The 72,089-nt window shown below is 46.9% G+C and overlaps 1 protein-coding gene and 1 pseudogene across 1 annotated transcript; one reads left to right on the top strand and one right to left on the bottom strand.

Moving 5' to 3' along the window:
- Nucleotides 1–52,960: 52,960 nt before the first annotated feature.
- On the bottom strand, nt 52,961–68,512 carry DUXA (double homeobox A). The gene is made up of 5 exons (XM_047094309.1): nt 68,488–68,512; nt 59,322–59,476; nt 58,493–58,595; nt 57,925–58,070; nt 52,961–53,062 (listed from the first exon to the last, which is right to left on the bottom strand). Exons 1-5 carry the CDS (start codon nt 68,510–68,512, stop codon nt 52,961–52,963), a joined length of 531 nt encoding a protein of 176 aa, XP_046950265.1.
- On the top strand, nt 54,884–56,774 carry LOC124522681 (proline-rich protein 3-like; annotated as a pseudogene).
- Nucleotides 68,513–72,089: the final 3,577 nt, after the last annotated feature.

The following is a 72,089-nucleotide window of genomic DNA, read 5'->3' as shown; positions in this document are numbered from 1 at the left end:
ACCCAGAGCCGTGGGCTGTTTGCTGAGCACCTCCTGGTCCTCATTTAGCTCTGGAGGTGGGGACCACGCTTTCCTGTCTGAGGTGAAGACACGGGGGCCCCGAAAGTCAGCGAGCGTGGCTGAATTCCTCACGCGTGTTTCCGATGTGGCACACGGACATTTAGGCACGGAGGGGACGTTAGCATGAATGGTGACTGGGGCACAGCGGCTGGAAGAACATGCAAAGAGAGAAAAATCTGTTCTTCCACCATGAGCCATTCTCGGTGCCGAACTCCTGTAGACTTTCGATCTTGTTTCTTTTGGACTTTTTTTTAAGTTTGGTTTGAGAGAAAGAAAGAGCACGAGTAGGGGAGGTGCAAAGAGAGAGAAAGAGAAGTCCAAGCAGACTCCACACTGTCAGCAAAGAGCCCAATGTGGGGCTTGAACCGACCAACCATGAGAGGAGCCAAAGTCAAGAGTCAGAGACCACTACTGAGCCACCCAGGTGCCCGCGGATTTTGTTTCTTTTGTTGTGTTCTGCTCAGACACCTTCGGTCCTGCAGAAAGGACACCTAGGGGCTTCAGTCGAGTCCTAGGTTTCGCTATTCAGAACCTGAACCATGTCCCGTTTTAGGAAAACCCAGGTGTGTGCTGTAAAGCCATCGTGGCAGATGGGACAGTTGGGTACAGGGCACGTTGGAGGGCGATCAATGGCTCTCAAACTCTTGCTCCCCATGGGAGTGCCTCTCAGAGTCATGCGACAGCGTGTGTGGCCACCGCGTCCATCTGTGACCCATTCGGTGTAGCTCAAGGTTACAAACAGCAGCCCCTCGGCAGTTCGGCCGCAGCTGCCGGTGGTCAAGGCGGTCAGGCCGCCCTCGGCCTCCTCCGCTGGGCCCCACGTGCTGCTCAGAGTCAAGGGCCAGAGCAGCTGTCGGGGGGATTAGCTGTCAGGAAAGCCGATCCCATGACAAACGTTTCAGGTATGTCCGCCCCTGGGAGGCGCGAGCTCCAAGGTCTGTACTATAGAACTCGCTGGTGTCGGAAGACGGAGAACATGTTTGTTTTCTGAGTCCTCAGAGGCCCATGATGGGGACATCCTGAACATACCCAGAGGATCGGAACACACAGGCTGCACACACTATAAAGAAGGGGCCGTTTGGGGGTCTCCGCATGGAGCCCCCTTTCGGTGGTTTGCTCAGAATATGTTGCTGTTGTTCTCTGAGATGTTATGTTTCTTGCTCCTGATTCCGAAGAGGGGCGCTTTGCGGTGAAAGGATTATAGGAGGGAGTGCCCTGTGCTCCTCACCGAGGGAAACACGGGGCCAGAGGCTTTATCAATATTTCATTTTCTCCCTGGGAAACGGATAAGCCCCAAAGCCCTGGGTGTGGTGGGAATGAGGCAAAATTAAGAGTAAAGATTATTGGGGCGCCTGGGTGGCTCAGTCGGTTGACTGTCTGACTCTTTTTATTTTAAGCTTATTTACTTATTTTGAGGGACAGAGAGAGAGAGAAGGGGAGGGGCATGGAGGAGAGGAGAGAGAGAATCCCAAGCAGGCTCAGCACTGTCAGCGTAGAGCCCCACACAGGGCCCCAACTCACAAGATCATGAGACCATGAGATCCTGATCTGAGCTGAAAGCTGAAATCAAGAGTCAGATGCTCAATGGACCGAGCCCCCCGCCCCCTCCCCAGGCACCCCAAGTGCCCAACTCTTGGTGTCGGCTCAGGTCATGATCGCGTGTTTCATGGGATCAAGCCAAGCCTCAAGTCAGGCTCTGCATTGACCGCATGGAGCCTGCTTGGGACTCTCTTCCTCTCTCTGCCCCTCCCCTGCTTGTGCGTGCATGCTCCCTCTCAAAATAAATACATAAACATTAAAAAATAATTTTAAAAAGATTAAAGATTATTAGTCTGTAAAATTAAAGAGCACCTCTTTTCCGACTCTTTTCAGGAGGGCAGTGGGGTTGGAAACAGGACGGTGAAATGGTCAAATACGTGGTTCAGAAAGACCAGTTTGGCTCTGAGTTTGGGACGTGGCGGGGGGAGGGGGGGCGGTGGGCAGCGTGTTGAAAAGCTTGAGAATAAACAAAAGTGGACAAAAGAGCACAGTGTTTCCTCTTATGCTGGTGGTTTCATGGATGATCAGCTCACACCCCCAGCCTCCCATCACACCACCTGCAACACTTTTAAAGCAACTCCCAGACACGATATCATTTCATCCATAAATAGTTTAGTGTCTGGGTCCTCAGGAGAAGCCCTCCTGCATACAACTGACTTTTGAACCCACGCAGGGTGATTTTCACTAAATACGAGGAATGCGTTTTACAGACGCGTGTTAAGGTTTGCATTTTCGTCGGGATAACTCCTGCTGGTCTCCATGGTTCACATTTCATTTGAGGTGTCTGGGGTTTTGCTTTTGTTTGGCTTTTTTTTTTTTTTTTTTAGAGTTTCTTATATGTTAAATAATCAGTTGTTTTCATATCAATTATTTTTTAATTTTTTTAATGTTTATTTATTTTTGAGAGAGAGAGAGAGACAGAGCGTGAGTGGGGGAGGGCCAGAGAGAGGGAGACACAGAATCTGAAGCAGGCTCCAGGCTCTGAGCTGTCAGCACAGAGCCCCACGCGGGGTCAGACTCATGAACCAGGAGATCATGACCTGAGCCGAAGCCGGACGCTTAACAAACTGAGCCAAACCCTGTTTTCACGTCAATTATATAGGAGTGTTTCCAGAATGGATTTTTGCTTTAATTTTTTTTTTAATTTTCCTTTTTATTTTTTTATTTTCAAGAAAGAGAGCGAGCGAGAGGACACACGTGTATGGGCGAGTGGGGAAAGGGCAGAGGGAGAGAGAGAATCTTAAGAGAGAGAATCTCTAGGCTCAGCATAGAGCCCGACTCAGGGCTCCATCCCATGACCCTGGGATCATGACCTGAGCTGAAATCAAGAGTCAGACACTCAACCAACTGACTGAGCCACCCAGGCGCCCCTATTTTTGCTTTTTAAATGTAACTTTTTTGGGTTGAGTGAATGATTGTATGAGTTTGCTACGGCTGCCATAACAAAGCAGGACAGCCTGGGAAGCTTCCATGACAGACGATTATTTTCTGACGATTTCCCGGAGGCCTTTCTCCTTGGCTCGTACACGGCCGCCTACTCCCCGTGTCCTCACATGATTTCCTTCTGTGCATGTCTATGTCCTGATCTCTTCTTCTTCCTCTTCTCTTTTTTAAGATGTTACTTTAAGCAGGCTCTACACCCAACGTGGGGCTCGAACTCCCGACCTCAAGATCAAGAGTCAGGCATGCTTTTCCGACTGAGCCGGCCAGGACCCACCCTAACCCTTCATTTGAAGTTAATCACCTCTTTAAAGACCCTGTCCTCGAATACAGTCGCATTCTGAGGCCTTGGGAGTTAGGACTCCAGCACAGGAATTTTGGGAAGACACCACTTGGCCTATGAAAGCTGGAGCCCAGGTGGACAGGCAGCGGGGAGACGGGCCTGGAGGGCTTGCTAAGGGCCAGATCCGGGGATGTGTTTTAGACCTAGGTCAGCGACTTGGATTTCACCCAGGTTTCAGGAGGGAGCCCCTGACAGACATCGGGCAGAGGAGGGCCACGGTCCGACGTGCATGTGAACAATATGACCCTGGCTGCCCGTGGGGCACCGGGGCTGGAGACCGTGGGGAGACCCAGGCAGAGAAACTGGACACCTCTGGGGTCGGGGGGCCGGACAGGCACGGGCAGAGGGAAGAGATTTGGATCCAAGTCGTTAGGCGTGAATGTTCTCAGCAGCTCCCACCTCCCCAGCAGGGGGAGACACAGACACAACAGAAGGCCGAGGCCGGGCTTCCCCTCTCTGCTGCCTCTTCACCCTCCACAGGGGAGGGTTGACGGAGCCTGTGGCCAGAAGCCTCTTTCTTTCTCGGGCTCGGCCAATTCCTTCCCTTTGGGTAGTTTTAAAGGGACTCCGTGATATTCTCGGACGCCCTCTGCTGCCCATTTTCCTCAGCACATGATAACGGTCTGCCCCGGGCAGTGCGACGGTGGGGGGCGGGGGGTGGGGTTACCAGCCATGGGTGACTACAGAGCGCTGGAGATGTGGCCAGAGCGAACCAGTGTGTAAAACCCACAGTGGATTGTGAAGATCATGTGTACGAGAAAAGGAGGGTGAAATACCTCGTTGACAATGTTTTCTACTGATTCCATGTTGATTATGCGATAATATTTTGAGTATATTGCATTAAATAGATACGATTTTAAAATTGATCTTAGAAAAAATTGTTTCTTTTTCTGTCTTTTCAATGAGGATGCTATGAAGTTTTAAATTACATATGTGGTTTGTGTTCTATTTCTTTATTTCTCACTGGTGTGCACTATTATGCATGTATGGGGATATCAAGCAGGTTTTCTCAGCCTTGGTACCACTGACATTTGGGGCTAGGTCATTCTTTGTGTGGGGGCCATCCTGTGCGCTGTAAAAGGTTGAGTGGCATCCCTGGCCCCCGCCGTCTAGATGGTGGTAGCAGCCCCTCCCAGCTGTGACGACCAAAAATGGCTCCAGACATTGCCAAGTTGTACCCTGAGGGACAGAATCACCCTCAGTTAAGAACTATTTATATATGATTCCACATATATGTATGTGTATGTATATATCTGTATACGTAATCATTTAGAGAGAAATATGTTGATATTAATTACATTATTATATATGAACATATATGTATTTATGAAGTAAAAAGTATGTATGAAATTTACCTACATGTGATACTTTCTGAGCCCCCATTATGTGCAAACTTTGTGTGGAGCACTCACACACATTTTCCCTTTTGATCCTCACAATGACCCCACCAGACGGGCATTATTATTGTCCCCGTTTTTCAGGCGAAGAAGCTGAGGCACAGGATGGTTAAGTGACTGCCCCTGAGGTGCACAGCTAATTAACCTGGATTCAAGTCCAGGCATACCATTGATGGAAGGGAAGTGGGAGTGAGCCCCACACCCATGGGTTGACCTATAGGAATCCAGGATCTGCATCTGACATACAGCAACATGACTGTAGTTAGCAACGCTGAGATGTATATTTGCTAAGAGGGTAGATCCTAAGTGTTCTCATCATACACAAAGAAAAGAAAAAAGAAGGAAGGGAAAGAAAGGGGGAAGGAAGGGAGGGAGGGAGGGAGGGAGGAAGGAAAGGAGGGAGGAAAAGAGAAGGAGGGAGGAAAGAAGTTAGAAAAGAGGAGGGAGGAAGGAAGTTAGAAAAGAGAAGGAGGGAGGAAGGGAAAGAAAAGAGAAGGAGGGAGGAAGGAAGTTAGAAAAGAGAAGGAGGGAGGAAGGAAGGGAGGAAGGGAACTACGTGAGGAGGCAGATACTCGACCGTGATGATTGTTTCACCAGGTACATGTCTATCATATCAGCACATTGTACACCTTAAATGTATACAATTTTAACTCGTCAATTATACCTCAACAAAACTGGAACGACAGCAAAAATAATTCTGGATCTGCATCCGGTGCCCCATGGGCCCCATCCCTGTCCTGGAATCAGTCCTCCCATTGGAGGGCGCGTTGAGGAGGTGAGAGCCAGGACTACAACATGAGCCCCCACCCTGCCCCAGGAGGCCAGAAGAATCCAGAACATAGGCTCCAACGCAGTCACCCCCATGAGACTGTGGTGTAACAAGACAGCACAGATTCACACATTCATCCATCGTCCAGGTGGGGGTCACCTGAGCTGCAGGCCTACTATGCGCCCCCCAAAGGCAGGGGGTCCGGAGGTAACTCACCGCCGGGGTGCGCTCACAGGGATGCACTCTTCCTGAGTGGCACAGGGACCACACAGTAGGAGCAGACAAAGAATAAGATTGCAGACGAAGGCGGTATGGGGGAATAAGACAGGAAGGTGATTGGGGCGAGGTCAGTGGGAGATTCTAGAAAGTGGTTTTCTAAGGTGGAGCCCACAGGCCTGCATGGGGAGCCCCCTAGGGAAACACCTGCCAGGACTCTGGCCAGGGTGGGAGTGGGTCTGAGGTGGTTCTCTCCTGCCCCTGACCCCAGGATCCTCTGCACCAGGCAAGGGGGTGCAGGCTGCAGGGAGAAGCCACCTGCCCGCCACCCCTCTCAGTGACCCCTCCACCAGCTCCGCGGGGCCCCTCCTGGAGTCTGGGCTGGGATTTGAATGTGCGGGTGCCCACAGTCTAAGTCCCGAGCATGGAATTTTCCAGGCTCCGCATCCCTCCCTGGACCCCCGAGCAGCCCCCTCCTCGTGCCCAGCTGGCTGCCGTTTCCACGGTTCCACGTTTCCACGGCAGCAGTGGTCGTAGTCGCCAGGTGGGAGGTGGGGTGCAGGCGCCAGCCTGCGGGGGGCCGGGTTCCCATTAGCAGTCAGCTAGCAACTTCTGTGTAATTAAAATGCATCCTCAGACTGGGTCTTTGCAGAAGGGGAAAAACAGGTCTCTGCAGCTCGGTTGGAAATCCCAAAGCGCCCCAAAGAGCAGGTGATATAAACCTTATCCGTCCTCCAACTCATTCATTGATTCACCAAACCACTAGTTTAGTTCACAAACATTTATTCCTTTAAATAGACGATGAACATAGATGATTCTATGAATACACTAAATCCACGCCTATTTTAAGCTCCAGGCTTTGTTCTAGAGATGAAGGAAAAGCCTAAAGGGCCTCCTTTCCTGATGCTTATTCTGTGCCCACACGGAAATAAGCATATTATATGATGGCAGGCACTGGTAAGTTTCGAAAGACAAAGCCATCAATATTGCTTTCAATTTCATTTTCTCCCTTAGCATATTTTGAGTGGTGGTTACATTTTTTTTTAATTTTTTTTTTAACTTTTTTTATTTTTGGGACACAGAGAGACAGAGCATGAACGGGGGAGGGGCAGAGAGAGAGGGAGACACAGAATCGGAAGCAGGCTCCAGGCTCTGAGCCATCAGCCCAGAGCCCGACGCGGGGCTCAAACACAGGAACCGTGAGATCGTGACCTGAGCCGAAGTCGGACGCTCAACCGACTGAGCCATCCAGGCGCCCCCTGTGGTGGTTACATCTTAACTCAGTGAACATAATAATCGTATGGGGGATGTTGTGCAGTAAAAATTCCACCTTCACATCTGTTACACATTTTTTTTAATGTTTATTTTATATTTAGAGAGAGAGAGAGCACAGCAGGGGAGGGGCAAAGAGAGAGGGGGACAGAGGATCCAAAGGGGACTCTGAACTGTCAGCAAAGAGCCTGACATGGGGCTCAAACCCACAACACCGTGAGATCGTGACCTGAGCTGAGATCAAGAGTCGGATGCTTAACCGACTGAGCCACCCAGGCGACCCACACGTTCTTTAATGTGTAATTCCAAGCACAAGGCATTGTCAACCCCCACTTTTTTTTTAACAGAATAGTAATTTTTGCCATTTTTCTCCAACTTCCTATTTTCCGCTTCATGTGAAGACAGCATGGCATGGTGGGTAAAAGCGTGGATTGAACCCACTTATCCACTTGCTATCTCGGGGCTCTGCCTGGCTCCTCAGCTCTCAAGTGGGGATTGTCCCGGGGAGAACATGGGTAGAGGGTGTCTACTAAGATACATGTACAAGTTAAATAAAGTAGATAAATCACGGAGATCATTCCATACCGGTACGGAAGCAACTTACTCCTTATTCGTATAGATTCGGAGTATCCGGTGACATGGGTGTTTTCTGGCTGATTTAACACGTCCCCTCCTCATGGATACTGAGGTTGTGTCCAGTCGTTTGTGATAACCGATGCTGCCGTGAGATCCAGTGTGCACACATGTGTGAGGGCAGCTGTGCGATATAGTCCTCGAAGTGGGATTTCTGGCTCAGAGGGTGCAGCGTTCCAGTCTGACCTCGAGAATGCCCAGTAGCCGCCATAAAGGTTGTGTCAGTTTCCACACCCACCAATAACGGATGAGCGCTGAAGAGGGTTCAACATGAAAATATGGTTTTCCAATTTCTCTGGGAAATCCGGAAGGGCTGAACAATGTTGGGTTCAACTTCACGCATGGGAGCCATTGCACGGGTCTGGAGGCCCTGTCCATTTCAGAAAAACACAGTCTCTCCTCTTTACCACACTCCCCACCATGCTCTATTACCCCAGCGTCCAGATGCCATCAGTGTCCAGTTTGCTTTGTGCTGGAGGCAGTGGTTCCCTTTCCAGAGGAGACATTCCTGGGTGCCCTTGAGGACCCTTGAGGGCACTGAGGCCAGACTGACAGGATTACTTATTTTTTAAGAAAATGCCAGACCTTTTCCAAAGTGGTTGTGCTGTTTTACGCTCCCACCAACAGCACACGAACCTTTCCGTTCATTGTTCCACATCCTCACCCACACTTGATGTTGTCAGTCTCTTTCTTTTCCCCCATTCTGGCGAGTGTGAGGTGGTGGTCATGTTTTCGTTTTTGTTTTACGAGTCGGGAAAGGGAGGACTCATCTTTACAGAAAAGGAAGAGTATTCCAAGCTGCTAGATGTGCTCAAGCCACGTCTGCTTCCCTCCCTCTGTGGCCTGGAGAGCGTTTGACGTGGAGGCTCCACTGTGGACGTCAGAGGTGCCTGAGAGCTCGGGAGGGAAGCACCTACCCGATATCCATGCTCCGTGGATTGGTCTCCCCGCTCCACCACTCCCTTCTCTCAATTCTCTTCCTGACCCAATACTGAACGCCAGCCTCGCCCCCTCGCCCGGCCTGCCTTCTCCGTGGTGTTCCCTCCACAGAAGCATCCTCTGTCCCACCCTCCTCCATTTCCAGGTCATTCTGCCTCTCATAAACCTTTCCTCCCTCCAAACAAGTCACGGACACTCCCACAGATTTACAAACATTCATGCGTGAAGCACCTACTATGTGCCAGGCCCTGAGCCGGGCTGGGGGTGCAGGAGGAGACCAAGAAAGGCAGAATCCCCCTTCTTCTGGAACAGAACTTACTCCAAAGTGAGGGAAAGACAGTGGAAAAGAAACAGGGGTGCGGAAAATGGGGAGATGTTGGTCAAAGAGCACAAAGTTTCAGTCGTGCGGGTTGAGTGAGTTCCGGGATCTGATATGCAGCATGAGTGACTCCAGTTAACAGTACTGTATTGTGTCCTTGACTTTTGCTACGTACGCACGCACTCATGCACGAATCATTATCACGTGAGCTGATTGATATGCAGCAATTAGCTTCATTGTGGTGATTGATTCACCGGGTATATGTGTGTCCAAACATGTATCGAAACACTGTAAATGGACATACAACTTTTATTTGTCAGTTATACCTCAGTAAAACCGGGAAGGGGGAGAAACAAGCTAATTTCCGGTGCTGAGATGACAGGCATTAAATAAAGCCAGTGGGGGTAGAGTAGAAGTGAGGGCGGGGAGAAGGGGGATGGGTTCTTCTGCTATTGCTGGTCTGGAGGGCAGCCCAGGACTCTGCATTTTTAATCATGTGCCTGTCCCCTACTCATACACACACACACACACACACACACACACACACACGTATTCTGATGCAGAGCAAGTCTGCAACACAGTTTTTAAAAATCCCAGCCACATCATGACAGGCACGCCGCCACGTAATTTGCAAGCAGCCCCTATTATAACCCTCAGCCCTGTCCAGGGCTCCGGGCAGCACAAAATTCCCCACTTTTAGAAGAGGAAACTGAGTCCCAGAAAGGTGAAGTCTCTTTCCCACGACCCTGTGTTTTCATCCAACCCCCCACCCCTCACAAATATTCACTGAAAGCCATTAGTATGGCAGGCTGGGATTCTAACCCACACACAGTCTAGAAAGTTCCATTCTCTGAGTGTCTTTTGGCCTCCTCCCCATCACCACTCTGGCTGCGGTTTCCATGGCGACAGGCAGAGCCTGCCCGCATCATCGAGGCCTGGCGAATTCTCTTAAGGACCAGGGCAGAGCAGTGGATGCGGCAAGAGTTGAGTTGGTGGGTTGGGGGGGGAGGTGGGCACAGACCTGAGGTACCCCCATCTGGGTGCGTCTGGGATTGGAGCGCGTCTTTGGGGCACATCACAATTTGAAAATGGGCACCTTTAAAATGGTGTCTTTGCAGGGGCGCCTGGGTGGCGCAGTCGGTTAAGCGTCCGACTTCAGCCAGGTCACGATCTCGCGGTCCGTGAGTTCGAGCCCCGCGTCAGGCTCTGGGCTGATGGCTCAGAGCCTGGAGCCTGTTTCCGATTCTGTGTCTCCCTCTCTCTCTGCCCCTCCCCCATTCATGCTCTGTCTCTCTCTGTCCCAAAAATAAATAAACGTTGAAAAAAAATTAAAAAAAAATGGTGTCTTTGCAGAAGGGGGGAAAACGAATCTGGCTGTGTGCGCCTTTGCAGATAGAAATCACAGGTGTCTGTTCCCTGGCAGCTCCCGGCACGGATGTAAACGGCCTTCGTTCTTACCAATACTAATTCGTTATTTGACTGATTTGTTCATTCAACAAGAATTCAGATTTTCCGGGACCCAAAGTCAGCAAATCGGATGAGATCCAGGTTTAGCCAGCAGAAGAATGCCAGAAAAAAAGAGGCCCCTTTTGTTGGAGGAAAACACCCCCCCACCCCCCAGCTGATCAATGGAGGAGAGTTTTCTTCCGTGACTTTCTGTCAGGTATCAGCCCTCTTCCCAAACATCTACTTGCTCTCTCAAGCAGTCATTAAACAGATACATATCGGGGACTAGTTATGTGCATTTAATTGTCCTAAGCTCTGGGGATGCAGGATAAACAAGATAGAGAGAGAAGGTCTTTACTTTCATGGAATGTTCACCATCATGTGGGATGCAGAAAGCAAACGAGTAAGAAATAAATATAGCGAGACCATTTCACACTCCGAAGCAGGTTCTAAAACCGTGCCATGGAAATATAATGCGAGCCTTGAATGCACACCATGCATTTTTCACTTAAAATTTTCCAGGAGCCATGTTTAAAAAGGTAAGAAGACATCGATGGAATTAATCTTAACAGGTTTTACTAATCTTAACAGGTTTTATTTAACCCAGTATATGCAAAATATTACTGTTTAAACCAATGATACCAATGCAATAAAGTGATCAATGAGATATCAATTTTTTATTGGATTTTCCAAATCTGGTGTTTAGGGGCGCCTGGGTGGCTCAGTCGGTTGAACGTCCAACTCTTGATTTCAGCTCGGGTCATGATCCCAGGGCTGGGATTCTGGGATCCCATGATCCCCTGGGATCGAGCCCCATGTTGGGCTCTGTGCTGAGCATACAGCCTGCTTGAGATTCTCCCTCTCTCTCTCTCTCTCTCTCTCTCCCTCTGCCCCTCTCCTCTGCTTGCACTCTCACTTTCTCTATATATAAAAGAAAAGAAAAAATTTAACCTGGTGTTTATTTCACACGTGCAACATTTCTCAATGAGACGAGCCACATTTCAAGCACTCGGTAGCCAGAGGTTGTGGCTACTGTATTGGAAGGCACAGATGTACACACCGCTGTGAGGAAGTCATCAGGGTAAAGAGGAAAAGAGTGATGGGTTTGAAGGCGGATGGATACTTTGGACAAAATCCTTCGCCTCAGGAAGTCTAGAGAGGAGCCCGGGAATTTGCAACTCCACACGCCTGCACCTGCCCAGGTGATTCTGAGCCAGGTGGTCCCCAGGGCACACATGGGTAGGAAAGGCTGGGTAGGCCGGAAGTGACGGAATCCCCCCAACAACAGTCCTTAGGAGGTAAGAATGATGATTATACCCGTTTGTGAAGAACAGACTGAGGCTTCAGAGAGGTGAAGTTATTACCAAAGAGCCTGTATTTCCATGTCTTTCACAAATAGTAAATACGGATGTCTATCGACCACCTGCTCTGTGCTGAGACCAGGATCTCGCATCCACACACCGTGTGTCTGGCAGGACCGGAAAATTCCAGTCTCCGAGTCCGTCACTGTATCTTGCTCACACCCCTGCCTCCCCCTCCAACGGTGGTTTCCACGGCAACGGGCTGTGCCTAACATCAGCTAAGTACCCTTGAGGGAATGGGCGACATCGCAACAGCCTGGGCTGGGGATGGTGTGGCTGGTGGGGGGACGGGGGGCGGTTAAATCCCGCAATCCGTACCCCACCCCACATTACTGGTCACTCAAGCCTTTGGTGCTCATTAAAAGGTCTCTTTAGATGGGGTCACTGCAGAGAGAAAGAAAGAAAGAAAGAAAGAAAGAAAGAAAGAAAGAAAGGCAAGAAAGAAAGAAAAGGAAGGAAGGAAGAAGAAAGAAGGAAAAGAAAGAAAGAAGAAAGAAAGAAGGAAAAGAAAGAAAGAAAGAAAGAAAGAAAGAAAGAAAGAAAGAAAGAAAGAAAAGGAAAGAAAAAATTGGCCAAGCAAGTTGCTGCTTCGTCTTGAAGAGATCACAGGTCTGCAGCAGCTGTGGGTGTTAGCAACATACCCATTACCTGTTCTCCCCGCTCAACAGCATCTCATTCTTCCTTCCACACGAGTTGATTGAGTGCCCGGAGCACTGTAGACACTTGAATATAGTTACTCAAAAAAGTAAGGAATGGAAACAGAGCTACAAAAGCTTCAAGGATCTTTCTCTCCTTGAGAGAAAGGGCGAGGGTTCCATTTATCCTCCTTTCAAAGGACGCTGGGCCCATTTTCTAGCACTGCCAGCACACAATCGCCCCTGAGAAACAGTAGCTTGAATAAAACCGAAGAAGCAACCACAACTCAAAACCCAAATGACATTACTTTCAAGGTCAGTGGAAGGGGAGGGGGTGGGGGCTTGCGATGGACATTGTTTGGGGCAGGGCTTTCAGAAATTGATTGCTCCTGAGGTGCCTGGCCAGCTCTGTCCGTGGAGCATGTGACTCTTGATCTCAGGGTTGTAAGTTCGAGCCCCATGTTGGGTGTGGAGATTACTTAAAACTAAAACCTGTAAATTAAAAAATAAATAAATAAATAAATAAATAAATAAATGCTATTAATTTCAAGATGCTGCTCTTATGTTATAGGCATGATTTAAAATCTCAGGACAAAATGAAATAAAATAGAATAAAATCTCAGGACAGGGGCTTCTCAGTGGCGCTTTGGGTGGCTGGGAAATTCTCAGTAAATTCGTGCCTCAGGAAGGGAAGCAGACGGCTGAGGGACAAAGCCTTGAACATCTGCTTGAGCTAGTGTTGGCTTGTTTTTGGCCGTGAAACTATAGAAACTGCTAGTGTTTTCTTCTAATAATTATGGGTCTTTTCACAGATGTTGTTTGTTTCAAAAGCATGGCCATTCGGGCTCTGACGTATCATGGTCCTCAGTAAATGACGGCAGTTTAGAAGGAAGGATAAACTTAAAGTGTTTATCTTCATGATCCTAAGCAGAAGGGACAGAGAATGAAGAATTTGGAGATTATGACAAACACCCCTGCAAGCAGATATCCTGAAATACACAGAGAAAGAGGGAGTTGGTGTTAGCCAGAGACACTGAAGCATGTTAATTATTCCTGCGGGCATCCCTCTGCTTGGCCATCCACAAACTCAAGTTTTTACCAACTCCAGTTTGTGTTGTACCATAGCTGGTAATAACACACTTTGGAAACAAACAAATTCAGTGTTCTTCAAGAACGGACTGGCTAAATTCTCCTTCTTCTTTCTCCTCCTCCTCCTTCTCCTTCTGTAGGCTCCACACCCAACACAGGGCTTGAACTCATGGCCCTGAGATCAAGACCTGCCATCAAGAGTTGGATCCTCTATGGGAGCCACCCAGGCGCGCCCTGGCTAAATTGTAATGAACGCGTTCAATGGAATTCTATGCAGCTGTGTAAAATTCTAAGGATATTCTTTATGGACTAAAGAGCAAAATACACAGTGAAGGGAAAGCAAGGTGTGTAATAATGGGAAGGGTGGCCACCATTGTGTAGAAAAGGGGGAAAGGAACACATATAAAAAAATATATATATATATATATAATGCAACACGATGTATTGAATATGTATATGTATATGCATTGTATACGTATTGCAATACATAAAATATATGGAATAGAGATGCCTGGGTGGCTCAGTCAGTTGAGCATCCAACTCTTGATTTTGGCTCAGGTCGTGATCTCACGGTTCAGGAGTTCTAGCCCCATGTCAGGTTCTACGCTGTCTCCCTTTCTCTCTGCCCCTCCCCTGCTGGTGCCTCTCTCTCTCTCTCTCTCAAAAATAAACATTTATATAAAATAAAAATAAAATATATGTAATAAATAATATATAAAACATGCATTATATAATAATATACAAAAAATATAAAAATAAGTATATGCATAGACTATGTTTGTCACACCATGTGGAAGGCACTGGGTAGCTGGTGGACTGGGGTGATGTCCTCGGTTGACAGGATAGACTGAACGCTGTATCCTCCCAAAATTCATATGTTGAAAGCTAATCCCCAGTGTGATGGTATTTGGGGGTGGGCATTTGGGAGGTGATGAGGCTGTGAGGGTGGAGCCCTCACTAATGGGGTCGGCGCCCTTGTAAGAGGTGAGGATAGTTAATAACACCACATTACATATTTGAAAGTTATTAAGAGAATAGATCTTAAATGTTCTCATCACAAGGAAAAAAAAGTGGTGACCCTGTGTGGTGACAGATGTTAGCCAGACATATTGTGGTGATCTTCTCACAGCATAAGAAAATAGGAAAGCATTATGTTGTACACCTGAAAGTAACATAAGGTGATATGTCAACTATACCTCAATGGAAAACAACCAAGAGGGGCGCCTGGGTGGCTCAGTCGGTTGGTTAAGTGTTCGACTCTTGGTTTCAGTTCAGGTCATGATCTCAAGGTTTGTGAGTTCAAGCCCCGTGTTGGGCTCTGTGCTGACACCGTTGAGCCTCTTGGGATTCTCTCTCTCTCTCCCTCTCTCTCTCTCTCCCCTTCCCCTGCTCACACTCATGTTCTCTCTCTCTCTCAAAATAAATAAATGAACTTTAAAAAGAAAACAACAGAGAAGTCCCAGAGAGCCTCCTCACGCCCTCTGTCATGTGATGGCGAGAAGATGGCCGACTGGGAGTCAGGACAAGGGCTCTCCCCAGACACCAAATCTGCTGGTGCCTTGATCTTGGACTTCCAGCCTCAGATAGTGAGAAACTAGCTACTGTTGTGTATAAGCCACCCCGTGTGTGTGGTTCTGACACAGCAGCCTAGATGGACCAAGACGGCTGGACTCCCCAGAAAGAGCTTCAGATCTGTGCGTGATTCTGAGAGAGGAAGAAGATGGATGCATAAGACTCTTTTTATTTTTCTTTTTTTCCTGTCTGGTAAGTCAGCTAGGACATGATGTACATCCTTTTATATACTGTTGGGTATATAAATTTGTTTAGAACTTTTATGTATCTATTTACGATGAGACAGGCCTGCCATTTGCCACTCTAATGACGTCTCTGACAGAGCAAAACTATAGATTTTGTTTCTAATGGGATGATGCCCAAATGAATGATCTCAATGGGACCAAAAGAGACTAATGCAAAAGTGGCCATGTTGGGAGGCCCGAAGCAAGGGTGCCAGCCTGGTTCCCAGGCCAGAGTTGCTGGCGATCTGGTCTAGGAGTGAGAAACACATTCACAGTACATTGATGGGGTGTGCAGGCAACGGGGGAGGGTGCCGGCTCAGCGGGGCCGGCAGGTGGCTTGGCCGAAGGGGTCCCGGAGAAGGGGACCAACGGGGGATTTCTTCTGGGTTTTCATCCTGAGAGGCTTGGTGGATCGCAATGGCTCTTGCCAAGTGGGGGCCAGCCTGCAACCCAGGAGGGAGAGATAGGGGTAGGTAGGCCAGTCATCGAGGATATAGGGAGGCTGGGGGCAGCGGGAATGGGGAGAGCATTGGAGGGACATTAGAGAGAGACAGCGGGAGAAGGATAAAGGCATTGAGGGCTCACGCTCGGGGAGAAAAGATAGCGAGGACGTTTACTGCCTCTCCCACAGCCAGATGACAATCATCAACAGAATTTTCCATTGAGCTAAAGGCCAGGCGGGATTCCAAGAATTAAATGCATCCCATGTAATCAAGGACGGGGAAGGTTTCTCTTAGACACAAAACAGTGTGGACGGCATTCTGGAGACATCTGTTTAAAATCACATGTGTCTGAATACCCACTTTGTTGAGCAAATTACCCCCGGATTCCATCCTCCAGCAGTTTTCATCCAAATGTTAGGAACTGACAACACTGGGCTTTGTATTCTGAGCGCTTTATTTATTTGGAAGAGTTTACCATGGTGTCTGGCGCACAGTCAGTGCTGGATGAAGCTCTTATGGAATCAATTTCTCCAACGCAGTCAGAAAGAATGGAACGTTCCACGAGAACCTAACGTGTCCGTTCTTTTTAAAAACCTGGAGATATAATTTGTATTTACCCAAGTACATGTCTATATGGGCATATATAGAGGCATATCCATAAAGAAGATTGAATGGGTAAATTCAGGTGGAAGTTGACTCCACGGTTCGGGGTCTATACACGATGTGATGACAAATGCTTGATCCAGCGCAACTCACTTCCCCTCCCAAAGAGCCCAAGGGGTGGCATGAGTGTAATCTCCACTTTAACAGGTGGGAAACTGAGGCACAGAGAGACATAGCTGTCACACAGCAGGAATGCTGCCAACCGCTTTGCCCCAACAGCGAACACCCAGACACCCCCCCCCCCACTGGCCGTGGCCCCACCTCCTGCTTGTTAACCGCGCTCACTTCCTTCGCAAACATGCCGATGACACCAGAATCCATATCTGGGTTAGAGATAACAGAACAGAGTTACCAGAGTTCACAGGTGAAAATACGGGACGCCCATTTAAATATGAATTTCGGACAAACAACAAGTAATTTTTTAATGTTTTATTTATTTTGAAGGAGAGAGAGACAGAGTGTGAGTGGGGGAGGGGCAGAGAGAGAGGGAGACACAGAATCCGAAGCAGGCTCCAGGCTCCCAGCTGTCAGCACAGAGCCCGACGTGGGGTTTGAACTCACAACCCGTGAGATCATGACCTGAGCTGAAGTTGGATCCTTAGTCAACTGAGCCACCCAGGCGCCCCAACAAGTAGTCTTTTTTTTTTTTTTAATTTTTTTTCAACGTTTATTTATTTTTGGGACAGAGAGAGACAGAGCATGAACGGGGGAGGGGCAGAGAGAGAGGGAGACACAGAATCGGAAACAGGCTCCAGGCTCTGAGCCATCAGCCCAGAGCCTGACGCGGGGCTCGAACTCACGGACCGCGAGATCGTGACCTGGCTGAAGTCGGACGCTTAACCGACTGCGCCACCCAGGCGCCCCACCAACAAGTAGTCTTTAATACGTGTGTTTGTTTTAGAAAAGATTTAGATTGGGAGAAACGTTACAAGATAGCACCACGATTTCCCGTTATACCCCACACCTGGTTTCCTCTATTCTTAGCCCCTTAAATTAGTATGATTTGTCGCAATTAATGAACTAGTGGCAGTATCTTGTTGCTCGAACGAGGATGGGCCGTGATCTGACTGGCTCTGAGAAGTGAGAGGAGTCAGCATCCTCCCAGGTACCGGGGCCTGGGCAGCCGAGGAACGAGACGCCTTTCTGGGAATCCTGCGAGAGCGGCTGGCTGGGTGGGTGAGGGTGCATACCAGTGGCTTAGACTTTGGTTTGTTATTTTGAGATGCCTATTGGACGTCCAATATTGGGGACGTCAAAAATGCCTGTAGATAGGGGCGCCTGGGTGGCGTAGTCGGTTAAGCGTCCGACTTCAGCCAGGTCACGATCTCGCGGTCCGTGAGTTCAAGCCCCGCGACGGGCTCTGGGCTGATGGCTCGGAGCCTGGAGCCTGTTTCCGATTCTGTGTCTCCCTCTCTCTCTGCCCCTCCCCCGTTCATGCTCTGTCTCTCTCTGTCCCAAAAATAAATAAACATTAAAAAAAAAATGCCTGTAGATAAATGGGGCTGGGGCATGGTTGCCAAATGAAATGCAGGAGTTCGTTTAAGTTCGATTTCAGATAAACAACGTGTAACTTTTTCATGTAAGTTTGGCTCAGACATTACATAAGACATGCTTATACTTAAAAACAATTCTTAATTTTTTTTAACATTTATTTTTTTTTAATTTTTTTTAACGTTTATTTATTTTTGAGACAGAGAGAGACACAGCATGAACGGGGGAGGGTCAGAGAGAGGGAGACACAGAATCTGAAACAGGCTCCAGGCTCTGAGCGGTCAGCACAGAGCCCAACACGGGGCTCGAACTCATGGAGTGCGAGATCATGACCTGAGGTGAAGTCGGCCGCTTAACCGACTGAGCCACCCAGGCGCCCCTACTTAAAAACAATTCTTAGTGGGGCACCTGGCTGCCTCGGTCAGTAGAGCATGTGACTCTTGACCTTGGGGTCATGAGCTCAAGCCCCACGTTGGGCCTAGAGCTTCCTTAAAAAAATAAATAAATAAGATAAAACAATTATTAGTTTTGCAGGGGGAAACAAGAGAAATTTCCCATACAGAAAAGCTCCAAGCAATTTTTTTTAGATTCTCTGCCCTCAAGTAGCTGGAGCGTAACTTTACTCTCAGGTGTGGGCTGTGCCTGGTGGGCCCCGTCTATAGAGTACAGTGTGGGAAGGGGAAAAAAGAGTAATTTTATGGGAGAGAAACCTGATAAACAGTATCGCTCTCTGTCTCTCTGTCCTTCCCACACAATCTCTCTCTCAAGTAAATAAACTTAAAATAGCTATATATTCAGGGCACCTGGGTGGCTCAGTCAGTTAAGCATCTGACTCTTGGTTTCTGCTCGGGTCACGATCTCACGGTTTTGTGAGTTTGAGCCCCACGTTGGGCTCTGCGCTGGCAGCACGGAGCCTGCTTGGGATTCTCTGTCTCCCTCTCTCTCTGTGCCTCCCCCACTTGTGCTGTCTCTGTCTCTCTCAAAATAAATAAATAAACTTAAAAAATACATATGAAACTTCAACAACCTCGCACCGTGCCCATGGTGCATGCCATCAACAGCCCTCGACGGAGTGATTGCGATCCGTTCGCCCAAGCCCCGTCCTTGCCCCCGAGACTAGTCACACAGCATCGTTATCCCTACTATCCTAAACGTAAATGAGAGCACGTCCTTCCTGGTTAAGATGCTCCCATGGTTCCCGTCTTGCTCACAGTGAGGGTTGCTGCCCTGAGGGCTGAGACCTCTGCGTCCGTGCCCTCCCATGTGGGCTCTCCACACGCCGCCCTCTCCTCCTCTCCACGGGCCTCCAGCAGGGTGGGCACCACCTCGCGCCCCTCCCCTTCCTCTCCCAGGAGCACAGCGAGGCTCCACGCCTTCCCTAGACTCCCACCTGCAGTGTCATCCCCTCTGCACCCCAGGTCCCCCTTCCGTGCTTTCCAGTCATTGCTCCTGGGGAGGAGGAATGCGGCCCTGGCTCCAGAAGGAGCCGGCCGGGCCCGTCGTGAGCTCAGAAAGCCCAGCCTCCGCGTTCTGTCACACGTCAACTCTCAATAGTGTCCTCGCAGAACGTCCTCCTCGGAAGAGGCCACTCAGTGATCCCGACGGGTCGGGACAAGAACACACCCACTGCTGGAAGCTGAGCTGTCCCAGCCTGAGTGGCAGGGCCCGGGCTGAGGACGGATTGGTGACTGCAGGGAGGCCCGCCCACAGTGAAGCTTCTTGTCCTCCCGCCTTTAGGTAATTCAGCCTTAAAACTACCCGGGGTATTGTCTGTTGGGGAATTGCCCTCGGCAGACCCCCTGGGAAAAGAACCATTAGGGAAGAAAATAAGGCCCCGCAAGAAATTGAGCGGCCTTCCGTTTAGCCCTTGCCATTCCCCTTGGAGACTCCTCTACTTACAGGAAGGATAGCCTCATCCCTTTGCCGGCAAAGAGGGCCTGTAAAGGAGAGACATATGGATCTGAAAGCCCCACTCCGGCAACTAAGGAGTGTGTCTCTGGGCACAGGTGACTTCAGCCCCTAGGCCCACCTGGCCCCCCGGAGGCATTCCAGATGATGACTGAACCTAGTCGGTGAAGCTACAGAATGGTTCATTAGTTCCTAGGTGCATGCACCTAGGAGAATGTGTCTCTCTGAGAATGTGTGAGGCATGGTTTCTAAAGGCTTTTTCGGCCCCTTCCTCACACCTCGGACCGAGGCAGACACATTGTTCTTCTGGCCTCATGTGGTTAGGAGGTCATGTCCCTGTAACTCTCCCACTTGAGGTGTCGAGAAACGGAGGGCCTTTCACGAGAACAGCAAAGCAAATGCTTTGTAGATTATAGATAAACGCAGATGCATAATGGAATAATGTAAGAAATTAATCTATAATCAAAGGGTATGCGGGAAAGTTAGGGGGAAATCACCATGTCATTTCTTAAAGGTCGTTTATACGTAGGAACATTTTCAAAATTAGGAAATGTTAGAAAAACATAGATGACGTATGTTACAAGGGAATCACTAGCAAATATAATGTCACGTCTACTGCAATAAATCGGCCAGTTCAACGCACTGCTGTTGTCTGTGTCCATTTTTATTTTAGTTTTTTATTTTAGTTTCAGTTTTTTATTTTAGTTTTGTTTTATTTTCACCGACGCCGTTCTTCCTTCCGGAACCCCCGGACCTGCTGGAGCTGGACTCCGGCAACCCACTTTCTAATCAGGTCTGAACCCAGACCGGAACGTCGCCCGAGACTCAAAAACGAACACGAAGTCCTCTGTCCTGGCCAGCGCTCTCCGCCAGTCCCAGCTTCAGCCCTGCTCCCGATGATGGGCAGGGACTCTCGGTCACCGCATCACCCTCTGTTTCTGGCCACATCCAACCTAGAACAAAGCCCAGCTTCCTGAGACTCTTCCCCGGAAACCCCCAGAGCGAATCCAGATTCTAGAATAGGTTTTTCCCAAAGCCAGTTTTTTTTTTTAATTTTTTTTTTAACGTTTATTTATTTTTCAGAGACAGAGCATGAACGGGGGAGGGGCAGAGAGAGAGGGAGACACAGAACCGGAAGCAGGCTCCAGGCTCTGAGCCGTCAGCCCAGAGCCCGACGCGGGGCTCGAACTCACGGACCGTCAGATCGTGATCTGAGCCGAAGTCGGCCGCCCAACCGACTGAGCCACCCAGGCGCCCCTCCCAACGCCAGTTTCTACCGCACCTTCCTCCGCGCTGGCCTCCTGCTATGTGTCTTCTACATTTCAAACCAAACCGTTCTATTTAACCCAACGTGTCTTCCTGGACACTCCTTAGTATTTGACACTAACACCCTATATATTTTACCCTGTCACCATATTCACCGTCTGTCGCCCCATCACAACGCAAATTCTTAGAGGGCGGAAATTCTGCCTGGCACAGTGACCGGCTTGACAAGGGCACACGGTCACTACACGGGGGAGCCGGTTGTGAAGCCGACTTTGGGAGCCCTTGCTCCCGAGCCCGGCTGCTGGGTTGGGACCAGGACGCTGGGGCGTGGGTGCAGTTTGCTCCCCTGCCTTCCCCCTCTCCAAATTCACCCGTTTCCCCTCTGGGGAGGTAGTTGCCTCCTTGGGGAAAACAGTGGATTGAAATGAATCTGAAGCAACAAGAGCCTTCGTTTTCTTCCCCGACTGGGGACGTTTTAGACAATGTTCCAGTAGCGCCATCTTTTGGCAACGGGCCTCAATCGCTGGCGAGCTTCTGGCGTGCGAGGTCTTAACCCAAAGCAACTGAACCAAGAGATGGGGAGAGGGCAGTTCTGTCTGTGAGCCGCCAGCCCGGGCCTTTTGACACGTAGTTCCTGCCCCGCCCCCCAGAGGTAACCGAGAATCCGGGAGCTCACCCCACAGAGGACGGCACCTCCCATGGTCCATCTCCCCACCTGCTGTCCCCACCCGGCTGGTTCCGGTTTGGATGGAGACATTCTGTCAACAGGAGGCTCCGTCCCCTCGCTCTTTGCTCTGCTGCAGATCTCCAGCCTCTCCACGCCTCCCCCTCCCCTCCTTTGACTTTGGCATCCCATGGATCTGCCCTCCTTAGAGGGACAGACCCGGAGAGAGCTCACACCACAGGGCAGAGGGTCAGACCCGGAGAGAGCTCACACTACTGGACAGACAGACCCAGAGAGAGCTCACACTACAGGACAGACAGACCCGGAGAGAGCTCACACTACAGGACAGACAGACCCGGACAGAGCTCACACCACAGGGCAGAGGGACAGACCCGGAGAGAGCTCACACTACAGGACAGACAGACCCACAGAGAGCTCACACTACAGGACAGACAGACCCAGAGAGAGCTCACACTACAGGACAGACAGACCCAGAGGGAGCTCACACTACAGGACAGACAGACCCGGAGAGAGCTCACACCACAGGGCAGAGGGACAGACCCGGAGAGAGCTCACACTACTGGACAGACAGACCCAGAGAGAGCTCACACTACAGGACAGACAGACCCGGACAGAGCTCACACCACAGGGCAGAGGGACAGACCCGGAGAGAGCTCACACTACAGGACAGACAGACCCACAGAGAGCTCACACTACAGGACAGACAGACCCAGAGAGAGCTCACACTACAGGACAGACAGACCCAGAGGGAGCTCACACTACAGGACAGACAGACCCAGAGAGAGCTCACAACACAGGGCAGAGGGACAGACCCGGAGAGAGCTCACACTACAGGACAGACAGACCCAGAGAGAGCTCACACTACAGGACAGACAGACGCAGAGAGAGCTCACACTACAGGACAGACAGACCCAGAGAGAGCTCACACTACAGGACAGACAGACCCGGAGAGAGCTCACACTACAGGACAGACAGACGCAGAGAGAGCTCACACTACAGGACAGACAGACCCGGAGAGAGCTCACACCACAGGGCAGAGGGACAGACCCGGAGAGAGCTCACACTACAGGACAGACAGACCCGGAGAGAGCTCACACCACAGGGCAGAGGGACAGACCCGGAGAGAGCTCACACTACAGGACAGACAGACCCAGAGAGAGCTCACACTACAGGACAGACAGATCCGGAGAGAGCTCACACCACAGGGCAGAGGGACAGACCCGGAGAGAGCTCACACTACAGGACAGACAGACCCAGAGAGAGCTCACACTACAGGACAGACAGACCCGGACAGAGCTCACACCACAGGGCAGAGGGACAGACCCGGAGAGAGCTCACACTACAGGACAGACAGACCCACAGAGAGCTCACACTACAGGACAGACAGACCCAGAGAGAGCTCACACTACAGGACAGACAGACCCAGAGGGAGCTCACACTACAGGACAGACAGACCCGGAGAGAGCTCACACCACAGGGCAGAGGGACAGACCCGGAGAGAGCTCACACTACAGGACAGACAGACCCACAGAGAGCTCACACTACAGGACAGACAGACCCAGAGAGAGCTCACACTACAGGACAGACAGACCCGGACAGAGCTCACACCACAGGGCAGAGGGACAGACCCGGAGAGAGCTCACACTACAGGACAGACAGACCCACAGAGAGCTCACACTACAGGACAGACAGACCCAGAGAGAGCTCACACTACAGGACAGACAGACCCAGAGGGAGCTCACACTACAGGACAGACAGACCCGGAGAGAGCTCACACCACAGGGCAGAGGGACAGACCCGGAGAGAGCTCACACTACAGGACAGACAGACCCAGAGAGAGCTCACACTACAGGACAGACAGACCCGGACAGAGCTCACACCACAGGGCAGACAGACCCAGAGAGAGCTCACACTACAGGACAGACAGACCCGGAGAGAGCTCACACTACAGGACAGACAGACGCAGAGAGAGCTCACACTACAGGACAGACAGACCCGGAGAGAGCTCACACCACAGGGCAGAGGGACAGACCCGGAGAGAGCTCACACTACAGGACAGACAGACCCGGAGAGAGCTCACACTACAGGACAGACAGACCCAGAGAGAGCTCACACTACAGGACAGACCCGGAGAGAGCTCACACCACAGGGCAGAGGGACAGACCGGAGAGAGCTCACACTACAGGACAGACAGACCCAGAGAGAGCTCACACTACAGGACAGACAGACCCAGAGGGAGCTCACACTACAGGACAGACAGACCCGGAGAGAGCTCACACCACAGGGCAGAGGGACAGACCCGGAGAGAGCTCACACTACAGGACAGACAGACCCGGAGAGAGCTCACACTACAGGACAGACAGACCCGGAGAGAGCTCACACTACAGGACAGACAGACGCAGAGAGAGCTCACACTACAGGACAGACAGACCCACAGAGAGCTCACACTACAGGACAGACAGACCCACAGAGAGCTCACACTACAGGACAGACAGACCCAGAGAGAGCTCACACTACAGGACAGACAGACCCAGAGAGAGCTCACACTACAGGACAGATAGACCCAGAGAGAGCTCACACTACAGGACAGACAGACCCAGAGAGAGCTCACACCACAGTGCAGAGGGACAGACCCGGAGAGAGCTCACACTACAGGACAGACAGACCCACAGAGAGCTCACACTACAGGACAGACAGACCCAGAGAGAGCTCACACTACAGGACAGACAGACCCGGAGAGAGCTCACACTACAGGACAGACAGACGCAGAGAGAGCTCACACTACAGGACAGACAGACCCGGAGAGAGCTCACACTACAGGGCAGAGGGACAGACCCGGAGAGAGCTCACACTACTGGACAGACAGACCCGGAGAGAGCTCACACTACAGGACAGACAGACCTGGAGAGAGCTCACACTACAGGACAGACAGACCCGGAGAGAGCTCACACTACAGGACAGACAGACCCGGAGAGAGCTCACACTACAGGACAGACAGACGCAGAGAGAGCTCACACTACAGGACAGACAGACCCAGAGAGAGCTCACACTACAGGACAGACAGACCCATAGAGAGCTCACACTACAGGACAGACAGACGCAGAGAGAGCTCACACTACAGGACAGACAGACCCAGAGAGAGCTCACACTACAGGACAGACAGACCCGGAGAGAGCTCACACCACAGGGCAGAGGGACAGACCCGGAGAGAGCTCACACTACAGGACAGACAGACGCAGAGAGAGCTCACACTACAGGACAGACAGACGCAGAGAGAGCTCACACTACAGGACAGACAGACCCGGAGAGAGCTCACACCACAGGGCAGAGGGACAGACCCGGAGAGAGCTCACACTACAGGACAGACAGACCCAGAGAGAGCTCACACTACAGGACAGACAGATCCGGAGAGAGCTCACACCACAGGGCAGAGGGACAGACCCGGAGAGAGCTCACACTACAGGACAGACAGACCCGGAGAGAGCTCACACTACAGGACAGACAGACCCGGAGAGAGCTCACACTACAGGACAGACAGACCCGGAGAGAGCTCACACTACAGGACAGACAGACCCAGAGAGAGCTCACACTACAGGACAGACAGACCCAGAGAGAGCTCACACCACAGGGCAGAGGGACAGACCCGGAGAGAGCTCACACTACAGGACAGACAGACCCAGAGAGAGCTCACACTACAGGACAGACAGACCCGGAGAGAGCTCACACTACAGAACAGACAGACCCAGAGGGAGCTCACACTACAGGACAGAGGGGCAGATCATTAGCAGATTTTAAAAAATCATTACGGATATGGACACACACACACACCCACACACACACACTGAAGAAAACGAGGCAGGGTGATGTTTCAGAGTGAACTGAAGTCCAAAGGTTTTGCTTCCTTAGTTTCTGGGGCCCCGAGATTCTGTGTTTTTAACAAGACCCTCCGGCCGGGCACTCTGAGGCGTGCTGTCTCTGGGCCCCACGTTGAGAAACACAGGCCGAAAGAAGTCAGATCTGGTGCTGAGCATTTTACAGGGTAATGTGCTTTACGTCCTTGCCAACCCTGTGGTCCGGGAATGCTTATAACTGACTGGTGTTCTAGAAGAGGAGACTGGGCCTGGAGAGGAGGGATCACCGGCCCAGTTTCCGAGTTTTCTCCTGTGCGGCTGGGTCGGAATCTGGATCCCACACACGGGCCGACTGCAAAGCCTGGGAGAGCTCGGCCTCCGGGCACCGTCCCTTCTCCAGCCACCGCCCCCCCCAGCCCTGCACACACCCTGCCCTGCCCCCCTCCGTTTCCATGGCAACAGCCTGAGCCGCCTCCTTCCTCACACAGGTGGGAGTCCCCGTGAAGGGAAGAAGGGCGAGGGTGTCTTTGTCACCGGGCTGCTGTCACAGAATTACACAGACGGGGCGGTTTGCATCTCGCAGTCCGGAGGCTGAAGTCCAAGAACAAGGCGCTGGCAGGTCTGGCGTTTAGTGAGAACCTGCTTTCCGGTTCACAGACTGCGCCTTCTCTGTGTTCTCGCGTGGGGGAGACGGGGAGGGGGCCCCCTGGGGTCCCTTTAATGAGGGCACTGGTCCCCGTGTGAGGGCTCACCTTCGAGAGCCATCACCTGCGGGTTAGAGTTCAACAAATGAGTATGGGACACACAGACGTTCTGTCCGTTGCAAGCACGGATGCCAGACCAGAGTGGCTGGCAAAGGAAGGGCTGAGCGAGGGCGCCAACCTCCAGTTGCCCCAAGAAGTCTGTCAGGTACGTTTTTGCCGGGATTAAAGTGGAAACTTGAGAGTCCTTATACAAGGACGAAGAAAGACAATGGCTCTGTGGTCTTTTGCAGGCGCCTACAGAAACCCCAGGTTCTAGTCAGCACTGTTGAAAGAACCAGTGGCTGGAGGTATAATTATTTATATGATTAAAAATAAAGCGTATGATGGGATATTAGTCAGGAGAAAGGAGGGAGTCTTGCCATTTGTAGCAACGCAGAAGAACTTAGTGTTATGCTAAGTGAGAAAAGTCAGAGAAAGACAAATACCTACCACAAAATCTCACTTATGTGGAATATTTAAAAAGAAGTGGGGAGGAAGAGGAGGAGGGGAAGGAAGGGGGGAGGAAGGAGAGCAGAGGCAGAAGGGAGAGGAGGGGGAGGAGGAGAAAGGAGAAGGAGAAGAAGGAGAAGAAAGAGTCAAACTCACAGAATGGTGGTTACCAGGGGCTGGAGGTGGGGGAAACGGGCAGATGTTGGTCAGAGGGTAAGAGCCTTCAGTCTTAAGGTGAATAAGTTCTGGGGATCTAATGTACAGCATGGTGATATTGGGGAAGAATTTTTTTTTCTACCCTTCAAGATTCTTCCAGCTGGTTTAAGGATGGAATTGACATGAGTCAAAGGAGGAAAAAACACGAAGTTTAATTATGTGCACACAGAGGAGGCCCAGGCATGAAACTGAGACCTCCCCCCAAAATGACCAAAACAAGCGGTTTTTATGCTTTTTAGGCAAAGTGACAATAAATCTGTGGGGAATCGGCAGGACCGAGAAAACTTATGTTTGGGAGCTTCAATTAGTAAGGGATTCTAAACAGGATTTGAGCTGAGGTAGTAAATTAGTAAAAAGTAATAAGGGAGGTTTATATACAGACTTCTTGGCTCTACGTTTTCTAACTCTGGTGCTAAGGATGTCTCTTTACCCCCTGGCAGACGGAGGGTACCTTTCACATGAGAGATTTATTTCCTGTTTTCTGGAGATAGAGGGAGGTCAGAGTGTTTGGGCTTTTTTTGTTTTTTACACCTGCTGTTGCTTAAGAACTTTTAACTTAGAATAATCAATATGCCGGGCACCTGGGCAGTCAGTCAATGAAGCGTCTGGCTTCGGCTCTGGTAATGATCTCATGGTGTGTAAGTTTCAGCGCTGCACTGGGCTCTCTGCTGACAGCCTGGGGCCTGCTTCGGACTGTGTGTGTGTGTGTGTGTGTGTGTGTGTGTGTGTGTCTCTCTCTGCCCCTCCCTCACTCACACTCTCTCGGTGTCTCAAAATAAATGAAAACATTAAAATAAAACAAAACTATAAATCTAGAGGGAAAATTACTATAAATCAGAGCATCTGACTGGCTCGGTCGGAAGAGCATGTGACTCTCGGTCCTGGGGTTGTAAGTTCAAGCCCCACGTTGGGTATAGACGTCACAAAAAAAATAAATAGATACACTTGAAACAACGACCATGATAAAATTATCAGCCTGAGACCGGCTCACAATTGAGTGAGAGCTGCAAAGGCCCGGGGGTTGGGCGTCTGGGCAGCAAGAGCTGATAGAGCGGCTGTACCAACCGCTCCCAGCTGGAGCCCAGGTCATTGGTCAGGGTCTCCTTGGGATTGGCCGGCGCCCTATCAGTTAAATACTCGGAATATCTACCGTGCCTGTCAGAGTTGGGCACAGGGAGCAGGAGCACAGGGACGAGTCAAGCTGGAGGAGGGAAGGAAGGGGCGGTCGGGGGGCAGTGGGGGAAATGCCAGACTGTAACGTGGGGTTTCTCAGCTTGGGCACAACTGGCATTTGAAGGTTGGTAATTCCTTGTTGTAGCCGGATGTTCTGTGTCCTGGCTTCTACCCACTAGATGCCAATAGCACCACCTCCTACCACGCACCCGCACCGGTCGTGACAACAACCAAAATGTCTCAGGACATCTGCAAACGTCCACTAGGAGGCAGAGTCACCTCTGGTTGAGAACCCCTGCTCTAAACGGAAGGACTCAGCCTTGAGCCTGCGACAGAATCCCAGGGAGGTGGTGGGGGAAGGGGGTGGGGGCGAGTCTGGGCCCCACCTCTCGAGTTTCTGGTTTAGGAGGTCTGGGAGCCATACCTGGAGAAGCCCCTGCTCTAAATAAGCAAGATTTCTCTGACTGTTCTTTGGCTTTTCTTCCCCTTCCCCTCCTCCCTCTCCTCCTCCCTCCCTTCCTCCCTCTCCTCCTCCCTCTCCCCCTCCCTCTCCTCCTCCTCCCCCCTCCTTCCCCTCCTCTTTTTTTTTTTTTTTTTTTGACGTAAAGGTTTATTTCACGTTGCAGGGAAATATTAACTCCATCAACACACATGGGAGTGAGTGGCGAGCCCAGCGGGACGTTTGCATTGTGTTAAGCCTTAAGGTACGTGCAGCCCATGAGGGAGCAATGACTCTGCACTCCTGGGGACACAAAGGCGTCCTTGGGTTTGTTTCGGGACTTTGCTGTGCACCTGCGAGCGCGTGCCTGTAAATTCCTGTGGCAGTTGCTACGTGTCGCCACTAGATGGCGCTAGAAGCCAAGTAATAAAATGGTCGCTCCCGCCCAATCTCCGCAGAAACTAGATTCTGGCTCGGGCGGGGGGGCGGGGGGGTGCCTTTTTAAGGAGACATTCCCCGTTTAAATCAAGAACACCCAGTACTGAGACACTCCAGTTCCACCGCCGCAAGGTTTTCCACATTATCCAGCTCTGCCTGACAGCTTTTCTTTAAATAGATTTTTTAAAGACTTTATTTTTTAAGTAATCTCTACACTCAATGCGCGGCTTGAACTCACAACCCCGAGATCAAAGGTCGCGACTGAGCCAGCCAGGCGCCCCTCTTTAAGTAGATTTCAATGCATATTCAAATATAGACATTTTAATGCAAGCTGTACATCACTTTCAGTGGGGAGCTGACAGCGCCTCTGAGAAATACAAGATTAAAGCCAGAAAGAGGGGGTGAAGAAGGGAGGGGGAGAGGGAGGGGGAGGGGAGCATGCTATTAGAAGATTCCCAGAAAGGGGCCGTTTTCCTTCAGCACTGTCCTTGAAAGGGAATAATAACAAGTAAATGGAAAGTAATACTAAGTGGGTAATTATTAGACATTTTAACAACATACTGACACCAACTTGAGCCTTCTTTTTGATGCAGTTAATATGATTTAATAATACTATATGGTTTGTCCGTATATGGCCTTAAGCTGGCTTTCATGCTGGGGCACCTGAGTGGCTCAGTTGGTTGAGCGTCTGACTCTTGATTTCAGCTCAGGTCATGATTCCATGGTTCCTGGGTTTGAGCCTTATGTCAGGCTCTGCACCGACAGTGTGGAGCCTGCTTGGGATTCTCTCTCCTCCTCCTCCTCCTCCTCCTTCCCTGCTTGTGCTCACTCTCTCTCTCTCTCTCAAATAAACTTAAAAGGTCCATACAAGAGATGATCGGAACTTGGTAATGGAAAGCGAGAGGGGGTGCCTAAGGAGAGAGGAGCTTTGAGGGAGAATAACCAGCACTTTCTGGCAGTGAGGAAGTAGCGTGTGGGAGAAGCCAAGGTTAAGGCGCAGGGTCCTATCCCCGGCCTCGGGTACGATGGACAGAACGGGGACCCTGCAGGTTATAGGGTGTGCACTAGGGGTGTTCTGTGGTATCAGAACTAGTCTGCTTTTTTAATGTTCTGGAACATTTCTATTAACTACATGTTTCTCAAGTATTTGAAAATTTTACCCAAAGAACTCTGCTCAGCCTTTCCTAGAAAAGCACTCATCTGAGATTTTTAAATATATTACCATAAATTAGCATACACTGTCTTTTTACCCTGGGAACTTAATGTGTATATGTGGCTGCTTCTTGGTCATTCAAGACTCTGATCCTGTGTGTGTTCTGTCTTTCTTCCCTCGTTAGGCTTGCCGACTCTTGGACTACTTTCGAGGTTCAGTCTCTGATATTTGTATATCCATGCCTCTTCTTTTCTATCTTCTGCTTACCTGATTGCTGCTTTTATACTTATTGGTGATGTTTGCCTTATATTTTCTTCCTAGATTTAAAAAAATTTTTACAACGTTAAAAAGTTGACCTACAATAGATGAGTCATACTTAAAGCAAACAATTTGATGCTTTGTGATAGATGTATACCTGTGAAACCGCCCCCACCATCAAGACAGTGAACCTATCCATCACTTCCAAAAGTTTCCTTCTGCCCCTTTTAAATTTTTTTTTTCAACGTTTATTTATTTTTTGGGACAGAGAGAGACAGAGCATGAACGGGGGAGGGGCAGAGAGAGAGGGAGACACAGAATCGGAAACAGGCTCCAGGCTCCGAGCCATCAGCCCAGAGCCCGACGCGGGGCTCGAACCCACGGACCGCGGGATGGTGACCTGGCTGAAGTCGGACGCTTAACCGACTGCGCCACCCAGGCGCCCCCTTCTGTCCCTTTTTAAAAGTCCCCCACCATGTGCCCTGTTGCTACAGATTCATTTGCATTTTCTAAAGTATTCTATAAATGCGATCATACAATATTTACATTTTTGTGTCTGGCTTCTTTTCTGCATCCTATGATTTTGAGATTCATCCATGTTGCTGTAGGTAACAGTGGTTCATTCCTTTTTTTGCTGAAGGAGTATTTCCTTGACGGCTATACCACAATTTATTTGTCCATTCGCCAGTTGATTGCCATTGGGTTTGTTTCCAGTTTCTTGTAACTGTTCTGAGTCTGTAAGGGGGAAAAGGTGGATGTAGTGAGACTTGTGTAAAATCCAAGGGAGAGAAAATGGTGGTTCAGATCAAGAGCAGTGTGGAAATGTTCTTTTCTCTTTTTAATTTTTAAAAATTTATTTAAATTCAAGTTAGTTAACATAAAGTGTAGTATTGGTTTCGGGAGTAGAACCCAGTGATTCATCTGTTACGTGTAACACCCAGTGCTCATCCCAACAAGTGCCCTCCTTAACGCCCATCATCCATTTAGCCCATCCCCCCTCCACCTGCCCTCCAGCAACCCCCAGTTTTTTCTCTGCATTTAAGAGTCTCTTATGGTTTGCCTCCCTCTCTGATTAACTCTAAGAATGTTCTTGTGTCTAACTAGTCAGTGAACCCCCCCCCCCCACTGCAACCACCAAAGTTGGTACATATCCCACGCAGAGCCAGTGAGAACACAGGAGACATTTACTAGGGTTTCTGGAAAATAGATGCTTGCTCTCTTGTCCCCTAGATAACATGGTATGTTGCTGCTCGGAAGATAGAGCCTGGGGCACATGGGAGACCACCAGGTAGAGACTGAGGATCAAGTCAACATACTGCAAGTAGCATGGACAGATAGAGAAACTGGGTTACTGTCAACATTATTTAAGCTGCTGGATAGAGCCTCGCCTGATTCCCACCTATCAGCCCTCCCTCTGACATCTCTGCTACGTGCACCCATGAATTCCCATTATTGTTTAAGCCAGTCTGAGCTCACTTAGGAGACACTGAACAAAGGAGGTGGTGCTCTGGGTGAGCAGTGTGTCTTGAGGTGATAGAGTTGCAGGCCAGGCCAGCAGCTGTTCATGGGTGATGCGAGAGAAGGGGGATCCATGAGAGTGCTCCCAGCTATCTGGTTTTACAACCCACTGAAAGGAGGCGGAGACAGGAGAGTCCTGCGGTAAATATTGGATTCTTGAAATTTAGGTGCCGCTCAAATAGCCGGAGAGATGTGGTATTTGAACGCATGGATGTGTATGTGTGTATTATGCGCTCAAACAGCACATCTCTCTGGCCATTGGGGGTATTTTGGCTTCAAATCTCTATCTATCTATGAGATATATTATATTATATATATATTTCGTGATCTCGCGGTCTGTGAGCTTGAGCCCCACGTCAGGTTGTGTGCTGTCTGTGAAGAACCTGCTTCAGATCCTGTCTCCCTCTTTCTGCCCCTCCTCCACTTGCACACTCTCTCTCCCAAAAATAAATAAACAGTAAAAAAATTTATTTATGTATATATTATATATAAAATTATATATATAATATGCGATATATAAAATGTGCATGTGTGTATGTGTATGGGGGGCGTAAAAATGGCCAAAAGCTGTTTTCTTATTTTTTTTTAACGTTTTTATTTATTTTTGAGACAGAGAGAGACAGAGCATGAACGGGGGAGGGGCAGAGAGAGAGGGAGACACAGAATCGGAAGCAGGCTCCAGGCTCTGAGCCATCAGCCCAGAGCCCGACGCGGGGCTCGAACTCACGGACCGCGAGATCGTGACCTGAGCTGAAGTCGGACGCTCAACCGACTGCGCCACCCAGGCGCCCCTCTTATTTTTTATTTTCAGAGAGAAAGCACAAGTGGGGGAGGGAGAGAGAGAAAGAATCCCAAGCAGGCCCCACACTATCAGTGCAGAACCCAGCCACTGGGCTTGAACTCACAAACCACGAGACGCTTAACCGACCGAGCCACCCAGGCGCCCCTGCAAAAGCTATTTTATGTAAAATAATATTGGTAAATATTTTATTATGTGCAAATCTTGTCTTCCCCACAAGAACCCAACTTTGTTCTTTTGCCTCTCTCTCTGCACTGAGCAGTGAACGGACGGCCCGACAGTGATGGGCACAGGTGGCTGAACCATTGAAAGGTGTGTTCTTTCTGGGTCACATCCTACCACGGGCTGCTAGGAAAATATTGAGGCCTAGGAAGCTTGAAAGCTCCAAGATGAAAAGAAATCCTCGATCTGGGAGCCAAGGTGGGATTTGGGTGAAGATAAGGAAGAGCCCTACTTACTGGGAAACCAGTGTGTCCAGAGCCCGTAAACCAAGCTGCTCCTGGGATTTAGAATAAATGTGTGCAAATTAGGGGAAAAGTACCTTCTGGTCAGACAGACCCAAAGATTCACGGCTGGGCTTATGGATGACACTTTTGTGAGAAGAAAAGGACAACCCTTCCTCCAGGCACAGTGAGCAGGAAAGTAGTGACCATGGCATGGTGAGCAGACAGAGGGCTGGATTTCCTACTTCTGTCCCGGGCAGGAGCTTTTTGTGCAGTACACAGACTGCACAACTGTACATGGCGGCCATACCAGAGAGGACTCATTTCTTCATTGTTAACAGCGTAGGCTCTGGAGTCCTATTGCCCGGTTTGAATCCCAGCTTTGCAGTGTGCTAGCTGTGTCCTTGGGCACATTTACGACCTCCTGGTGCTTCAGTTTTCCCATCTGTGATATGGGGATAATTTTTCATCTTTACCTCATAGAACTACTGTGAGGATTCAGTGAGCTGACACATGTCAAGTGCTCAGAACAGGTCCTGGCACAGAGTAAATATTCAATAAGTGTTCCGTAGCATGCTGGGCAGAAACCAGAGATGGATGCCGAGATCCCTACTCCCTGGTGAATATGTTCCGTAAAACCCCCAGGACTGTGAATGTGGCATTTTACTCCGTTGATCAGGTTACATTACGTGGCACGTATAATTTTATGTTTTTAAAAGGGAGGGATTGTTCTCGGTGGGCCTGGTCTAATCATGAAAGCCTTTAAGAGTGATGGAGCCCGAGGCGCCCGAGTGGCTCAGTTAGTTAAGCGCAGGACTTGGGCTCAGGTCACGATCTTGCGATTAGTGAGTTTGAGCCCCGCATCTGGCTCTCTGCTGTCAGCACAGAGCCCACTTTGGATTCTCTGCCCCTCCTTGGCTCATTCTCTCTCTCCCTCCCTCTTTCTCAAAATAAATAAATAAATAAACTTTAAAGAGTCATGGAGCCTATCCTGAAATCCAAGCGCTTCAAAGCTTTAGGGGGATTTGACACAGTTTTCTATTGCTGGTTTTGAAAACTGAGGGGGCCATGTAGGAAGGTCTTAAGAGTGGTCTCTGGAAGTTGGGCGTGGTCCCCGGCCACCATCCACCAAGGAACAGAATTCGGCCAACGACCACAATGAATCTGGAAGAGGTCCCTGCGCTCCAGAGGGAATGCAGCTCCTGCCAACGTCCTGATTTCAGCCTTGTGAGAACCAGCATTGGAAAAGTCAACCACACTGTCCCGGGGGCTTGTGACCTACTGAACTGTGGGCTAATAGATGAATGCTGTTTTTTCATTTAAAAAAGCTTCCTTAAGTTTTTTTTTTTTTTTTAACGTTTTTATTTATTTTTGAGACAGAGAGAGACAGAGCATGAACGGGGGAGGGGCAGAGAGAGAAGGAGACACAGAATCGGAAGCAAGCTCCAGGCTCTGAGCCATCAGCCCAGAGCCCGACGCGGGGCTCGAACCCATGAAGAAGATCATGACCTGAGCCTAAGTCGGAGGCTTAACCGACTGAGCCACCCAGGCGCCCCATTCCTTAAGTTTTATTTATTCAAGGAATCTCTACACCCAGCGTGGGGCTCAAACTCACAACCCTGAGATCAAGAGTCACACGCCCCTCTGACTGAGTCAGCCGGGGGCTCCTGGGTGAGGGTTGTTTTCAGCTGCTGAGTCTGTGGTGATTTGCAATGCAGCAATAGAAAACTGATACCCCTAGTAATGCTACTACAGTAAGGGAGCTGATGACTGTCAGGGTTTCTGCAGCCCCGATGACTGAACTCCCCAGACCCCGAACCTCATGACCAGCCAAAATAGATGAGCTAGGACACCGGACCAGATCGCCAGGGTTCAAATCTGGGCGTTGTCTCTCAGCTCGGGTGTGACCTGGGGTAAATTACTTAACCTCCTTATCTGTAAAAGGGCTTAGGCATGAAATCTCTTTCGTGGGGTCTTGCAGTGATTCAATGAACTAATTCAGTCTGTGGAAAGTACTTAGAATAAGCTGAGAACGATGTAAGTATTCACCCTTACTGTTTACACGGACCGACCACCTCGTGGGGAGTTGGGGAGGGGGGACAGTACCCAGGAGTTTCAGTAACCACGTGCATTGATTAACGCGTCCTTCCTAAGTCCAGATCTTCTCTGTTCCTCCTTCCGACTCCGGTGTCTCCCAGGACCCACCTGGGGTTGCTCGATCACTTCCGGGTGGCTGCGAGACCCTCCAATGTCCACATTCAGACGAGATCTGGGTGTCTGTCTCCCACCAATTCCCGTACCTGGGGAAACCCTGTTCTTTTTTTTTTTTTTCAACATTTATTTATTTTTGGGACAGAGAGAGACAGAGCATGAACGGGGGAGGGGCAGAGAGAGAGGGAGACACAGAATCAGAAACAGGCTCCAGGCTCCGAGCCATCAGCCCAGAGCCTGACGCGGGGCTCGAACTCACGGACCGCGAGATCGTGACCTGGCTGAAGTCGGACGCCCAACCGACTGCGCCACCCAGGCGCCCCGGGAAACCCTGTTCTCAGCCTTCCTTGGTGATAACAGTAATGCTGCTTGGTTTTCATCAACGTGTGTGTAAACCAGGTCATTAATCAGCAGTGCAAACAGTAAAGAACCAGACTTTAATTTCAGTGGTATTTGATAGAAACCTGTTAGTGTTAAAATGATGGGGGTTTCCCCCCATCATCTCTATAGCGTTTTTGTGAGCCTCTTTTTCTTCAGGTTCTTATTCACTTATTTCTAACATTATTTGAACCCAGGACACTGAAGTATTTACTGTCAGTTTTGCTCTGTCCAGTAATAAAGACACTATTTTTGGTTGCACTCACTTCTAAGTATTTTATATAAACATTATTGTGAATAGAATACTTGCCCATTTTTATTTTAATCAACTCCTGGAGGCCATTTGCAATGTCACTGGTTTTATTTATTTTTTTTTAATTTTTTTTAAATTAACGTTTATTTATTTTTGAGACAGAGAGAGACAGAGCACGAACGGGGAGGGTCAGAGAGAGAGGGAGACACAGAATCCAAAACAGGCTCCAGGCTCTGAGCTGTCAGCACGGAGCCTGATGTGGGGCTCGAACTCACAGACTATGAGATCATGACCTGAGCTGAAGTCGGACGCTCAACCGACTGAGCCACCCAGGTGCCCCAATGTCACTGGTTTTAAAAAAGATCTTTCTTGTGCATTCGACCATCTTACTGAGTTCATTTTTTATTTGTTTGTTTCTCTTTGCTTTTCTAAATAGTGATTCAATCACCAAACCTTGTCTCTTTCTCTTCCCTTCCAGGAGGTATCCTGGACTGTTCAGTGATATGCACCAATGAACTCTGTTTTATTGCTGAAGCTGGTTTTTAATATTCTGTCACTTCCAACACGAGGAGTCCTAACTGATGCAAATCTAGAAAAGAGGAAAAGTCTCAGAATCCCTCTTGCCCAAGTGTTTTGATGATTTGAAGATTATCTGAAATGATGATGTCTTAGCCTGTTGGCGTTACATAATGAAATGCCACCCTCCGGATAGCTTCCCACGTTCGTTATATTTAGAGGGTTTCTCACGGTTGTGAATTCTCCTAAAGGCTTTCTGGCAGAATTTATAAGCATCAGTGGGTCTTTCACCTGTGTGAGATCTCAGATGTTTAACAAGGGATGAGCAACGGATCAGTAAAGGCTTTCCCATACCCATTTCATCCATAGGGTTTCTCTCTAGAATGTACTCTCTGGTGTCCAGTCAGGTGTGACTTTAGACAGCACACAGCTAATACATCATATTCCTGGGTATTCTTACCTGTATGAGTTTTCTCATGCTTCACTGGAAATTAATCATAACTGAATGATTTTTTCATCTCCATTAAGTTCATAGATTTCTTCTACAATTAAATAAATCTGAGTTATTTCTCAAACTCTTTCCACTTAAAACGTGCTCATAGTTTTTGACTTGATAGAATAACGTTTGAGTGGAGATTAAATATGTTTGCAAAAGCTTCATATCCATAGCCTTTCTGCTTAGTAGGTGTTTTATCATCGATGAAGTTCACTTGATTCAAATGCCTCTCCTTATTTTCTTGGTGAGCTCTATTTTGTTTGCATCACCCCGTCACGTCCCAAAGTGGAAATCAGAATTCATCACTTGTGAATCTTCCCACCAACCAGTATGCTGTGAAATGAAACTTTCTGACATACTGTCTTTGGTGGGTCTATACTCTTCTTTTGCCCCATACAACTTGCCCCACTCCTAATAATATTTTTCACTTACTGGTTCCCACATCTGGCTTCCTTTAACTGGGAGAACATTAAAGACCAGAATCTCAGTTCTAGACTTCAAAGTTTCTCATACTTCTACTTTCTCTTGCTGTCGACCACGTACAAAGCGATAATTTCTCTCTCCAGCTCAAACCCACAATTCTTCTAGTTCACGCCAACGTGGCAAATATGAGAGAGAAAGGCCAGAGACAGTGGCCTGGCAACCCAGTCTCCTGTCACCTGGGTCCACACCATACACGTAAGCTGACACATTCTTTTTTTATTTTCCTTTTTATATTTGAGAGAGAGAGAGAGAATATGTGTGCAAGTCGGGAAGGGGCAGAGCCCAGCACGGAGCCTGACTAGGGGCTTGATCCCACAACTGTGAGATCATGACCCGAGATGAAATCAAGGGTCTGACACTTAACCGACTGAGCCATCCAGGCGCCCCTTAAACATTCTTATTCCCAACAAATACCTTCTGTTCCTTTTGGCACGTTTGGTTTCTGGCTACATCTCCAATGTTTAAAAACATTCGTGGGGTGCCTGGCTGGCTCAGTCAGTAGAGCACATGACTCTTGATCTCAGGGTTGTAAGTTTGAGCCCCACATTGGGTGTAGAGATTACTTAAAAGTAAAACCTTAAAAAGAAAAAAGGGGCGCCTGGGTGACGCAGTCGGTTAAGCGTCCGACTTCAGCCAGGTCGCGGTCTCGCGGTCCGTGAGTTCGAGCCCCGCGTCAGGCTCTGGGCTGACGGCTCAGAGCCTGGAGCCTGTTTCCGATTCTGTGTCTCCCTCTCTCTCTGCCCCTCCCCCGTTCATGCTCTGTCTCTCTCTGTCCCAAAAATAAGTAAAAACGTTGAAAAAAAATTAAAAAGAAAAAAAAAAAGAAAAAAAAATGTTCCTGGTATATAAACGGCATTTAATAAATATTTTCTGAAGAAGCCAAATCAATCTTCAAAGGAAACTCCATATATTAAGACCTCACTGTCCTCAGCTACAGGTTTCAAATTATAGGCCCTTTTGTATGAATTCCTGGGTGACCATTGCAGGCTAACCTATAAGTGAAGGCATCCCCATATTTTTAAATTTTTTTTAATGTTTATTTTTGAGAGAGAAAAAAATAGAGCACGAGCAGGGGAAGGGCAGAGAGAGAGGGAGTCAGAATCCGAAGCAGGCTAGAGGGGTTTTGTCCGGAGTGAAGTTTTTTTTTACGTTGAATGAGGACTGAGTTCTGTTTGAACGATCGCCCACCTTCAGTACATTCATAGGCTTTCTCTACATCATGGATTTTCTCGTGATTAATATGGGATGATTTCCTGGAAAAGGCTTTTTCATATGTTTTACGTTCCTGGGATTCCTCATCAGTATGAGTTTTCTGAAGTTGAATGGGATTTGGCTTCTGCTTGTAGACTTTTCTACATTTGTCACATTTATAGGATTTTCTTTATCAGTTTTCTGACATTTATTGATCCTCAACTCATCCTTGGATTCTCTTCCACATTTATCATGTTCGAAGGATTTCCCACCAGTGTACATTCTTAAATAACACTGAAAGCATGACTTTGGACTGAAAAACTTTCTTTTTTTTTAAATTTTTTTAATGTTTATTTATTTTTGAAGGAGAGACAGAGTGTGAGTGGGGGAGGGGCGGAGAGAGAGGGAGACACAGAATCTGAAGCAGGCTCCAGGCTCCAGGCTCTGAGCCATCAGCACAGAGCCCGATGCGGGGCTCGAACCCATGAACTGTGAGATCATGACCTGAGCCGAAGTCGGATGCTCAACCAACTGAGCCACCCAGGCGCCCCAGGAGTGAATAACTTTCAAGAGGCATTACCTTCAAATCATTTTTCCATAAATTTGGGTGCATTATAGCCAACTAATTTTCTGTATATGAATTTTTTTTTTTAGCTTTTCATAAACTATGTTCAAATCTTTTCCAAATGGGTCCCATTCAAGGAGTGAGTCTTTTTAAAAAAATTTTTAATGTTTGTTTATTTTTGAGAGAGAGAGAGGGACAGAGCGTGAGTAGGGGAGGGGCAGAGAGAGAGGGAGACACAGAATCTGAAGCAGGCTCCGGGCTCTGAGCTGTCAGCACAGAGCCCGATGTGGGGCTCGAACCCACGAACAGTGAGATCATGACCTGAGCCGAAGTCGGACGCTCAACCGACTGAGCCACCCAGGCACCCCAGGACTGAATAACTTTCAAGAGGCATTACCTTCAAATCATTTTTCCATAAATTTGGGTGCATTATAGCCACCTAATTTTCTGTATATAAGAATGAATTTTTTTTTTAGCTTTTCATAAACTATGTTCAAATATTTTCCAAATGGGTCCCATTCAAGGAGTCTGAGTCTTTTTAAAAAAAAAATTTAATGTTTGTTTATTTTTGAGAGAGACAGACAGACAGACAGAATGTGAGCAGGGGAGGAGCAGAGACAGAGGGAGATGCAGAGTCTGAGGCAGGCTCCGGGCTCTGAGCTGTCAGCACTAAGCCCGATGCAGGGCTTGAATTCATGGATCATGAAATCATGACCTGAGCTGAAATTGGACGCTTAACTGACTGAGGCACCCAGGTGACCCAAGGAGTCTGCGTCTTAAAGGAACATTGTCTGTACTCAGTAGAAATATTTCTTTAAATTCAACACTTTTCTTAAATTCAACGCTTTTTTGCTCCGTCAAGATTTCCTTGTTGGTTGATGCAACGCCCCTCTTGAGACTCTGCTCCACATGCTGGAATCTCCAAATCCGCTCTCCAATGTCCCAGTCTTTTTCTAAAGCAGAACATGAAGAAATGTCCTGCATGAATTATCCCACTCACATAATTGAAATGAAATGTCAGAAATAATCCACTGCAGTGATCATTCTGTGGGTAACTGAACGTAACCTAACCTTATTGAGTGATACTGAAGGAATAGAAGCCATTTCATGTGGTATTGATCAAGAATGATCGAAAACGGGATGCCAGAGTGAGCTTAAGATAAAATACTTCCTAAAAATACGATGCTGTGTAACAACTGTAGGTTTAATCTCAGATCAGCAAGGCTTAACATCCACTGTAGATGTATAGTCATTTGGAGGTTACCTACGGTGTGTGTATTCTGGGTTTTTTTTTCCCCTAAATAATGTAGCTAATTCTATATTTATGAACTGACATGTTCCTTTAAGTCTCCGTTTCTTGTTTCCTCAAGCTATCCAAATATAAAAGAAATCCCAGGGCCAGGGGCTATGAGAGTAAAACTATTTCTTTTTTTTTTTTTAATTTTTTTAACGTTTATTTATTTTTGAGACAGACAGAGCATGAACAGGGGAGGGTCAGAGAGAGGGAGACACAGAATCTGAAACGAGCTCCAGGCTCTGAGCCGTCAGCACAGAGCCCGATGCGGGGCTCGAACTCACGGACCGTGAGATCATGACCCGAGCCGAAGTCGGACGCTCAACCGACTGAGCCACCCAGGCGCCCCGAGAGTAAAACTATTTCTGAAGAAATTGTGGGCTGGAAGCTTACATGTATGGGTACAAGTGACCAAAAACTACAAAAATACATTTTAGAAAAGAAAATTAAAAAAAAAAACAACAAAAGAAAAAAGAAAATCAACAAGAAGCAAGTGTCAAAGGAATTAAAGAAGAAACGTATGAAATTGACAAGAGAAGAGTTCTAGGTGAACAGACACTGATGGTATGCGACCTTATCACCAGTCAGATTAGGTTTCACTGCACCTCAGAGTTAAAGTGTTTGTGGGGCCCCCCGGGTGGCTCAGTCGGTTGAGCGTCTGACTCTTGATTTGGGCTCAGCTCATGATCTCACGGTTGGGAAAATCCAGCCCCACGGTGGGCTCCATGCTGACAGTGCAGAGCCTGCTTGGGATTCTCTCTGCCCCTCCCACACTTACGTTTTCTCTCTCAAAATACATAAATAAACTTAAAAAAAAATAAAGGGTTCATGCTGACACACGTGGAATGATCCTTAGCCATCCCTTATTGACGCTTTCCCTTCAGGTTGGCTCCCTATATCCTGAAGCGACATTAAATTTCCTAAAACTCTAGTCCGTGCATGTTCTGATAAAGGGTCTTAGAACTTCAAGCCACCTCAACCTATCCGCACACGTGGCCAGTTATCACGTCCAGGCCACCTGTTCTTGGCCAGTTTCATGGCCAGGATAACAGAGAGGCTCTGGGGCGAGACTGGGGATGTCAGATCTCTTACCATGAGGAGAAAGGATAACTGAAAGAAACGAGCCAATGCTTTTGGAAGACTGCTCTAGAAGCAGATCTAGTACACGCACACCTGGTGCAGGTGAGAGCCCCAGGACACTAGTGAGAGAGAGAAGAAATAGAGTTTATCTGGAAAGGGAAATTCAGGTTAAACATAGAAAACTCTATAATATTATATATATATAATTATTTTTAATTTATGTGATTTATATATATAACTTACTGGCTTCCATGCGACTTTGGGCCACCCACACTCTCCCGGGTCCTGTACCTGGATTTGAGCTGCTCAGCACCACTCCTTCCACCACCGTGGCTCCTCTCCTATCTCCAATCTCAAGATGACATCGGGTTTGAGAGTTTCTTCTCCTCCCGTTCGTGGAAACCACCATGGAGCGTGATGTCAGCGAGAGCTGTGTGTGTTTGCACATGTGAGTGTGACTGTTGCATGTGGGTATTTGTGTGTTTCTGTATTCGTGTGTGGATATCCCTGTGAGTGTGTGTGTGTTTATGAGTGTCGTGTGTGGGAGTGTGCGTATACGCCCCTGCCTGAAGGGTGAATGGGGAATACCCAGCTTCGAGGATCGCCCAGGGCAGTCAATCCAAACACAACAAAGAAATGCTTTTTTTCCCTTAAAGGATCAAGCTTTTCAAGAAACCAGAGCCAAGATTAGGATGGAGGGAGGGCCCCCCCCCCAGTACAATTTAAAAATTTGTGCAGTGTGTACAAAACCCTGACACTGAGGGCTCCGTAAATTTAGCACATGTGCAGGCTCCTGGGTGGTGCAGTTGGTTGAGCATCTGACTTCGGCTCAGGTAGTCATCTTGCAGTTTGTGAGTTCGAACCCTCCCGTCAGGCTCTGTGCAGAGATGTTTTCGCTTTCCTTGAAATGTTTTGGTTTTGATAGGAAAGGAAAAATCAGAGTGTGTCGTACCTTTTAATAAAGGTATGGAAGGAAGGCATGTAGGAGGAGAATATGGCAAAATGTTAGCAGAGGTTAATTCTGAGTGATGGGAATATGGGTGACATATTTTGTTTGTTACGATGATTTTAATTTTTTTACCAAACACACCTGGAAATCGTTCATTTCCTGTCCATTTCGAGCCAAGACAGTCTTGGGAAGGAAGGTCTGAGGGGAAATGGAAAAGAGCCATGAAAAAGCGTAATTTCTCTGGAGCTGCCTGGTCATTCAGCATAGACAGTTCCGTGCACTCAATTTACCCAAGAGCCCACACTTCTACCTCGATGGTCCCTATCTGAACAAATGCTGACTTTACTGCCCATGTCCCTGTATTCCATGCGGTGCTACACATGTATGGGGTTCCCGTGACTCTTCATACGTCCTGCAGCTCTTGGATCCTGCAATTCCACTTCTCACAATTTGCCTTAAATAATTACCAAAGTGTAAAAAAAAAAAAAAGTCAAGTACAAGACATTTCATGATCAACTCATTTTCCCATCTCACAACTGAAAGCAACATGTGCAATGATAAACGGTCACCTAAGGAAATTAGGGTTCAAGGGGGATCAAAATGTCAACCGCATGCAAATCGCTCCAGGAATCTGCTTCATGTGCTTCTCACATGTGTGTCAAAGGCACAGTTGTCTCTCAGTGAAAATTCAGCCTGACTGATTCCCACTTGTCCTAGTAAACTTGCCGGTGTGGGTGGGATGGGAAGCCACATGCTCTCAGAACCCAAACTCAGGCTCAGGGGAGACTCAAGAAGGAACTGTTCTGAGATGGTGTCTTCCTGAAATTCCTGCCTCATCAGGAAAGGCATGGTCCCTGTGTTACTTTGAGCTGTTCCAAAAGTCTCCCAAACCATAGTCTTCTCCCAGCTACAGAAGCAGGAAACAGGTACTTGAAACACAATCACCTACAGAGGCTGGGTTCACAAGGGTGGCAAGAATCCAGACAAATGGAGCCTGGGTGAGAACAACAAATATCCTTTGGGGCACCAGGTGGCCCACGGTTAAGTGACGGACTCTTGATTTCAGCTCAGGTCATGATCTTACAGTTCATGAGTTCCAGCCCTGAGTCAGGCTCTGCACGAACAGCTCAGAGCCTGCTTGAGATTCTCTCTCTCTCTCTCTCTCTCTCTCTCTCTCTCTCAAAAATAAATAAGCATTAAAAAAATACCCTTCGCCTTAGTAACTTCGATTTCTGAAGATGTTTTATTTTCATCTTTCATTTTTCTCTGGAGTTGAAAAGGAGAGTGTTGCAAAGTAAAATTTAAAAACAAAGTTATTGAGAAGCACCTGGGTGGCTCAGTCGGTTGGGTGTCCAACTTCAGCTCAGGTCATGATCTCACGGTTTGTGAGTTCGAGCCCCAAGTTGGGCTCTGTGCTGACAGTATGGAGCCTGCTTGAGATCCTCTCTGTCTGCCTCTCTGCTCCTTTCCTGCTCACGCTCTCTCTCTCTCCCCCTCTCTCTCTCTGCTCCTTCCCCACTCATTCTCTCTCTCAAAATAAATAAGCTTAAAAAAAATACCCGAGGACCCCGTGAAATAAAACAGCAACAAAAAAATCTTATAAGAAGTTATATTTTTTAGCCTTCTCAACATTACGTCAACTTTGTTGTAAAAATGAATGTCAAAAACAACTTTCTACATTCATGAACTATCTTTGCTTCTGGTTGAAAATAATCTGCAAACTGAAAATGCTTTACTGGAATTTCTTTAAGCAGGAAGAGGAGCAGAAGAGAGCAGATGACAGCCCTGGGGTGAAGTTGGGCCACAGATAAAGAAAAAAGGAGTGTCCTCCACCCTTACGGAAGGTACGTGCTCCTAGCAAGGGCTCTTCAGCTGTCCTGATGCTCTCAAAATGAAACCAAGATGCCAACTGATTACACCATAGTCTGGGTCTTGAATTTAAATCCTTGTTATGTAACCCCTGCCTAGACACATAGCAACTTGCCAACTGAATTCTGAAAGATTACAGCAGATTTTATGAGCTAGGCTTCAAGAGACTTGATATCCTCCCAAACATACCCGAAGATGGCTATTTGTAAAACCATCTGGACTGTGAAGGGGAGGGATAAAGAGGCAGATCACAGAAGACCTTTAGGGCAATGAAAAAAACCCTGTATGATGCTATATGGGTGGAAAGCATTTGTCCCATCCCTCTGGCCCAAGCCTAGAGAATGTACAACACCAAGGACAAACCTTAATGTAAGTGACGGTCTTTGGGTGATAATGATGGGTCAATGTAGACTCGTCAGTTGCAATGAATGTACTGCTCTGGTGGGGCATGTTGATAATGGAGGAAGGGTATGTTGGGGGGGGATTGGGGTATATGGGAACCCTCTGTACCTCTCTACCAGTTTTGCTGTGAATCTAAAACTTATCTTAAAAAATCATCTTTCTATATCCATTCATCAGTCGATGGACATGTGAGTTCTCTCCATAGTTTGGCTATTGTCGATAGCGCTGCTATAAACATTGGAGGGAATGTGCCCTTTTGAATCTGTATTTTTGGATCCTTTGGGTAAATACCTAGTAGTGCAATTGCTGGGTCGTAGGGTAGCTTTATTTTTAGTTTTTTTGAGGAACCTCCATATTCTTCAGAGTGGCTGCACCAGTTTGCATTCCCACCAACAGTGCAAGAGGGTTCCCCTTTCTCCACATCTTCGCCAACACCTGTTTTTTTCTGTGTTGTTGATTTTAGCCGATAAACTAAATTTTAAATTAAAAAAAGGAAAATGTTACCAAACCGTAAAAAAAAAAAAAAATTGTCTTTCTAAAACATGAATTGATTCCACTATCAGCCCTGATTTGGGGGGTGAAATGAAAGGTACCATTAACATCACTTCCCCCCCTTCCCTGCCCCGTAACTATGGCAAAGGTGAGAATTGGCATGGGAGAGTTGCTCTATCATCCTTCACAAGTGTTAGCATGTGGGTTCAGTGTTCGTGTTAGCGGGCAGGGTTTCTTAAGACAATGGTTTGAAAAGTAAATGGGGGCGGAGCCTGCAGACATATTCCAATGTGGAGTTTAGAGCCTGAAGATCTAATCCAACAGCATCCTAGTTATCGCCACATGGCAAGAACAGGAATTTCAGATCGATTTAAATGGTAGAAGTGGTGATATAGTTGAACTTGTCCCCCTCCTGCAGAAGCGTCAAATGCTGGTTCACTGTCTGCATGGAAATTCACTCGAAAATATCTCTGCTAACCCCAATCCGCTCCCTAAAAGTGACCGTGATGTCTTGTGCTCGTGGGGCTCAATCCCACAACCCTGGGATCATGACCTGAGCTGAAATCAAGAGTGGGACGCTCAACTGCCTGAGCCACCCAGGTGCCGTAATCAAAGCATCTTTCTTTGGGGCGCCTGGGTGGCTCAGTCGGTTGGGCGACCGACTTCGGCTCAGGTCACGATCTCACAGCTCGTGAGTTCGAGCCCCGCGTCGGGCTCTGTGCTGACGGCTCAGAGCCTGGAGCCAGCTTCGGATTCTGGGTCTCCCTCTCTCTCTGCCCCTCCCCCGTTCATGCTCTGTCTCTCTCTCTGTCCCAAAAATAAATAAACGTTGGAACAAAAAAATAAAAATAAATAAATAAATAAATAAATGAATGAATACAATGGGAAAAGTAATTGTATCCTAACACTTTAGAGTCATGACTGAGGAACGTGCCCCTGCGTGTCCTTCCCATGCCATGTGTAAGCTCACGGTCCTCGGGCTGCTGCCCCTCCAGCACCGAGCGTTTCTCTGAACTAAAGGCTACCTACTCAGAAAATCTCCACCAGGCTGGGAGGAGCTGGGTTAAGTGGTCAAGCAAGCAAACTCTGGTGCCACGCTTCTGCTCCACCTTGTACCAGCCGTGAGACCACCAACGAATGACATGATCACCCCAGGCCTCGGCTGCCTCATATCACCTACCATGGTCGCAGTGAAGGGAGTCACAACGTAGTGAGGACTAGGTGGTCTAAGACGCGGAAAGAACGCAGCAGGGCGCCCAGCACAAAGTAACTGCGTATTATCTTTGTCTCGCAAGTTGCTGTCCCCCAGCTCAGGGGTTGCACAGCGAACAAGGGAGGGGAAATTCCACATTCGTCATAACCCTGTAGCGTCCAGGACTGTGTTATCCCCTAACACACGGCCCCACTTCTCTTTCATGAGCCTCTCAACACTTATTGGCGCTATCTGTTTCTCCAGATCAGTGCCCTTTTAAACCCAAGGGCGACTGGAAACTCTTGGATGGCTCACTGTTTCCCCTTTCTTTCCCCCACCTCCCTGAGCACCGCCTTCCTCAGCAGCGTCTTATCAGACAGCCTCTCTCCCGGCCCTTGGCCACTTTGTTTCTTTCTCACTTCAGAACTCTTGAACTTCATCTTTGTCTTGAAATCTCCTCTAGACCCTCACAGAATCCCTGCATTCTCCTCCCATAAATGTTGGCTCAAAATATCACCTCACCAGGAGTGTTTTCTGACTCAATTATTTTAAGGAGGCCCTGCCCCCAAACCACCCAGGTTGTTCGATCTTTATTAAGTGTTTATGCTTTTGCTTTAGTTAGTTAGTTCGTTTTCTGACTTCTGGGTTCTGTGCCAGCCCCACCATTCCTAATATTCATGTCCTCTTTTTAGGTGCCTTAGTGCAATATTTTAGGTTTTTTTCATTTGGGTCATGTACATTTTATTTTATTTTATTTTATTTCACCTTGTAATCCCATAGGTTTTTAAAAATCTTTATTTAATTTATTTTTTTTAATTTACATCCAAGTTAGTTGGCATATAGTGCAACGATGATTTCAGGAGTAGATTCCTTAATGCCCCTTAGCCCATCCCCCGTCCCACAACGTCTCCAGTAACCCTCTGTTGTTCTCCACACTTAAGAGTCTCTTATGTTTTTGCCCCCCTCCTGTTTTTATATTATTTTTGCTTCCCTTCCCTTGTGTTCATCTGTTTTGTGTCTTAAAGTCCCCGTATGAGTGAAGTCATATGATATTTGTCTTTCTCTGACTAATTTCACTTAGCATAGTACCCTCTAGTTCCATCCACGTAGCTGCAAATGGCAAGGTTTCATTCTTTTTGATTGCTGAGTAATACTCCATTGTATATATATACCACATTTTTTTTAATGTTTATTTATTGTTGAGAGAGAGAGAGAGAGAGTGATCCGGGGAGGGGCAGAGAGAGAGGGAGACACAGAATCTGAAGCAGGCTCCAGGCTCTGAGCTGTCAGCACAGAGCCCGACATGGGGCTCGAACTCATGGACTGTGAGATCATGACCTGAGCTGAAGTCGGACGCTTAACCGACTGAGCCACCCAGGCACCCCTAAACCACATCTTCTTTATCCGTTCATCCATCGATGGACTTTTGGGCTCTTTCCATACTTTGGCTATTGTTGATAGCGCTGCTGTAAACATTGGGGTGCATGTGCCCCTTCAAAGCAGCATACCTGTATCCCTTGGCTAAATACCTAGTAGTGCAATTGCTGGGTCATAGATTACATTTTCTTAAAATGTATCCTTATAGTTTGGGTTCTGTAACTGAACCCAAGTCTGTCTGCCTGGTGTGCAGCAAGTTACTGAGACACCAGGCTTACAGCAAGGAAAGGGTTTATTCCAGACACAGTGAGATGAGACAAGGAGGCAAGAGGGCAAGCCTCAAATCTGCCTCCCACAAGGGGGAGAACAAGTTTTTTTTTTTTTTTTAATTTTTTAACGTTTATTTATTTTTGAGACAGAGAGAGACAGAGCATGAACAGGGAGGGACAGAGAGAGAGGAAGACACAGAATCTGAAACAGGCGCCAGGCTCTGAGCGGTCAACACAGAGCCCGATGCGGGGCTCGAACTCACGGACCACGAGATCATGACCTGAGCCGAAGTCGGATGATTAACTGACCGAGCCACCCAGGCGCCGCAAGGGAGAACAAGTTTTTTTATAATCACGGGGTGAGGTTACATACATATTGATGGAAAGGGTGGGGAAACATGACTTTTCATGAGGAAAGATGGAGTGTGTGTACCGAGCAAACATATACAGCACATACATCCCATGTTCATTTCTTAGTAAAGACTTAACACCGGAACGAAGCAAAACCCAGCACGTGATGTCAGGTGTATCTTAGGATAAGGGGAGGCAGCTGTGGGCATGTTCCAGGAGCTGGCATAAACTGGTTGGGACTTTGGGCTCGTTTTCTTGAGTGAGGAACACAGGGCCTTGCTTGTTCCCAGGCTACATCCATATCAGTTGACCCTGAGCCCAGGCTTCTGTAGAAACAACTAGTGATTTGTGAGCGGGGTCTGAAAAGGCTCAATACCTGACTGGGGCGGGGGGGGGGGGAAGTTCCCTAAAAACCAAGATTAACACTTTCTTCTAGTTTTAGCCTCATTAACCCATGGGGCATGGTTTCAGTTTTGCTGTGATAAAGACAGGTTTACATTATTATACTTTCTAACCTACAATACCGTCAAATAAATAGGTGCTACTTTTGGAGGAGCACATCTTTAAAGTTGAAAAGATGCTACCAATGTCATGTTGAGTGAAATAGGTAACAAAACACTTTCTAGATCCGCACCATTCAATAGGGTAACTGCTAGCCACATGTGACTATATACATTTGAATTAAAATAAATTAAATTTAAAAGGCAGTTCCTCTGGGGCACCTGGGTGGCTCAGTCGGTTGGGTGTCTGACTTCAGCTCAGGTCATGATCTCACGGTCCATGGGTTCGAGCCCCACATCGGGCTCTGTGCTGACAGCTCAGAGCCTGGAGACTCCTTCGGATTCTGTGTGTGTGTCTCTCCCTCCCCCTCCCCCACTCATGCTCTGTCTCTGTCTCAAAAATAAGTAAACATTAAAAAAAATTTTTTAATGCAGTTCCTCTGTCGTACTGGCCATACCATATTTCTACTACTCAGTAGTCAACTGTGGCCTGCGGCTGTTATATTGGACAACGCCAATGTAGAATATTTCCATCAGTGCAGAAATTTCTATTGGATTGTACTGACCTAGAACGTGAACTTATTTACAAATAAAGTACAGCCAACATCTTCATGTGTATGTGTATACATCAATTAAAGGTTTTCCATCTAGTATATAAGTTCTTTACTTTTAATTTTTATGGAATGCAACTATTAACTGGGCATGAAATTTTAGAATATTTAAAATTACCACACTCCTTGTAGAAATCCATACTTGGTCATAGTGTTTACTTTTAAAAATACTTGCTTCATAATATCTATTTAAAAATTCTTTAAATTTGGTCCAGCAATTCACTTCTGGATATATACCTCCAAAGAATTGAAAACAGAGGGATTTTTTTTAATTCTTTTTAATGTTTGTTTATTTTTGAGAGAGAGAGGGACAGACCGTGAGCAAGGAAGGGGCAGAGAGAGAGGGAGACACAGAATCCAAATCAGGCTCCAGTCTCTGAGCTGTCAGCACAGAGCCCAATGCTGGGCTTGAACCCACAAACTGCGAGATCATGACCTGAGCTGAAGTCCAATGCTTAAATGACTGAGCCACCCAGGTGCCCCCAAAATGGAGATTTAAACAGATATTTGTAAACCTATGTTTATAGCATCATTGTTCCCAGTAGCCCAAAGATAGAAGTAACCTAAGTGTCTATCCTTGGATCAATGGTTAAACCAAATGTAGTATATACGTATAATAGAATACTATTCAGCCATTAAAAAGAATGAAATCTGGGGCACCTGACTGGCTCAGTTGGTTAAGCGTCCGACTTCGGCTCAGGTCATGATCTCGCAGTTTGTGAGTTTGAGCCCCACATGTGGCTCTGTGCTGACAGCTTAGAGCCTGGAAACTGCTTCGAATTCTGTGTCTCCCTCTCTCACTGTTCCTCCCCCACTCATGCTCTGTCTGTCTGTCTCTCTCTCTCCTTCAAAAATAAATAAAAACATTAAAAAACATTTTAAAAAAGAATGAAATCTTACCATTTGCAACAACATGATGAATCTGGAGAGTATAATGCTAAGTATAATAAATCAAAGGGTGCCTGGCTGTCTCAATCAGTAGGGTATGCAACTCTTACTTACTTATTGATTCATTCATTCATGTATGAGAGAGCAGGAGAGGGGCAGAGAGAAATGGGGACAGAAGATCTGAAGCAGGCTCTGTGAAGACAACAGAGACCCCAACGTGGGGCTTGAACTCACAAACCTGAGCTGAAGGCAGCCACTTAAACAACTGAACCACCCAGACGCCCCATGTTGGTGCATCTCTTGATCTTGGGGTTGTGAGTTCCAAACCCATGTTGGGGGTAGAGACTCCTAAAATAAATTTTTAAAAAATCACATTCAGGGGTGCCTGGGGGGCTTAGTCAGTTAAGCACCCAACTTTGGCTCAGGTCATGATCTCACAGTTCTGGGTTCAAGCCCCGCGTGGGGCTCTGTGCTGACAGTTCAGAGCCTGGAGCCTGCTTTAGATTCTGTGTCTCCCTCTCTCTGCCCCTCCCCTGCTTGTGCTCTCTCTCTCTCAAAAATAAACATTAATTTTTTTTTTAATCACATGTTAAAATGTGACTCAGTCAGTTGGGTGACTCAGTCAGTTGAGTGTCCGACTTCAGTTCAGGTCATGATCTCATGGTTCGTGGGTTCGAGCCCCGTGTCAGGCTCTGTGCTGACAGCTCAGAGCCTGGAGCCTGCTTCAGATTCTGTGTCTCCCTCTCTCTCTCTCTGTCCCTCCCCCACTCTTGCTGTGTCTCTCTTGCTCCCAAAAATAAACGTTAAAAAAATTAAAAATAAGTAAAAAATAAAGCAGAGAAAGACAAATCCCATGATTTCACTCATACATAGAATTTAAGAAACAAAACAAATGAACAAAGGGAAAAAGGCAAGCCAAGAAACAACAGACTCTTAAATATAGGGAACAAACTGTTTATTACCAGAGGGGAGGCAGCGGGGGGTGGGGGGGATGAAATAGGGGAAGGGGATTAAGGGCATACTTCTTATGAGCACTGAATAATGTAAAGAATTGATGAATCGCTGAATTGTACCCCGGAAACTAATAACACTGTATGTTAACTACAATGGAATTAAAAAATAAATAAATCATTGGCCATTGGCAATTGACTCAACTTTCATCCCCTCTCTCCTTCTTAGAGGTTCAGGAGGATTGAAAATGCCAATCCTCTAATTTCTGTCATCACAGGAAACTCCAAAAGTTTCAGAAGCTCTGTGCTGGGAAGGGGGATGAAGACAAAGTAAATGTCTCTTATTAAAAAGCACAACTGGGACGCCCAGCTGGTTCCGTCAGTGGAGCGTGCGACTCTTGATCTCGGAGTTGTGAGTTCAAGCCCCATGTTGAGTGTAGAGATTACTTAAAATCTTTCTTAAAAATCACAATGACTATGATGCTTGAAAAATGATATTAATAAGTTTATTCTCGTTGTCCTCAAGATCCGCTGAACTCTGGATTCAGGATCGGTCGGCAGGGTGTGGCACCATGTGTCTGTCTCCGCCTCCTGAAGTCCTGTTGAGTGTCTCCGGCAGGTTCCGCTCTGGAAAAGCTGAAGGTATATTTAGGAAAACGTGTTTCCAAGACAAGTGAGAGAAATGTAGAGCCCAGGCTGAAGATATCAAATACACTGAATGTCTCTGTCTATCTTGCTCTGGCTCTGGAGAAATAAGGCAGCTGATAGAAAGACTGGGGCCATTTTGTGTAGCTTCTATGCCTAAGGAGGAAAGAAAAATGGAAGAAGCCAGTTTGTACATTCAAACATGGAAGTAAACTCGTTCCCGCCTTCCTAGTCCGGTGTGGAACTTACCACCTCCTGGGAAAGCCATGCGCTAGCCGGCCTTTGGCAGAACAAACCTAAGGACTGATTCCTCCATTATTTCAACCATACCTTCCACAAAGTCAACAGATTGTTTACTATGTACCAGGTACCGGGAAGACATCGATTAAAAAGAGAGAGAGAGAGAATGTGAATTTTGTTCGAGTAGTCTTCATGCCCAGCACAGAACCCAATGTGGGGCTTGAACTCATGACCCTGAGATCAAGACCTGAGCTGAGTTCAAGAGTTGGAGGCTCAATTGAGCAACTCAGACACCCCCCCCCCAAAATTCACATTCTAATGGGGTTTATGGGCTCCAGCTAGAAAGTGGCCAGTGGAATTCTTTTGGGGGACCACTGACTTGGGAAGGGTCTTCAGGAACTATAACTAATCCCCTTACTCCATAGAGTCTGATAAGGCCTTGAGTAGGAGGTATCCCAAGAGATGGTTGGAGTTGACTCCATCATGTGGAAGGACTGGGCACTCAGTAGGCTCTGCTCTGTGAGCCAACATGAGAACAACAGAGTGATTACCTTGAACTCTTTCATCTCAGAGATCCTGTTCCTGGTCTTGTCTCTGTTCTAAGTCTCCATCATCAGGTTCTCTTTTTCTCTGGGCATGGAATCTGGATCTCCGATTTTGAAACCAAATCTAAGTGGGTAAAACATCAAGAATTAATTCAATCAAATGATGTCATGCAAGCTTCACCATTGCTTTCACAAGGCAAAAGGAAGAGAGAGGGGGTTGGTTCTAGGCCTAATTCCAAAATCACCAGCCTTCCATATGACAGCTAGGACGGTCTATCAAGTCTGAAGATAAAGCCCAAAATTCGGAACCTCACACCTAGTGCCTTCATGATGGGTTTCATATCCTTAAGTCCCCACGGTCGCCTCATTACCAGTGCTGGTTTTCCCTAAAATGTCATGCCTATACTGACACTCTTCCCTCTGCCTGGAATTCTTTTCCCATCTTTTTTTTCCTTCCTCTTAAAAATGCTTATGTTTCTTCTATGACCCAGGATAGAATATTGTCTGTCTAGGGAGATATTTTTCATCCCACAAGACATAATTGTTACCCCTTGCCTCTGCCCATAAGTTACACACATACATGCACATTATATATATATATATATATATATATATATCTATCAAGTATATGTATATATTATTTATAATAACATAACTTTAGAAAAACGTATATGTATTTATATACTACGCACACACACACACACACACACTCACATTCCACAACTACTACGTTTGATTTTCACAGAGGTTGCAAATAGAATAGGCACAGATCTGGAGTCCAGAAACCAGGCTTTGGAAAAGTCACGTAATACCATGAAAACTTTCATGTCCTTCCTGAAGGTATAGATCACTCTGCAGGTGAATTATTGTTTTGGAGGAACTGCACATATGCAACCCTGTGTTCAGTTTCTACACCTGAATCATAAATTTTCTCCATCTGCCTTGTTTGTGGTACCTATGAGAACCAGTGCCCTGTTGATAAAGTCATTCAGAGATTTCTCATTATTTCTGCACCTACCAAGATCTATTTTTTATAAATGTTTATTTTGAGAGAGAGAGAGCAGGGGAAGGGCAGAAAGAGAGGGAGAGAGAAAATCCTAAGCAGGCACCCCTCTGTCAGTGCAGAGCCCTACACGGGGCTTGATCTCACAAACCACGAGATCATGACCTGAGCCAAAATCAAGAGTCGGACACTTAGCCGACTGAGGCACCCAGGTGCCCCACAATATCTTGAATTTAAGGAAAAATATATTCGGCTTTGAATTCTGAGGAGAAAACTAGCCCAAAGAATATTGGAATGGCTACATTAGGACAAGATTAACTTCGTACTTCATCACCAGCTTCTGTTTTCTTCTCTCCCAACTCACATGCTCCTTCAGAATCACACCAAACCATTTACTCAAAAAAATCAGTCTTCCATTTATATCCATCTTCTCCATAGAATCTCCCAACCCTCACCGAGGCACATCCTCCTCTAGAACCCAATCCTCCTGCTGGATAACACCAAGATTAGCCATCCATCCAAGCTAGACCCACCACGTCTTCCTCGTTATCTCATCTCTTTCCCTCTCCACGCCCACCCCTGTCCTCCACACCCCATCTATGCATTGCTATCAGTCTGTGTCCGTGCTGTTTCTCACACAGCACTCATTTCCATGTCTCAGCCTCCTTGACTTTTCACTGATTGTCAAACTTACTTCCTGTTTCCATAGTGGAGTCCATTCTTCACTGGAGGAAGAGGAGCTATTTCAAACTGTAACTAGAGCATGCTTTCTCCTCTGTCTTAATTCTTTGAGCATGTCTCTACCACACAAAGGATAAAATATAAACTCTTATAGCAAGTATTTCCAAGTGTCTTATCCACTTCAAGACTTTTGAGCTCTGCTCAGCATACAGGGGTTAATCAGAGATGGGCCCCCTATCACAGCTCACAGGCTAATGGAAGATGGTGTCCACAAACCCTGAACACAACAGCTTAATCAACTGGTCACAATTGGTCTAGACTTGAGGCCTCCTTAAGTATATTTATGTCACCCTAGTTCACCAGCCCACAGACAATTCACAATGTTCTGGAAGCCACAGGACTGCTGCTAGGAATCCAGTCTACCACAACTGCTGCCCTTATTAACCCCCTCTCTTCTGGTCTTCCCCCATGGGATCTCTCTCTGCTTTGCAAGCCCCAGATCAAGTTTTCCTCTGTGAAACCGTTTCTGACCAAACACCAAACACATTGTTTGCTCCTATTTGTCTAGGAGGTAAATTTGTGTGACATTTAATCATACTATTGGAATTATCAGATTACTGGAAAGAACACTGTTTTTTTTTTTTTAGTATTTATTTATTTTGAGAGAGAAAGAGAATGAGTGGGGGAGGGGCAGAGGCAGAGAGAGAATCCCAAGCAGGTTCCTTGCTGTCAGCACAGAGTCAACCTGGGCTCGATCTCATGACTCAAGGCAAAATCAAGACTCAGGTGCTTAACCGACTGAGCCACCCAGGCACCCAAGGAGCACTGGTCTAAATACACACACAGAGCACACCACTCTGACAGAATTCTATTCCATCTGGATCCTACATTTCTCTGAGTTAAAATTTTAAATCTCTAAATTAGACATAATAATTCCAACCTCATGGGATAATTAGAAAGGCTGAAAACTGTGATAGATGTAAAAGACTTTAGGCAAATGCCTGGCTCATATTGCATGCAAAGAAACATTCCTTCCTTCGTTCAACAAATTACTCCTTGTGTCAGGCGCTATTCAGAAGACAAAGAGTAGAAAACAATCCCTTCCTCAGTCACTGCTCTCCAAATCCCACCGCAGCCATTGCCGCCATAATGCCTAAGCGCAAGATGCAGAATCCCAAGCAACAGCTCCCCCTGCAGGAGGAAAGAGACCAGAAATGAGACGGATGGGAGTCCCATTAGACCACCTGGCCTTCTGGCCAATGGAAAGCTTGATGACCCCAATCAGCTCTTCATGGAGGTCCTCCAGAACCAAGAAGACCAATGACTCCACAATGCTGAGTCTCCCACCTCCTCCCCTGGGCAGAGGCCCAATTCGGGGAGGCCCAGGCCCCAGACGAGGCCCAAATAGTTGTGGTTGGTTGGGGGAGGACGTGGGCAATGCTGAACCCTGTTCTCCCAGACCAGGCCATGGGAGTCCCTCCAGGGGAGGCTTCCAACAAAGAGCAGAGAAACTCTTGAAGCTCAGAAGCTGGTCTCTTATCAAGAATACCTCCCTGCCCAAGGATGGACTCCAGGTTATGGAAGACAAATCCAACTGCCCTGTATGCAGACACTTTGCCAAAAAGGGCCAGTGTCAATATGAGGACCTCTGTGTCCTCTATCACCCAGGTATCAACAGACCACCCTGTGAGACTGTATCTTCCCATCCAGGCGGGGAGGAGCCTCCTGTGACCTGAAGGCCACATAGTCCCCTGTGGCTCTGTGATGGCTACTTTGAAGCTGTTCCACCCACCACCCTCAGTCAGTGACACCCCCCCCCCTTTTGGTCCAGAGTTGTGTGTCATCACTGGTGCCCAGTATGTGGTCTTTCTTCTGATCCAGCCTCCAGAGGCTCGTGTTCAGGACCCCATCTTTGTTCCCTTCATCTGCCTCCTGGGTCCTCGTCCCCTGTGCCAGCTGGCTGCTGTACAGGAAACCTCTTTGGTGCTGCTGCTTGGGCACCTGTCCACCCAGCCCCCAGTACTGCCCTCGATTCCCTGGAGCAGTTTCCTATCATTCCCTCCTTCCGGCTGCTTGTGTTAAGTCCTTTTTACGTGACACCCTCTGCCCCTAGTGTTGCCAGCAGCTCTGCGAAATTCACCAGGTTGTGTGACCTGGGGTCAAGTCTGAATGATAGGTGGAGTTACCCCTGAAAGGCCATTCTCCTTGCTTTTGGATTTTGTAGTTTCTGTGTGTCAGCAGCATGGCCCCCACCACTCTGGGCTGTGATCCCTGTGGTTATGAAACTGTGCATCCCTTTGTAGCCTTTTTCAATGTGGTTGGTCTCTTTTTGATGTCCTAATGCTAGAGTTGAGCTTTTCTGCCAAAGTGAGTGAGGCTCTTGGTGACCTCTAGACTTCCTGTAACCTCCCAACATGGGAGAATTGTAGAACTTTCCACAAGACTGCCTCCCTGGTCCTCCCCATTCTTCTCCTGGTGTCAGTTCTTCTGGGTTTGACACAAGATTTTGAGGTGTTCTCTAAAGCCTCTGGTGGGCTACCCTATTCTCCTGTCCAGCCCACTTTACTTAGACTAAGTCACTGCAAGGCCACCAGACTTTTTGACTGAATTCTGTGACTCTCCACCCAGCCAACCTTAGGATGGAACCTGGACAGTACTGTTGCCCTCTTCCAACCTTCTTCCCTGACATCCCTGGCACTGGTTGCTTTCTGTGAAAATAGCAGACAGGTTCGGTTTTCAACCTGTCCTGAGGAAATGCATCAGGAGTGTGGGCAAGAAGGAGGGCAAGTTTTTGTTTGGTAGCATAACCTGGGTAAGGGCCATTGCAGAACTGAGAAAGAATTTTTTAAAATATTTTTAATATTAGTAATAAATTCAGTGAAAATAAAGAAAGAAAGAAAACAAAATAAAACACTGGTTACAGCAAGAAAGAACTGAAGGGGGTGAGATAGCTGGCCCTAGGGCAACCAGATGGAGGGGCACCTCGGTGGCTCAGGTGGTTACGCGTCTGACTCTCGGTTTCAGCTCAGGTCATGATCTCATGGTTTGTGGGATCAAGGCCCACATCAGGCTCTGTGCTGTCTGCAGGGAGCCTGCTTGGGATTCTCTCTCCCTCTCTCTCTGCCTCTTTTCTACTCGTGTCCACTCTCTCTCTAAATAAATAAGCCTCAAGAACCTACTAGATGGAGAGAATAGCTCATGAGAGGCCCTGGGGTGGGAATGTGCCTCACATGTCCATCCACAGGGCTCCCCATCTCCTACATCTCCATCCTAGGAGATGGGGCAAATTCTTTATCACTTACTTGGACTCTTGACTCGGGAACACCAATTTCTTTAGCAAGTTGCTCTCTGGAATCAAAGCCAGGATAAGGATTGTTCGAAAATGCCTCAATGAGGGCGTGTAATTGCAAGGACGTATAGTTGGTACGACTCCGTCTGTCTTCTCTACCTAGGATAGGTGTAAGACTGAGGGTCACGGAACATTTCAGAGGTCAGTTGACATATTCCCAAACAAGGAACCCAAACCTGTCCTACACTGTCTCCATCTAATACATTGCATCTCCTTAAGAGGGCCTTGCCCTGACTTATTTCAGGCAGAAGGTTCTAGAAGAGACACAGTATATGGCTAGGTTGCTGGTTCTTTCCAGTGGAAAGAAGGTAAGCAGAGCAAAGTCTCAAAAGGTCCATGAACCACGCAGGAAAGAATTTCCAGGGGCCATATTGGACCCATTGCTACCAGAAGACCTTGAACAAGAGGCCCTGAGAGAAAGAACATTCCTCTCCCACTCAGAGTAGTAGTTAGCTCCAAGTAGAGAGGACCTTGTGTACCCAAGGAGCTCTGTTGTGGAAGGACTGGAACAGACTATTTACTTTGAATCTCCTCTTCAAGGTGATCTTGGTCTTGGCTTGATTCTAAGTCCTCATCGGGTTCTGATTTCTTCTGGTGCCTAGCTCTTCGATTCTGAAACCAAATCTTGAGTGAGGAAAAGAAAATGAGAGAATTAAGTATGTCTAGGTCATCTCACCCTATTACTGCCTGTCTTCAAAGGGTATGATTCTTTTTTTTTTTTTCAACGTTTTTATTTATTTTTGGGACAGAGAGAGACAGAGCATGAACGGGGGAGGGGCAGAGAGAGAGGGAGACACAGAATCGGAAACAGGCTCCAGGCTCTGAGCCATCAGCCCAGAGCCCGACGCGGGGCTCCAACTCACGGACCGCGAGATCGTGACCTGGCTGAAGTCGGACGCTTAACCGACTGCGCTACCCAGGCGCCCCTGAAGGGTATGATTCTTACAGGTCTAAGCTCAGTACTGTTACAGATACCTGTCACATCCGACTAAGTCTTAGGTCAAGGTTTGGCATTTAGCATCTTCACAATCTGGTCCCAACATGACTATAGTAATCTTTCTAAGTTAATAAATAGATGCTGCAATTATTATGCATTTATCAACCAGCTCAAGTATTTCCTCTTCTCTGAAGAAGCACCTGCACATGTCGTTGCCACTCCTAGACACTCTTTCACCCTCAGTACTCACATTTGTGAAGTGAGACAAAGAGCAGCATCCTTGTGACTTCATTCTGGGTGTCAAGTTACTTCACGCAAAGCCCTTAGCACACTGGCACATAATGTGCTCGATTAACAGTTTCCTTGCCTCCTTGTCTACTTTTAGTCTTGGAGATACAGAATTTGTAACTTACCTGGATTCGAGACTCTTCAGTATTGACTTCTAAAGCAAGTTTTTGTTTGGTAGCATAACCTGGGTAAGGGTTTTTATCAAATGCTTTGATGAGGATTTTCAATTGATCTTGTGTGAATTTGGTGCGGCTGCGTCTGTGATTCACTGGTGTGGTCTCTGTGGAAAGATTAGGAAAGACGAAGCATTTAATAGGCCAGCTTATAAATTTCAAACTTCAACCTCAAGCTAGTGTTTGATTTCCGCTTTTCCTTTGTAATCCACCAGAAACCAGTAGGAAAGAACTCTGACACAATTATAAATCCCTTAAATACACAAGGGTGATTCTTTTTTTTTTTAAAACGTTTATTTATTTTTGAGACAGAGAGAGACAGAGCATGAATGGGGGAGGGTCAGAGAGAGAGGGAGACACAGAATCTGAAACAGGCTCCAGGTTCTGAGCTATCAGCACAGAGCCTGACATGGGGCTCGAACTCATGGACCACGAGATCATGGCCTGAGCCAAAGTTGGACGCTTAACTGACTGAGCCACCCAGGCGCCCCACACAAAGGTGATTCTTGAACTTCTCTATTTTATCTGAATGCCATGACTGGGAGTCAAGGTCTTCTATTTTTCAAAAACCATGAAAAATTTATGTGTTCTGTTCATACGGATTTAGAAGAATGAGTCAAGAAAAGGCGTGTAATAATAGGTCATTACAATCATGAATACTCGAAACCATAGAAATGGAGAGCAAATGAAGTACCATTAAGTCCCTTTCAGTTTTTCTGGTTTAATTTCCGGGTAAAATCCATTGCCCTCAATAGCAGATAAATAGGATCACTTTCCAAAATGTTTTTAAAAACACTATGGGGAGGATCATTTGGTTCTTATAGCAACATGCAGAAGAATGAACCTGGACCACTTTCTTACACCATACGCAAAAATACTCAAAGTGGATGAAAGACCTAAACATAAGACAGGAAACCATCAAAATCCTAGAGGAGAAAACAGGCAATAATAACCTCTTTGACCGTGGCTGCAGCAACTTCTTACTAGACATGTCTCCAGAGGCAAGAAAAACAAAAGCAAGAATGAACTATTGGGACCTCATCAAAATAAAAAAGTGTCTGCACAACGAAGGAAACAATCAACAAAACTAAAAGGCAACCGACAGAATGGGAGAAGATATTTGCAAGTAACATATCAGATAAAGGGTTAGTATCCAAAATCTATAAAGAACTTATCAAACTCAACACCCAAAAGACAAATAATCCAGTGAAGAAATGGGCAAAAGACACGAATAGATACTTTTCCAAAGAAGACATCCAGATGGCCAACAGACACATGAAAAGATGCTCAGCATCACTCATCAGGGAAATACAAATCAAAACCACATTGAGATACCGCCTCACACAGGTCAGAGTGACTAAAATTAACAACTAAGGGAACAAGACTCAAAAAAGTCAAACTCCACATTTATGCAAAAAAAAAAAAAAATCCAGTCAAAACTCTTAACTACAGCAAAATAAAGAATTCATTGAGATTCCCAGACCACAGGGATGCTTTTTTTTCTTTGATCCTTGAATGTTTGTCCCTCTAAGTTTAAATCTTCATTTGCATACCAGTCTACTACCTCCTGGTCTGTTGTACTTCATTGAAAGAAGGCTAAGGAAGCCCGATGCGAGGCTCAAACTCACGAACTGTGAGATTATGACCTGAGCCAAAGCCAGAAGCGTGACTGACTGAGCCACCCAGGTGTCCCTAGAGTTCTAAATTTTTTTAAGTAATCTCTACACCCAACTTGGAGGCCAGCTTACAACCCTGAGGTCAAGAGTCACATAATCTACCAACTGAGAGAGCCAGGCACCCTGAAAGGAGAAGGTTAACTTTACTATCATTCTCAAGTCCTCTTGAATCTTACCATGTTGATCAGGCCCTCACCAATATTTTTGACCTAGTCATATATAATGACTTCCTTGGCCTTATACCTTGGAATAAATGTGTCCTCCAGCCACTACCACCAACTTTCTGTCCCACAACCAGGCCAACTTCCTTCTACTCCAGAACTTGGTACTTGTTCTTCTCTTCCTGCGATGCCCTTCATGTGATGAGGGACTAGATTGCTCCTTTATGACAGGTTCCAGCTTGAGCACCACCTTCTCAGAGTCCTTCCCTGACCCTCCAGTCTAAGGCCCACACTCTGTGCTCCAAATAGTCATGATTGAATTTTTCTGATGGCAAAGTAATCTTCTCTGAGGTTGGCCTTAGGTTAAAAAGCCCTCACAGGACCCTACCCATCTTATACCTTCAAGTAGGTTCTTCTCTGTGCACAGATCCTTGACTGTATACATTCTTAAAAGGAAAAATCCTTTACAGTAAAAAGCTCAAAGGAAAGCTTAAGCCCTGAAGTAGATATAGAGGAACTTCTAACTAACCCAGATCAACTCCCTAGGGAATGGGGGGTGGGGATAAGCAAATTAGGGCCTCCTGCCTAATTCCTACACTGACAGGTAGAGGGTGGGCAGGGAGGAACAGGAGATGAAGAGCTAAAGTAAGATGAAGGATAAGAAAGGAGGAAAGCAAAGAGAAAAATCTGAGGAAGATCTCTTTTATCAACCTAGGAGCATGTTATAGCCCAATAAGCTAACGGTTCCTAGAGATCAGTATCAAGATGGTTCATCTCTGACTCTGGGGGGCACAAAGCTCCAGACCGTTACCGCTTGGTAATTCCCTTCCTGAGTCTCTATCCTAGAGGAACGGACACGTGTACGTCTGGGTAACACACATGGATATTCACTGCCATTTTGTTGGTAGTAGTGAACATTCTGTCTATTAACAGGGAATTGCATTTCCAAACAAAAATACCAACAGGATATTTGAAGTAAACCTTATTTTAGGATGTTCAGATTTACAGAGAAGTTACAAAGCTGGTATGAGGAGTTCCCATATCTTCCATTCCCAGTTTCCCCTATTATTCATTGTACTTTTTTCTTTTTTTTTTTCCACGTTTATTTATTTATTTTTTGGGACAGAGAGAGACAGAGCATGAACGGGGGAGGGGCAGAGAGAGAGGGAGACACAGAATCGGAAACAGGCTCCAGGCTCTGAGCCATCAGCCCAGAGCCCGACGCGGGGCTCAAACCCACGGACCGTGAGATCGTGACCTGGCTGAAGTCGGACGCTTAACCGACTGCGCCACCCAGGCGCCCCTCATTGTACTTTTTTCTAGGTAATCTCTACACCCAATGTGGGGCTCGAGCTCATGACCCAGAGATCAGGGATCACATGTTTGGGGCACCTGGGTGGCTCAGTCAGTTAAGCATCCACCTTTCAGCTCAGGTCATGATCTCACAGTTGCTGAATTCGAGCCCCACATCAGGCTCTGCACAGACAGTGTAGAGCCTGCTTAGGATTCTGTCTTTTTCCCACTCTCTGCCCCTCCCCACTTGTGCTCGCTCTCTCTCTCTCTCTCAAAATAAATAAGCTTAAAAAAAAAGAGCCACATTCTCAGGGGCGCCTGGGTGGCTCAGTTGGTTGAGCATTGTACTCTTGATTTCAGTTCAGGTCATGATCATAGGGTCATGGGATTGAGCCCTACAGAGGGCTCCATGCCCCCGCCAAGGGGGAGTGGGGCATGGAGCACGGAGCCTGCTTAAGATTGCTCAATCTCTCACTTTCTCTCTATCCCTCAGCCCCTCTCCCCAGTTCTCAGAAAAAAAAAAAAAGTCACATGCTCTCCCAACTGAGCCAACTAGGTACCCCTCCCCTATTATTAACATATTACCACAGTACATTTCTCACAATGAAGGAATTGATACTGTTGCATTGTTGGTAAGTAAAGTCCATACTTTTTTCATATTTTCCAAGTTTTTATCTAAAAGTTTTTATCTAGTATCCTTTTTCTGTTCTCAGATGCTATCTAAGGTACCATATTACAATGGGTCCTCAGATCTCCTTAGGCTCCCTTTGGCCCTGACAGTTTCTTAGACTTTAGTTTTTCATGATATAGACAGTTCTAAGGAGTACTGAAAAAGTGTTTTGTAGAACTTCATTGGAGTTTATCTGATGTTTTTCTCATGATGAGAATATGGCTGTTTTCTGAGAAGAGACCAAACAGGATTTTGAGGGCCACCTAAAACATACGGGGAGAATACAAGCCCACAAAGTAGATTATACATTTTGTTTAAAAAGGATAAAGATGATGCATTTAATTATCCAGATAAAATAGAGTAGTAAAAGCTTTTTCTTACAGTACTCATGCAGAAACAGACCAGTAGACAAATGGAACCCAACAGAAAGCCGAGGAACAGAAAGCCTGTTCTATATAGAACTTGGGACAGCCAGAGCCTCCAAAATCAGTGGGAAAGGGTAGTGTTGGGTAAAGAAAATGGCTTGCTGTATGAAGAAAAATGAAGTTGAATCATGATACACAGTATATTTCAAAATGCCAAATTAAAGACCTGTGAAATGTAAAAGTAAATGGAAAATCATGTACGAAAGAATCTGTGTCACATTGAGATAGAAAAGAGTTAAATAAGCTATTTAATCTCCCCAAAACACAATGGGAAAAATTTCTGGAACCAAAGACATAACTGAAAACTGCAGTTCAAAAGTTAGAAAACCAGATAAAGTCAGATGCTTGCAATGATGGGGGTGGGGTGGGGAGATGGAAACCCTTCTGGAGAGCTGGTTGGAATGTAGTTTATTCTAGATAGTGGGTGGGGCAATTGGGCTATGCTTGTTTAAATTATGTGCAGTAATTGTTTTTTTTTTTTAATTTTTTTTTCAACGTTTATTTATTTTTGGGACAGAGAGAGACAGAGCATGAACGGGGGAGGGGCAGAGAGAGAGGGAGACACAGAGTCGGAAACAGGCTCCAGGCTCTGAGCCATCAGCCCAGAGCCCGACGCGGGGCTCGAACTCACGGACCGCGAGATCGTGACCTGGCTGAAGTCGGACGCTTAACCGACTGCGCCACCCAGGCGCCCCAATGTGCAGTAATTGTAATGCCATCATTTATTTCCCACTCAAATCTCCATGACATATTTTTCAGAATGCTGTTCATATTAACAGTTGGAGCAACCTAAATGCCCATGGCTACACGAATGGGTAAGTAAAATGTGCTAATATCCCCGTGATGGAATTTTATGCCTTAAGACCAAAATAATGAGGAAAAAAAAAAAGACAAGGGAGACAAGATCGATAGGTCTCGAAGGCACAGAATTAAGTCAAGAAAGGAAGGCACAAAATGGAGTTTATACAGAGCAATAATATTTCTATGTAGCAATTATGTATATACCTACATAGGTGTACACATAAATTAAATCAAATTGTACACTTATGATTTGCATTTTACCATGTGCAGTTGTACTTCAATAAAAAGCTGGAGAGAAACAAGTGATTCCAGTAAAGATCAACTAATCTAAATAAGTTACGTTCCACCAAAACAATGTTGTGTATTTGTGAAGGATATACACATATCACAAGACACCTATCTCTAAATGGCATGAAATGCACTGGATGGAACAGATGGATGGCTGTGCACGGGGAGGGGAAGTAAGTGTGTGTTGCCGAGGAGCAGTAACCTATCAATTGTGCGTTACTAAGAAGACAAGAAAAAGAAAAAAAAAAAACTTGAAAATTATTGCACAATTTTTTTTCTCTAGAAAGTATTCCTAGATCACTAAATCCCGATGTTTTTGGGTTCAGGACCCATTTGCACTTTTAAAACTGAATATCCAAAGACCGTTTGTTTTACCTTATTAAAAATTAAAAGTGTGGGGCGCCTGGGTGGCTTAGTCGGTTGAGCGTCCGACTTCAGCTCAGGTCATGATCTCGTGGTCTGTGAGTTCGAGCCCCGCGTCGGGCTCTGTGCTGATGGCTCAGAGCCTGGAGCCTGTTTCCGATTCTGTGTCTCCCTCTCTCTCTGACCCTCCCCCGTTCATGCTCTGTCTCTCTCTGTCTCAAAAATAAATAATAAAACATTAAAAAAAATTAAAAAAAAATTAAAAGTGAGAACATTGGTTAATCCATTTTATTTAAATTTTTTTGTTTATTTATTTTTGAGAGAGAGAGATAGAGTGTGAGCAGGGGAGGGGCAGAGAGAGAGGGAGACACAGATTCTGAAGCAGGCTCCAGGCTCTGAGCTGAGCTGTCAGCACAGAGCCTGACATGGGGCTCAAACCCACAAACCCCAAGATCATGACCTGAGCTGAAGTCAGATGCTTAACCGACTGAGCCACCCAGGCACCCCTTGATTAGTCCATTTTCAAATGTCAACAAACCCGTTACATTTTAACAAAACTAACATTTTTATTAAAAAATTATCACCTTGGAATAAAAATGATTACTGGGGTAAGTGGCATTGCTTTACAGTTATGGAAATTACTTTGATGTCTATACTTAGCCATATAGAAGAGAGCTGGATTCTTATAGCTGCATCTTATCTCTTGTGATATGTTCTTTTTAGCTCAATCATGACATATACAGCCTCAGACAGGTGTATATAGTTGGGCGCAGAGTTGTACTTTAATAGCCTTTCAGATAATTAAAACTCCACCAAATTAAAAACCCACTATAACAAGTGGCATAAATTTTCTTAGATGTTAGCTGCCACGAGGTGTCTGAAACCATTTCAGTGAACTGTGTTGTATGCTGTATTATACTAAGATACACGTGTCAATTGGATAATTTTAAACTTTTTAAAAAATGTTCATTTCTTTTTAAGAGAGAGGGCAGCAGTGGGGGAGAGGCAGAGAAGAGAGGGAGACAGAGAATCCGAAGGGGCTCTGTGCTAACAGCTCAGCTCAGAGCCTGGAGCCTGCTTCGGATTCTGTGTCTGCCTCCCTCTCTGCCCCTCCCCCACTTACGTGCGCGTGGGCTCTCTCTCTCAAAAATACATAAACATAACAATTTCTTTTTAATTTTTTTAATTAATGTTTTTTATTTATATTTGAGACAGAGACAGAGTGTGAGGGAGGGAAAGGCAGAGAGAGAGGGAGACACAGAATCCGAAGCAGACTCCAGGCTCCGAGCTGACAGCACAGAGCCCGACGCGGGGCTCGAACTCATGAACCAAGATCGTGACCTGAGCCGAAGTCGATGCTTAACCGACTGAGCCACCCAGGCGCCCCTAAACATAAAAAAAATTTTTTTTAAATAAAGGAGGAGGGAAAAGAAAGAATGCATGGGGCGAAGTCACAATTTTAAGCGAAGTAATTAGGGAAGACTTCACTTAGAAAATGACTTGATTCGGGGCTCCTGGGTGGCTCAGTCGGTGGCGCTTCTGACTCTTGGTTTTCGGTTCAGGTCACGTTCTTGCAGTTGGTGAGTTCCAGCCCTGCATTGGGCTCTCTCTGTCAGCCTGTCAGCACAGAGCCGGCTTTGGATCCACTGTCCCCCTGTCTCTGACCCACCCACCCCCACTTGCACGGTCTCAAAAATAAACAAAACGTTGAAAATGTTGAAAGGAAGAAGACAAATGACTTAAGCAAAGACTTGAAGCAAATGAGAGAGGGACCCATGCTGACGTGAGGAGACCCACCTTGCAGGGACTGGGGATGGCAGTAGGAGCCTGCCTGGCCTCTTTAAGAGAGAGCAGAGGGCTACACAGTCTGGAACAAAGCAGAAACAGGTGAGGTCCTAGACCTTGGTGGCGGGGGTAGAACACAGATTATATAGGGCCTTGCAGGGCCGTGTGGGGATGGACCAAGAAATGGTCAGATTCCTAAAATATTTTGAAGTTAAAATCAACAGAACTGCCAGGCTGATTAGATATAGGTCATGAGAGAAAAGTAGGTCAAGGATGTTCCCTAGAGTTTTTAGCATGAACAGCTGACATGTCCTCAGTGAGGATAAACTCTGAGGGGGAGAGTTTGGGTGTAAACATGGAGTCCAGTTTGGGACACGCTGAGTTTGGGACACTTAGACAAACAAGTGAGACCGATGAATCCAAAGTTCAAGAGAAAAGTTCAGTCTTGAGAAAGAAGTCCGGAAGTTTCTTTGATTCCAAAGATATTCTGGTCTATGAAATTTCTCATGCCTCCCATTGTTTTTTTTTTTTAAAGAATTTTTTTAAATGTGTATTCATTTTTGAGCAGGGGAGAGGCAGAGAGAGAGGGAGACACAGAATCAGAAGCAGGCTCCAGGCTCTGAGCCGTCAGCACAGAGCCCGACATGGAGCTCGAACCCACGAACCGTGAGATCATGACCTGAGCCGAAGTCAGACACTTAACCGACTAAACCACCCAGGCGCCCCAATTTGTTGTTGTTGTTGTTTTTTAAGTTTATTTATTTATTTTGAGAGAGAAAGCGGGGCGCCTGGGTGGCTCAGTCGGTTAAGCGGCCGACTTCAGCTCAGGTCATGATCTCGCGGTCCGTGAGTTCAAGCCCCGCGTCGGGCTCTGGGCTGACAGATTCTGACAGAGCCTGTTTCAGATTCTGTGTCTCCCTCTCTCTGACCCTCCCCCGCTCATGCTCTGTCTCTCTCTGTCTCAAAAATAAATAAACGTTAAAAAATTAAAAAAAAAAAAACAAGAGAGAGAAAGCACGTGGAGGAAGGGCAGAGAAGGAGAGTGAATCCCAAGCAGGCTCTGTACCAGCAGCTTGGAGCTCGATGTGGGGCTCAAACTCACTTACTGTGAGATCATGACCTGAGCTGAAATCAAGAACAGATGCTTAACCAACTGAACCACTCAGGTGCCCCCCTCTTTTTTTTTTTTTACCACAGTTTCTTTAAATGTATCTCTCTCCCTCTCCTTCCTGAAGCAAAAATCTTCTATTTTGTTTAATTCATGATTGCCTGTATCTTTCTGAAATTCCCAATGCCCAATACACAGAAAACAGCATATTTTCATATCATATGAGAGAAAATTTTTCCCAATCCTAATAGTTATTTTAAAATTTAAAAATGGGGCTCAGTCAGTTAAGCATCTGACTCCTGATTTCGGCTCAGGTCGTGATCTCACAATTAGTAACATTGAACCCCAAGCTGGGCTCTGTGCTGGCAGCCTGAAGCCTGCTTGCGATTCTCTCTCCTCCACCCCCCTCTTAAAAATAAATAAACATTAAAAAAAAAAAAAGGTTTAAAATGGAACTCCCACAAGTTGTGGCAAGCCCGTAAGTTTGTAGTCAATTTCCTCCCAAACCAACGAAACAGAAACCTCAGTCAGGTGTGCGGGGAACTTACTGTTTGGAGAATTATCTTGAGCCATGTTGGTGGAGTCCCGAGGTCTTAGGGTTAATTGGGGAGACAGTCCGCCTCAAGGACGGTTTTATATCATCAGCCTGGATGGCCCCACCTATTTGTTCAATCTTTCGTGCTTCTGAAGTTTTATCTTTACCAATTGCATCACTTCTTACAAACAGACCCTCCTAATCTAGGAAGGGCTAGATAAGCCGCCCATTCTTCCATTGATAGATTTAATAATTTCTACTAATCTCTACCGCAAAACCATCACAAGAGCACTTCTGAGTGCTACTGTAGTCACACATTTTCTTGTTTTCAGTGTTTATTCTACACCTATGTATTTTTTTAACTGCTTTTTTTTTTAATGCTCTACACTTATCTTTTGAAGTGGTGACCTTTACTTATACTAAAAGGGTTCTTGGGAAGCACCTGGCTGCCTCAGTCGGTAGAGCGTGCGACTCTTCGGTGTTGTGAGTTCAAGCCCCACGTTGGGCGTAGAGCTTACGCGAGATCGTGACCTGGCTGAAGTCGGACACTTAACCGACTGCGCCACCCAGGCGCCCCCAAAAGAGTTCTTTTTAATTAGTTCCAGGATTAGGGTGAGGAAGATGTAGCTCTCACCACGGGAGCTATTTAAGGGGGTGCAAAAACTGCTGTGATCAAAATAAATAATATTTGAATGCAATGTTTAAACAAATAAAAATTAACTGCAAAAAGTCCACATTTATAAGATACAAAAATGTAACTAAAAACAAGATCCTGCCCCCACACTGGCAGGAGCAGTTTCAGGTGACGTTTCACGTGCAGTGACTCTCGGGGTCTCTCCCTGGCAATTTCCTCTCCGGGTCATTAATCAGCCTTGATGGAAGTCGACAGATTCTTTTAATTGTTCACAGCTGTAATCCACAGTACTGCAGGATAAAAATGAAAGTTTTGCTGCTTTTTTAAAGTTTTTTTTTAATCTTTATTTTTGACAGAGAGAGAAAGAGAGAGAGAGGAAGCGGGGGAGGAACAGAGAGAGGGAGACACAGATTCCGAAGCAGGCTCCACACTCTGAGCTATCAGCACAGAGGCCTACGTGGGGCTCAAACCTACGAACTGTGAGATCATGACCTGAGCCTAAGTGGCACGCTTAACCAACTGAGCCATTCAGGCACCCCTAGGAAAGTTTTGTTTTGCTACCCATATATGTTTGTGTGATCTTAAAAGATTTTTAAGGAGGGGGGGTACCTGGGTATGATTAGATTTAAATTCACTAAGGACTATATTTCCAGTAGTAAAGGGAGCAGATAGCCTATGGGGTGAACTGTTTAGTAGATATGCAAAACATTGGTTTTTGGTACTCAATCACCTAGAGGAAGCAAGGAGCTAAGTGATCCTGCATATGATACTTCCAAACATTTTTGGAAAATTAAGGACCATGGTGATGTTGGTTGGTTGTTCCTAATGTTGCTTGACAAAGTGGTGAGAGAAAAGGGGGAGCTCAGGAATTTGATTTCCCAGCTCACACATCACATAAATGACCCAAGACCTTCCATGTGTGCCCTGTGGGAGACCCTTATCTCCTGTAGATACAGGGCTAAAATTGCCAAAAAATCAAATACAAAACCTCATCCTGTGATTGGCTGAGTTACAACACAAATTGAACTCCCAGCCTCACAGGGCGTCTTCTGTCAAACTGAGGGCACTGAGAGGGAAAGAATGGGATCCTGTAAGTTGGGATGGGATGTGTGGGAAGACCTTGATGAAAATGCTATCACTGAGATCCTAAATTCGGATGAGTCTTCTTTGCCAGTGATTGAGGTCTTTTCTCCTCTAGAGGAAGTGGCAGGGGCAGTGGCATCCCCACCCCCAGTGGTATCCACCTCTGAGGGAATTAACAGCATTGCCTAAGGAAATGGTGATGGCCTTCCCTGAGGCCGTTGCCATGCAAGACAACGCTGACTCTCCTCAGGACCCACCTCTCTGCTTTTAGACTCATAATTAGACTCAAATGTCAGCAGGCTCCTAAAGGTAAGATGACAAAATGTCACCCAAGAGGAGGTGTATTACATTCCAAGAGAACTGCTTGAGTTTTCTAAATTACACAAGCGGAAATCAAGGGAACGTGTGTGGGAATGAAAACTAAGGGTGTGGAATAACGGTGGAGGGATCATAAATTTGTGTCAGGTAGAATTTTTAGATATGGGCCCATAAAACAGAGATTCTACATCTAATTGCTTCTGAGTTGCATCTGTAACTCAAGGAGTTAGCCCTCTAACAATTTGGTTGGTTGGTTGGTTGGTTGGTTGGTGGCTGAACCATGGACCAAAAGGTGGCCTATCGGGAAAGAACTGGGAAAGCCCAACTTCCCATGGTTTACTGTAGAGCAAGGGATTCAAAAGCTTAGGGAGATTTGGATGTCAGAGAGTGTTTGTCATTTAAGATCTATTTACCCACACTAGGCAGAGGGGCCGTAAGATAACCTTTCACCAATACTTTGGGAAATACAGTTGTAAGAGAGGCCCCAGTATCCTTGAAGGCTCCGTGATCACTCTTCTCTGTCGGCCACACCTTACAGGGGGAACTGTAGCCACTCAATTGGAAAACTTAAATGCAAGGAGAGTAATTGGATCTTGGGGTGGCAGGGGCCAAGCCGAGCCAGGAGGAGCAGGAAGGGCTCAAGTAGAGCAGGGAAGTGAAAAATTACAACAATTTGTCAGGCCAGCTGTGTCTGAGAGCTGGCAGTTATCAAAGTTAGAATTCTGTCCTTCCACAGAGACTGGAAGACAGAGGCCCTAAGCTTCCTGAAGATGACATTTCAAAGAAATGGCTTTTATTTTATTTGTTTTAATATGTCAATATCATTACTTTTTTCTTTTTTTATTTATTTATTTTTTTTTTAATTTTTTTTTCAATGTTTATTTATTTTTGGGACAGAGAGAGACAGAGCATGAACGGGGGAGGGGCAGAGAGAGAGGGAGACACAGAATCGGAAACAGGCTCCAGGCTCCGAGCCATCAGCCCAGAGCCTGACGCGGGGCTCGAACTCACGGACCGCGAGATCGTGACCTGGCTGAAGTCGGACGCTTAACCGACTGCGCCACCCAGGCGCCCCACTTTTTTCTTTTTTTTAATGTTTAGTAATTTATTTTTGATAGAGCGAGCGCAAGCAGGGGAGGGGCAGAGAAAGAGGGAGACACAGAATCCAAAGCAGACTCCAGGCTCTGAGCTGTCAACACAGGGTCCAAAGAGGGGCTCGAACCCACAAACTGTGACATCATGACCTGAGCTGAAGTCAGACAATTAACCAACTGAGCCACCCAGGTGCCCCAAGAAATGGCTTTTAGATCCTTAAGAAAGACACCCCAGGGGCGCCTGGGTGGCTCAGTCGGTGAAGCAGCCGACCTCAGTTCGGGTCATGATCTCACGGTTCGTGGGTTCGAGCCCCACAGCAGGCTCTGTGCTGACCAGCTTGGAGCCTGGAGCTGCTTCAGATTCTGTGTCTCCTTCTCTCTCTGCCCCTCCCCCACTTGTGCTCTGTCTCTCTCTGTCTCTCAAAAAATAAATAAATGTTAAAAAAAAAATTAAAAAAAAAAGAAAGACACCCCAGAATTGTAGGA

Source organism: Lynx rufus, unplaced genomic scaffold, assembly GCF_022079265.1.
Source record: "Lynx rufus isolate CCGP_SWC_20201006 ecotype Redwood Valley unplaced genomic scaffold, mLynRuf1.p SCAF_39, whole genome shotgun sequence".
Classification (NCBI taxonomy): domain Eukaryota; kingdom Metazoa; phylum Chordata; class Mammalia; order Carnivora; family Felidae; genus Lynx; species Lynx rufus.
The sequence above is the reverse complement of the archived record's forward strand: the minus strand, read 5'-3'. Positions and strand labels throughout refer to the sequence as shown.

Bases quoted from the DNA above. Each gene is read 5' to 3' on its own strand.
- DUXA (XM_047094309.1), bottom strand. From the start codon at position 68,512: ATGGCTCAAGATAATTCTCCAAACA. The intron at 59,477-68,487 runs GTAAGTTCCCCG...ATCTTTCCACAG, and splicing joins TCAAGATAATTCTCCAAACA to AGACCACACCAGTGAATCAC. The intron at 53,063-57,924 runs GTAAGTGATAAA...TTACCCACTTAG, and splicing joins TTCCCGAGTCAAGAGTCCAA to ATTTGGTTTCAAAATCGGAG.